At 32.6% G+C, this 53,402-nt stretch overlaps 1 protein-coding gene across 4 annotated transcripts; it reads left to right on the top strand.

The window, feature by feature from the left end:
• The first annotated feature begins 4,806 nt into the window (after positions 1 to 4,806).
• LOC130826744 (uncharacterized) lies at positions 4,807 to 31,765 on the top strand. Of its 4 annotated transcripts, none has more exons than XM_057692312.1 (22): positions 4,807 to 5,214; positions 5,316 to 5,359; positions 5,464 to 5,527; positions 11,111 to 11,225; positions 11,302 to 11,369; positions 11,450 to 11,547; positions 11,684 to 11,855; positions 11,979 to 12,204; positions 12,603 to 12,729; positions 13,414 to 13,523; positions 13,724 to 13,810; positions 17,913 to 18,041; positions 18,237 to 18,370; positions 18,461 to 18,553; positions 18,634 to 18,689; positions 23,002 to 23,161; positions 23,284 to 23,355; positions 26,986 to 27,025; positions 28,879 to 29,144; positions 29,339 to 29,516; positions 29,589 to 29,800; positions 30,983 to 31,764. In XM_057692312.1, exons 1-22 carry the CDS (start codon positions 5,173 to 5,175, stop codon positions 31,277 to 31,279), a joined length of 2,790 nt encoding a protein of 929 aa, XP_057548295.1. In that variant the 5' UTR covers positions 4,807 to 5,172; the 3' UTR covers positions 31,280 to 31,764. The 4 variants fall into 4 exon arrangements, with proteins under 4 accessions (XP_057548295.1, XP_057548294.1, XP_057548297.1 ...); XM_057692311.1 differs by having other exon boundaries at positions 13,721 to 13,810; positions 30,983 to 31,665; XM_057692314.1 differs by having other exon boundaries at positions 13,721 to 13,810; positions 29,764 to 29,800; positions 30,983 to 31,150.
• The last annotated feature ends 21,637 nt before the right edge of the window (positions 31,766 to 53,402 follow it).

Here is a 53,402-nt window from a genome sequence, read left to right as displayed (position 1 = left end):
ATAATTAACAAATAAATATATAAATAATAATGTTAATAATATAAATAATGTAATAATATTATTATATTTATTAATTAACTAATTAATAATAATATATAAATCATTATTTAATAATTATAATAATGTTAATGACATTATTATTAATTAATTAATTAATTAATTAATTAAATAATTTTAATATTTATTAATTAATTTCTTAATTAGATGATGATAATAATAATAATAATAATAATAATAATAATAATAATAATAATAATAATAATAATAATAATAATAATAATAATAATAATAATAATGATAATAATAATAATAATAATAATAATAATAATAATAATAATAATAATAATAATAATAATAATAATAATAATAATAATAACAACAACAACAACTTTATGAAACCAAATAAGATTATATCAGATTAGATAGGATTAGATCAGATCAGATCAGACCAGATCAGAAAGACTCAGATTAGATCAGACTAAATCAGATCAGATCAAATTAGATCAGACCTTAGTAAATTCAGATCAGATCCAATCAGATTAGACGAAGAGAACAGGCCCTATCTTGTGAGCTATGAAAAACTGAAAAAAAAAAAGTTTTGTTAAAAATTAGGGAGAGAATATAAGAGAAAAATAGTATGAGTGAATAGAGAGTGTATTGCTGATACTCTTGAATACACTAATAAATTACAATTGAACTTACAAAGTTTGCGTATTTGTAGAGCCACAAATATCACTATGCATTCACTATTCAAGTACTATTCATGTAATATTCATGGAGGTAAAATTTTGCTCCATTGCATATATCTATTAATTCTAACACACCCCCTTGAATGTCTTACATACATATGAAAAATTATTATAACATTTTATAGTCCTAATATGCCTTGCTAAAAACCTTTGTCACGAAAAATCTAGTGGGATAAAAAACCTGAGCAAAGGGAAAAAGAATACAGTGGGCATATTTCTCGCCTTGAAACTAACATGTGTCTCAAAACGAATAATTTTGAAGACAGGTGTATTGTTCTGTCACTTATGATGTATCATTTACTAACTTATTCAATGCTGGCTGAATTATCTTCATAGATTGTAGTTGGTGTCCTTGTTGTAACATTTAACCCACTTTCTTCTTGGACTTGGCCAATCATGAATCTCAACCATACACACTCTCAAATAACTTCATATAAAGCTGTGAGTTCTGCATGATTTGAGGATGTAGCTATTAGATTTTGTTTTTGTTAATTTCTAAGATATTATGGTACTCGCATATGTAAACTTATATCCAGTTAATGACTTGGCCTTATGTAGGTCACATGGGTCTCATGCATCAGCATATCCAATGAGTATGGAATCATTCCTTGAATAGAAGAATATCTTAAGATCTGTAGTTCCCCTTAGGTATCGAAATAGATGTTTTATCCCATTTCAATGTCTTCTCGTCGGTGCATTACTTACAAAAAATGCTATATCAAGTCTTGTATTATTTTCCAATTACATTAAAGCACCAATGGTACTGAATATGGCATTTCAAGGCCTAATATTTCTTCATTTTCTTCTCATAGACAGAATGGGTCATCTTTTTATGCTTGGTGATCAGGCTACCATTGGGGAACTAGTGGATGAGCCTTATCCGTGTACAAAATTTTAAAAACTTTCTCAGTATAATTGCTCTGATGAACAAATATTCCACTTCTCAAATGTTTAATTTGTAGTCTAAGGCAAAAATTAGTTTTTCCTAAATCCTCATCTCAAATTCATTCATCCAATATTTAGTTGTATATCATTTTTTCTAAGAGTTCAAATCAGGTTTAAGTCATCTACATACACAACAATGATTACAAAACCTGATTCTGATTGAGATCATTTGATGAATACACATGGACTAATTTGGTTATATTTGAATCCTGCTTTCATAAGATATTCACTCAACCGATTATAGCACACTCTCCCAAATTTTTAATCATAAAGTGATCTTTTTAATTTTTTTTAAAAATATTTCTCTAGGCATATTCTTTATTAGTAAGTTTAATCCTTCAGGGGCCTTCATATAGATGTATGTGTCAAGTAACCATATAAATATGCAGTTACGACATCCATCAATCTCATATATAGGCCTTGGGAAACCGTTAAACTTACCAAAAATATGAGTGCTGTTGCATCAACTACCGGGGAATATGTTTCTTCATAATCAATTTCTAGCATTTGAGAAAAATCTTGGGTATAATTTTTGCCTTAAATCTGACAATTTCATTTTTCTCATTTCTTTTTCTTACAAATACATATTTAAATCCTATTGGTTTTACTCCTTTTGGACTTTGTAAAATTTGTAAAAAGACATCCCTTTTTTCTAATGATTTTAACTCTATCTCAATTGCTTCTCTCCATCTTTTCATCAGAGATTTCTAATTGGGTAGGAGCATTTCTGCTGGTATATGTAATTTTGTAACCTTCTTAGTATTTGTGAATGCATCAGGTAATTGGTTAGCAACACTTTGTAGATGAACAATGCGTTGTACTTCTTGTTTACATGAATTTTTTCTTGGGTCTAAATATCTAAATGTGTTGCTTTCCAAATAAGTTTCATATTCCTTTTCTGTAGTTTCACATTCTCACTTGTTGAGGATGTTAAGGCTTTGCACATAAGGTTATTAGTTCAATTTTATCATCACCATAATTCGACCTGATATTTTCTTAATTTTCTTAATTCTTGAGCTATACTATTGCATATTAATGTTTTACGTAGTTTTTAAATGACAATGCCTCTGGCTAAGTAAAAATTGTATTTTGATGAAACTGCAATACAAAAACTTATGCTAAGATCCAGCATTTCTGGCACATGTATTTTCAAAATGCTTGAATGTGTACTCAACATGTGTAAGTGTTCCTAGGCATATGGGTATAACCTATTTTGACATATAATTTTAGAAATGATATCTCAAATAAACACAAATTAAGACTTTTGTAAAATGAATCTCAATAAAGGGAAAAAAAATCAAAGCAAATTCACCAGTCAAATAGCATTAATATAGACATGAAAAAAATTAAGAAATGAATTATCTACCAACTAAAAATCAAGATGTGAAGATCAATCATCAAACATAAAAAAAGCATCAAATTATATCAAGAGCAAGAAAATTTAAGTGAAAATAAAGTAAATAAACAAAAACAAGAAAATGTCCCCAGCATGAATTAAACCAAAGCGTATCAACATTGGAAACAATTACACTGATTTGATTGTTCATTCTTTCCGAAAATTCCAATGCCCTCAACTCTTATACCGAATTTAAAGCATAAACTCGCTATTAGATACATCATTATTGAGCACATCTATTATAAGTCACTGATGTTGGTTTAACCATGGCCATCCCTTTCGAATTGGTTCAACACAAAGAAAACAAAAGTCCCAACATGGGCATCTTTTTGATTAATTTGGTTAAAACGCAATGAAGAAAAAGACCCAAACATGGATTAAGCCATTGGCATCTTTTGAGATCGAATCAACATTGAAATTAATTTATGTTTTGGATTAAGCCATTGGCATCTTTTGAGATCGAATCAACATTGAAATTAATTTATGTAAAGTGAAGTGAATGCAATTTAAAAAGTGGCATGGATGTAGATACAAAGCAATAGGCGAATAAACAGTAAGATGGACTTTGAAAGATTTTATATTAAAAGGATTTAAATTAAACTGATTTCTAGACTGTATTTTTATGTATGGACCGAAGCTTGTCAGCTTAGTTGCGTTATATGTCATCATTGAGCATATTTATTTTGAGTCGCTAATAATATTTTAGCATGGGCATCTTAATTAGTTCAAAACAAATAAAGCAAAAGTCCCCAACATAGAATTGACTATATGCATCTTTGTAGGCTAGTTAAAACACAATCAAGAAAATGTCTCCAACACGGATTGAATCAAAGTGTGAATCAACACTTGAAACAATTACAACAATTTGCATGTACATTTTTCCCGAGTAGTTTCGATGCTCTCAAATCTTATACCAAATCAAAGGCATAAAATTCACATTATGCAATTTCTTTATATTATGAGGGCAAAAAGTAATTTGAATTTAGTAATAATCACGCGAAAGCTCCACTTTGCCAACAATATTATAGGGGTTACTAAAGTAAACTAATGTTAAAGTAAACACTTTGGATAACGCAATCAAATGCATCACAAGTTACATAAATGAAACAAAAATGTTATTTGTCCAAAATAATGAAAATTACATATCGAACAAACGAAAGTTCATGTCAAGTTAAAGTTGTCCGCTCTATTATAATAATTAATCACTTTATATAATTGATCACTTTAGGTCTGAATTGATAATTTTAGTTGAAATTGATCAATTCAATGTCAAAATTGATTACATTAAAATTGAAAATGAGTCAACTCGTATGTGTTTGGTCTCACTATAAGACATTCTTTCCTGATAATTTGTGTGTGTTTCATTTATTGTTCATATCTTTTAATTTATATTACAATTTTTAGACATAATTTACCTTTTTTTGAGTAGAGACATAATTTGCTTTATTCATCCTTATTTTAATATTTTATTAATGCTTATACTTTATAGTCCCTACATACTTTTTACTAACTTTATTTTAATAATTTTATATTGTTCATGTTTATGCTTTGCACATATTTTCCACAAACTTAATTTATACGCTTTTAATAATTATAGTCCTAATATTTTTTCAATATTTCTTTATAATATTTTTTTAATGCTAAGGTTTCCCATTATTTCCATTAAATTTATTTATTTAAAAAGTTAAGATTAAGATCTCATTCTCTTCCTATACATTCCGTGAAAATTGCAACTTTAGAATGGAGCGAATAATTATATTTCACACCCAGACCCAGGACGTTTTCCTGTTAAATAACGGAACCCCAATTGGTCCGAAGTTGATCGAATTCATCTTCAACTGGTTCTTCAATTGCTTTTCAGGCAAGTCATCTGCAGTTGATCTGGACTTCCATTGTTGAATATAAGGATCGTTTTGCTGCAATTGTCATTTCGGTCGTTAATAATCTGCAATTGATACAAAATTGACAACATTTAGAACTTGAAGCATCACGAATTAGAAATCACATTTTCTCATTCTCGTTTTCGTTGCATGGTTGGTGCTAATTACTCTGCAACATTGATTGCGGCAAATCACAATCACCATGAATTGCGGTAGCGAAGAAGATGAAGCTGAAGTGGAGGAGGTAATTGCATTCAAATTTTTTAAGAAATTAATGTTTTTAATTAAAAAATGTGGCTTTTTGAAGAGGAGTGAATTGTACTGAATTTCATGCGTTCTTTGTAGGTAGAGCATTTTGATGATTTCACGCTTGCATCTTCATGGGAAAGGTGAGTGCTTTTAAAGTGTAATTGATTTTGGAGTTATAATGGTATAAATCCTGAGATTAGGAAAATAATGCTTACTTAGTGATGATGGGCGTTGTTTGTGTTAGGTTTATATCAGAAATTGAAGCGGTGTGTCGTCGTTGGATGGCTGATGGCCCCAAGAACTTATTGGTATGCTTGTTCAATGAATAATTGTTAATTTACGTACTGCTTTTTGGTAAAACTATTATGTTGAAACTGTAAGAGAGCAGACTATGTAATCTTACGGTACTCTATTTTATCTCGGTTATTTGTGTTGAATTCTTGATACTTTTATTTTGTTATAAGACTTAACATTTTAATGTGGGCTTGAGAACTTTTCTCTTATGTATTGGGGAGGATTGTATATGTTTTGGCACTAGTACCCGAGCTCAAGTAACATGGCTTGTACTTAGGGATGACAACACACTATATCCTCTTATATGATTTGAACTTTAATTTGTGTTGGAAATCATGGATTTTGGGAAGTAGAATTAATAAATATGATGCTGATCCAGCTATGGCTGGACTTTTGGCATCAGATGGCTACAATGTGCCAAAAGGGTTCCGTGTAAGGGGAAGGTATGATGAGAAGTTCATGAAAATTCTAAAAAAAGATGCTTCTTAGCAATAGAGCGTAATGAGGTATGCTATAGAGTGTAGAATGGAGGCTAAGGTTATATATTATATTGATGTAGGAGCATTCAACTTTTTCAAAATCAAATCACATGCCAACCTTTTTCACATATGGATATGGTTGATTTTAAGTCTCAAGTATATTTTTGGACAATTCTATGTTCATAACCTTAAAAGAAAAAAAGATTTTAAGTTGATTGAAGATCATGACATTTCTTAACTTGGAATTATGTTGGGGATATGGAGCTGGCCCAAATGTTACTCTTGGTTATCCAACATTTTACTCTTATTTTGTTAAAGTTTATACAATAAAAGAAGGTAGAAATAAAGAGTCCATAAATTGTTTTTACTTAAAATCAACATATTTAGTACATTTAATAAGGGACTTTTAGTGCTTTATGTACTAGACCTTTGATGCTTCATGTACTAGACCTTTGATGCTTCATGTACTAGACTTTTGGTGCTTCATTCTCTAGCTTTTATTGCTCATTAAATGTGTGCATTGTATGTGTAAGCATTTTAGAAACTAGTACTTAGTTCTATACAAAAGGGCCTTATGAAATGAAAAAAAATCATGTTGTTGATTAATCATTTTAAACCGTAAGTTTATACATTGCTTTTCTTCTTGTGTTTGTCCAAAGAAATAGTAATTCCATTTATCACTTTGAGTTTCTCTTGAGTGTTAATTCTAGTGGAGATTGAGTGTGTTCTTGTCTCTAGCCTTAATCCCAAATCATTGAGTTTGTCTTGTGGTTTGGCTCTTATCAATTTTCTTTTACTATTTATTTTTTATCTAATTATTCTTCTCTATTCTTCTTTATACAAAAAAAAAAAATAAAATTTTAAATCTAAGCGTGTTCTTCCTAATCACACTTACATCATATATAGTCTCTTTATCCCTCTCATTTTGCGCCTAATGCAAAATGGGTGAAATTTAGTGGAAGAGAAATTAGGTTGGAGAATAAGACAAAACACAAGTTGAGGATAAAAGTGAGTGGTTAAAATAGAGAAAGAATATAAGTTTGTGGATGAGATTAGAAGAGTGAAAATGGGACCATTGCCAAATAAGGAAAGAGTGCAAAATCAGTAGGACAAATTAAAATGGAAAGTGGTGTAAAATGAGAGGAACATAGGGAGTATTACTAAGTTAGTTATCATATTGTCAGAACAAAAGTATACTAATAGTTGAAAACAGAAGAATCATTGCGCCACGATAGAAGACTGCTAACCTATAACCCAAATACAACTCGACAATGGTGGTTGTTCTCACTGTTAAGTTTTCTCTCGAGTTTCAGCGCTTACCACCACTAGTACATGTGATAAAAACTTGGTCACACTTGGAATTTGTAATGGACCCAAAATAGTATTCATTAAATTACAAAGTACATTATATAACAATATTTTTGTGGGACACTTATTCCTCACCTACACTCCCCCTTGTATATTTTTTGTGTATTTTGAGCACTCATGTTACTCATACACTCAGTGCACTACATTGGTGCACGTACACTCTTTAATTTTGGCTTTACTACACCACTTCCTCACATCACTTAACTATTTATTTATAGCCTTACTATGTCGGTTACTTAGGTGGCTACTAATCTAGAATTTTCTACATGATCAAGTGCTTCTACTCTTTCCTTTTTTATTTCTAGATATTTTTTCTTTTACTAGATTTTTTAATTATATCTCTAACACTCCCTCTAATAAAAAAACATCTTGTACAAATAAATTTGAGTCAATATTGATGCTTCAGTCATAATAATTGTCGATCTCATAACTCGCCTTTGCTTCATTGGCACTCTTGTCACCAACATACACATTTTTCCATATTTTTTGTTTTTAATTCTTTTCTCCTTGTTTTTTGTCTTCTTTTTTTACTCTTGTTATCAATACCTTTAAAAATTTTCTCATAATTTTTTCTTTAGTTAGTGATCATGTCACCAACTTTTCTTTCATAAATCTTAATTTTTTTTGTCAAATTTCTTTACATTCTTTTGTTAATGCCCATGTTACTCATAGACTGTTGCACACACCATTACTTTGTTGTGTGAAATAAACCTATTTGATTTTGGATTTACTTTACCACTTTTTCACTTCACTTGGCTATCTAATTATAGCCGTACTATGTCGGTTGCTTAAGTGGCTATGAATCAGAAATTTTCTACATAATCAAGTGCTTCTACTCTTTTCTATATATCTCTAGAATTTTCTTCCTTTTTATAGATTTTTTAGATTTAGATCATATTTCTAACAACACGACACTTGGAGGTTAAGAACACTAACCCAAAAATAAAGGAAAAAAAGAAGAAAGAATACTCAAATTTAAGCCTTTAAGAATTAGAGACCATTTATTAATTGTAATTATCACTGATGATAGAATTAATGAAATTTTACAAGTGAATAAAGACTCCTTAATGATGCATGTTACAATCCCTTTTACATTGTCAATAATAGTTGTAACAGATTAAATTATCGTTACACTTTAACCCAAGCTTAGAGTAAAAATTATGGTCAATTTAGGTCTATTCCTTAAGGCTAAGCCAAAGCCCCTACCTAGCTCAGTCTAGGCGAGCGCGGCGCTATGCATGCGTGATGTCCATACCCACACTACTAACACCAGCTGAAACAATATATGAGAAAGTGAAATACACCATCCTATTCAGCCTAAGTGTTCTATTTGTTTTAGCACTATTCATCAATTACTCTTAATTTGTATTTTGTTCTTAATTTACATGTTGAAATACTGTCAAATGAGATTTTATTTGATTTGTCTCAATGTTAATTTTATTTATTTCAACATTTTATAATTTTAATTTTGCATAATTAAAAATATTAAGGATTGGATTACTACATTGGTAAATGTAAAACTAAATGGGATACATATGCTGAATCAAAGGGAGTATATATAATAGACCTTTTACCTTTTCATGAGTGATATAAGACACTAGAGAAGAATTTTATATAGCGTGGTGGTGACGAGGTTGATTCTATGACGAGAGAGCTTAGGGAAGAAGATTGCATCAGTGTCGCCTCACCTCTACTAGGGTGGAGATAACATGTCCTCAAAAAATTACATTCCTCTTGGGTGAGTGCGGGGCTCTTACTCTATAGTATTCTAACAATCTAATATGGACCTTAATTTTCATACCCATCACCTATCTTGTGGTGGAGAAAGAGATGATCATTATCTTCTATGCTGTTAGAACACATTGTGCCCCATAAGGGTTGAAAGATGATTAAGGGGGTCTTTTTTTGTAGGTTCCCCAAAGTGATGAGCTTGCCCAAGGCCATAACTTAAGAAAATACCCTAATCTTAAAAGGAAGCTTACCTTTGAAAATGGTATTGGCTAAAGGCAAGTGAAACAGATTAAGTGAAACATATTATGAAGAGGTAGAGATAAAACAATTTAAAATGGTGTGCCAGTGAAACTCAAGGAAGTATGGGAAATGTAAATCCTTCAATCTGGGATCGAGAAGGGGTAGAAGCTCTCTAAAATGGAAAGAAGTTAAATTTTGCATATTTTTTTTTTGCATGCAAGTGTGGTCTTTGTATTGAATATTAAATAATGATAAAAGTAAATAATAATATTAGCGTAAAAACAAGGCCGCATTGCATCGCATCAGTCACGTTGTAAAGGTTTTAAAAAAAGAATCGATATTTACCGCGTTTAAATGTGTAAAAAATCGCGTTTTAGGCCGTATCAAAGGATAGCTTATGTCTTCGTCCAATATTTAGGCATTACGATAACCACATCATTCTCGTTATCGCATCACGTTAAGTTTTGCCCAATATTTAGGCGTTACGATAACCACATCACTCTCGTTATCGCATCACGTTACGTTACCGTGATCGTGATCATCACCTCATTTTTACACTATGGTCTATATATTGATAAAATATTGTTAAAAGTACATTATAATAGAGAAAGTGGAACCATGTAGGGTCCTTGTTTTGATTAAAGTATAAATTTGATATGTTTTACCATTATTAATTAGAGTAAAGATGTCTATAAACCTTACTATTAAAGGAAAGTGGAACAAATAAAATAAATAGCTCTAATAAGAAAGCGGAACATAATATTGGGATATGGGGAGTAATAAAAAATATAAGGTACTCCCTCCGTTCCCTAATGAAGTTCCCAAAAGGAATGTTCACGGGAATTAAGAAAAATAGAATATTTTAGATAGTGGATATATGTAACACCCGAATTTCCGACCCCGGTGTTACAATATATTATTTAATTGAATAATAAATTTGATTGGAGAAAAGTAGGGACCACAAGCATTAAAAAAATATTAAAAGAAAGTTACTGTAAAAAATATGGGGACAACAAGTAATAAAAAATTAGTTTTATAAAGTTAGTGGGAAACATGTGGGGATCATAAGGAATATTAAAATGTTAAATTGAAGTTAGTGGAGGATATGTGGGGTACATAAGCATTATAAAAATATTAAAGTGAGTATGAATAAGGTTATTTTTGTCCAAAATTTATGACATAAATGGAAAGATTCTCTATGGGAACAACACATGAAACACCCAAAATGGCAAATGGAAACTTCTTTAAAGAACGGAGGGAGTAGTATATTGTGGTATAGGGCACGAGCACAAGGTGGTGGGTGGGTAAGACACACTAGTATTGGGTTAGTAAACCCTTATTCCCACCAGTCCACCACCCATGGCTGGTAAGACTACTCTTACCTATACCCATGCACTACCTACCAAATTTATACTCATACCTAGGGCGGATGTAGTGCAAAACTCGCGCAAATCTACCCATATGCCTTCCCTATATGTATGATAGGTTTACCGCTTCTAGTCACTCCATGTGACTTTATTATTATAATCTAGTGATGGCTTCATATCAAATGGCGATAAGGTTTTTGAAGTTGTATGTGAACTGTGTTTTATCATCTAAATGATGGCGTCATCTTGTTGAGGGGATTAGTTTTCATTGTTGCGGAGTGCAATGTTTTGCGCAATCTAGACGATGGATTCATGAAGGAGATTATGTTCTTGATGTTGCAGTGTGAGCTTTGTGTACATTATCTTGTTTTGTCTATATATCTTTTGTATGAACCGTTTTCTGTTTCAACAGGAGAAAGGTGCGGTGCCTGTTGGAACTTCGGAAGACTTCTATAAGGCCAAGTATGAGCTAAAATATGATAAAAAGAGCTACTGTATGGAATATTACTTTAAAGAGAAGCATAAAGGTACAAGTTGATGTGTGCTCACACATATTAGTTTTGATACCTGCATCTTAGTTTTTCGACTTCTTTTTTTGAACAGGCAAAGTCACAACATGGGACTCTAGTCGGCACAATTTGCAGATGGCGTTTGGTGTCACCGAGTTTTTGGTAATATTCACCGTTTGAAAACCAGACTTTTTAAAACTTGTAAGATTCATTTTTTTCATCAGTTTTTGCTTCTGAAACAGATAATTTATCCCCAAAGTGCAAGTGGTGTAGTATTGGATGCACCAGAGGCCTGTAAGCTTCTCAGTGCAGTTGCAATTGCTTTATCCAACTGTTGCGGGTAATAATCTTGCTTGTCATTAAAATGTTCTCAGTTTCTACTCTACAAAATATTGAATTTGACTTGCATAAGTATTTCCATTAGTTAGAACATGCATAAACTTCTACAATATAGTTCTGAGTGACCCATAATTCAGTCTTTGGCCAGCCTTTGTCCCTGTTTTTGACCCTTCTCGGAAAGCTCATATTGGTATTCAAAATTTGGGAACCGTGTTCACAAGAAGATTTGAATCGGACTGCATCAGGAGTCAGGTTCCTGTGAAGCTTATGCATTTGGAAGGGTTATATGAGTTGTTTGTGTCTAAATTTGTGAGTTTCTATACTAATGAATGGTGTTGATTACATCACACTTCAAGTTATTTACGTGATTTCTTGTAATCGATTTAAACTTTTACTAAGCTTGTGCGAATCTTTGCCTATTGATTATGCAAGGCCTTCTCTGCTGTGGACTTCTCTGTCCATCGGTACAAAATTCACTTTACCATGAGGCTTACATACAGAACCCTTCCATACGATGATGATGATGATTATATGCATGAATCTGAAGCCGAGAACACAGAATCAAGTGTCAGTGCCAAGCAGGAACTGCATCAAAGATCACAATGGGATGATGACTGCCCTTGGAGTTCATGGTATTCAGCTGAAGATCCCGTAAAAGGTAGATTTATTAAATTTTTATTACTATTTTTGATGGGCTATACATGTTGCCATGGTTATTGTGTGAGTCCCATACAAATTAAAAGCTCCCTGTGGTCTTTTGTTTCCTTAATTTTTTCAGTGACATGCATTTAATTTTTTGTCAGGTTTGAGAGAATGTAATTTAAATCTCAAGCTCTGAGGAAGTTATGCTTTGCCGCATATGAGTTTGATGCAATTTCATTAAGATATGTTGATGAATGGGTTGATTATGTGTTTTATATAAATGCCTTATATCAAATGATGATAAATTAAGTTTGATGATCTTTCCATGATCTGCGATTTAGGTCTTTAACTTTTTGACTTTTGCTATTGTCTATAATAACTGCCTGTTGCCCTTGTGAAATTGAATTCCTCTAGGATTTGAGTTGGTTGCTACATGGTTGGGTAAATCGATCGAGAGCTCTCTTGAGATGGCTGAAATCGAAAATTCTTCACCTCATGATGCTGAAGTTTGGCTTTTACTTCCGATTCTCTCAGAGATTTTGTGAGTATTTAGGTTTTTCGAAAAGTATATACTATTTAATTTTTTTCTGCATTGTTCTTGTTAGTGTGTTTAAGTTACATGGACACAAATCCAAGTGTTAGCGTCCGACATAACAGTCATGTCTAAGAGTTGGACTTATCAATGCCTGATTCTGGGATACAAGGACTTAGATATGGACATGGGCACAACAATATTAATATTTTTATGTAGAAGTTAAATGTAGAATGAATTATCATTTATGTAAATGAATGCAGAATTGAAATTATTTAAGTTTTATTACGTTAATTTATTGTAGTTTGCTGGAAATTTGAAAGATTAGAGACAAAAAATAACAAGTTCTACTCTGCTACTGTTGGTTTTGCATCAAAATATAAGGTCAAAAATTAAGATGTGGAATGATATAAGCACATGAAGCATTTGAATTCAGAGTTTATTTTATTGCTATTGGTTTTTGATCTGTAACGAGTAAAGACGTGAAGGATACATGCCATCACTCATCATATGCTTTCCAAATGTTGAAATCACAATATGTATGTCAGAATTTTGAGAGGATTAGGAGATTAGGAGAAAGAATATGGACGAGTTTTTCAGTCCATCGTATCCCCCCTTCCTAATGTTTTCTTTTGCCCCTCCTGGTTTTCAATCACTGACATGATGACACCATGCTTCTCTGCATTCATTCAGAAATGATGGTCGGAAAGTAAAAGCTGTTGGATTTGCTTCTCAACTCTCTCTCCTGGTTGTTGCCTTAGAGATGTCATTTGAGGCTCAGTTTTTGGAAGACTTTGTGTCAGGTTTGGAAGGTTTTAGTGTATGTCTTGTATTTCCTCGTAGATTAATTTGCTATTGCTTTTTAAGAGCTAGAAATGCTGTAATAATTCTTATGTTTTGCTCCTTGAGCATTGATCCTCAAGATTTTTTTAAAATTTTTTTCTTTTTATTTTTTTTATTATTTTTTTTTAATTTTTTTTTTTTTTTGCAATTTTGGCAGTAGATTCTAGTGCAGAAAAACTGAGATCTTCAGCAGCTATTCCTCCACCAACTGTTATCGATCGTGTACTCAAAGAGCTTTTTCATGAAGGTACACAATTCATTCTTCTAGATTCTCTCCTACAGGACTAAGTTAGAATGTTACTTTCTAATCTAATCCAAACAGTCTTTTGGACCTAATTTCTGCATCGTGTATCTTAGTTATGGATGGAGTTCTAAAATGAAATTTATAGTTTCATACCAACTTTTTAGGTTACTAGAAAGTAAAAAAATACCATGGTGCAACATATTCCCATTTTTTTTGAGATGAAATATTTGCACCAAATTTTGTCGAGAAATTAAAGAGAGATTCAGTCTATGATGAATTGTTTTAAGTTACAAGCATGAATTGAGTGTTTGAGGATTAATTTAGGGGATCCTCCCTCAAGCCATGTGGTTGAAAAGGTGGTAGGTTGCCTTATACTCCAATGAGAGAGTGCAACAATAGGGTAGTCGTGTGTCTTAGAGTACATCAAAAAGTTATGGTCTTATGGTCTCGGAGACTAGAAGGCAAGGGTTTTGATAAAAGAAACTTTGGTTAGACTTTCTTGTATTGTTGTTGTTGTCCTTCAGAGGGGTTATGTGTCTTGGAGTGCATCACAAAGGTTGTAATGGTAGACTAGAAGGTAAGGGTTTTAATAAGAGAATCCTTGCTTAGGCTTTCTAGTTTTATTGCTTGTGTTCTTCAAAATATCAAGCATGTATGTGGCAGCCATGCTCGTTAACTTTGGAGGTGTGAAGATCTGATAATTTACCCTTTTAGGGCTTGTTAGGGGTCATAATTATTCCATATAAAAATTCTTGCAACTATATTATAGGATTCACTGCTGGCATCTTGTTGTTCCATCATTTGTTTTTTGAAATTGAAAATCTACCTTCCTACAAAACCTTTGAATTTTTATGGACCATGTGCAAAACCTAAACTATAGGCCTTATGAAGCTATAAAACAAATATATTATCCCATATTTTCAAAAGCTTGTTTGAATTTTATGAAAGATGTAGTAAGAATAGTTAACTTTTAAAAATACTTCCAAAATATTATTTTTCATTTTTTTGACAAAGACATCATTGGCATGAATCATATCAAACGTATATTTGATCAAGAGTTGGAATAAATATGAAGTCGTTGCATTACATTACGGGCGCTTTATAATGGATTTTGAGCTAACCGTTCTGCAAAATCCAACTAATTTAAAATCATGGAGTAACAACCATTATAAGCTACAGCGCAAAAATGCGGTAAAGGTCTCTGTTGCGGTAACGAATACGTAATACAGTATCGGGGTAATGCCATCATCATACCGCCAAGTATTTGCCTATAGAGGTGTTCATTTGGGTTAGGTCTATTTCGGGTTGCAGATCGGTTCAAAATGGGGTGTTGTATCCATATTGGTTTTTACATAATTGTTAAACCTTTTTTTATGCCGGTCAAATTGGGTTTAGTTACAACTTCGGGTGAATATCGACTCATTGGGTCTGTTTTAAACACCTGTAGACTAAACCATGAAATATTTCATTAAACAACCTAATATGCATTTTTTACACCTTTACAATGCGGGTATTACCGATTAGATAACTTGAAAACTTTACGATACGGCCAATACGATATGATATGACCTTGCTTTTTCACTGTATTATGAGCTGTTATTCTAATAAATAGTTATTGTATTTTTTTATTGATATGTATTAGGTTCTGAGTGTCTATTATACGCTTTAATTTGAATGTGTTCTATTAAACTTGAATTACTACGATAAAATAGCTATTTTTCAAGTTAACAATTCACATGAAAATATCTGCAAAGTGAGTCATAATACCGCGAGATGCCATGTCCACTACATCATGACCGCAACTGCAATCTCTTTCTTTCTTTTCCAATCTTGTTAAATATGAATGTATCTTTTGTTTGGACTTTTCGTGAGGGATAACATTTTGCAAAATGGGTAGAATTATGGATTGGATGATGAGGTTGTTTTCGGGGATGTTTTCATACCTATAAAGGGGATTGAGGTCGACATTTATTGTTGGTTTGTTATTTCTTTGTTTGGGACGTTTACGAAATTTGATTCAAAGCGAGATACGTAATAGAAAACGAGAAACATTAATTTAGAGTTTCAAAAACATTAGGAAACGTCATACAATTTTTATCATTTAAAAAATTGTGAAAAGAATATAAGATAAGTTAGGAAAAAAGAAAAAGAAAAAATGTAAAAGAAAAAATAACTTTGTTTGAAAAGGAAACGGAAAAGTAAAAGAGAAAAGGAAAAAATGATGAGTCAGTTAGTGAACAGTTTTGTTTTTTGTTTGAAGGAATAGAAAAGAACACTTTGTTAGACATGCTTTGTATCATAAATTCATAAGTATATCTTGAAAAAAGGCCGTTAAATGTTAATAACATAAAGAAGTATGCAGGTTGAGTGCTTGAGCTTTCTTTTGATGCAAGTATATGTTCCTCCTCGAGATAGAGATCTGGTAGATACTGTTCATACAAAGCATATATCCATGCAGCTTACCAACATCCCTTTCTCTAAACCTTGTGCTCCTTCCTAGGACTGGAAAGATACAAAATGTACCTATGGACTATGAGCTATGGTCTTGCATGTCTGCCAAGTTCAAAGGAGACAGAGATAACAGTTTTGGAGTACCATTAAGCTTCTTTCAACACTGCAGCTGTGGTGATGATTAAAGTGTACATATGGTTTATAGTGTTTATCACTGTATCTTTTTTCTAGCATAGTCATGTTTATCCTACATGGATCTGTAAAGAGTTGGTTGGATAGGACAATTTGCACTGTGACCTTGTTAGTGCTTAGAAGAGACCCGTGACACAGGAGGGATGATGAACAAGAGTTACTAATTTTCTCCCATTACATTGATACTAGTCAGATTGGCTGCTCACCTGCTGTGAAGAATTAGGTATATGAAAAATTTGCGATCTAAGGTTTTGGATGGTAAATTATGGATTTGTTAGTTGCAATATGCAATTGAAGCCTAGCTGGCTACGGAAGCTGTTTGGATATTGAGTCTTTGCATCATTCTTACACAATGGGGGCTTTGTATAGTTCTCTTGTACTTTACTCTTTATTTCCTTTCTTTCCAAAATGTGTGGTGGAAAGGCAAGGGGTGAAAGCCATTATGGGATAAAGCTAGATTCATTTTATGCCCTTTTGTTGTCTTTTGTTTGGGAAGTTGAAATTCATGTGGCTTAGGGAGAAAAGGTTGTGGTTGGAACTTGTGTAGAGATGCAAAATGGTTGTCTGTTTTTAGGGTACCTACCGATGTCTTTATTTGCAGCATTCAGGAGGGGAGGAGGGGGAATAAGAAGAGGGTGGGGGTGGGGGTGGGTACAGGGTTTTAGGATAGGAGACCGATGAAGAAAGAGATAAGATAGTATGTACCGAGGAGAGAGAGAGAAATAGAAAGAGAGGGATCACAAGCTAATAAAAATGTGTTGCATCTATTTTCCAACATAAAGCAAGAAAACATTGTGACTAAAAACAATGGAGGAACATATCAGCTTACTAGTACTATTTTAAAGTTTATGTTTTCAGTATTTATTGTATTTTGCCTTTTGCTTGTGCTGACTCATGTCAAAGTGATGATACATTATAAATCTAACATTGTATTTGATCACCACAATAAACTAATATTAGGAAAAAAGTTAAGAACTTACAGAAACATTGCCTGTCTAAGTTTATCTATAAGGATGGCTTATAAATAATAAATCCAGCTCTTGATTTCCTGATGTATTGCCAACTTTCCTTTAAGCACTTCAAATGTTGAATAGCGAAGAAAGAAAAAATTCCAAATTATGTAGTGGGATTTGCTTTCATTCATTCTAGGGAGCACTGTTTTTCATAACACCTCCATCCACGAACTCCATTGCGCTTGGGTGCTTGCTCTGTTGGTTGATGGTGCTTGTTATGGAACTGGAATTCATTAGGTAGTTGGCGTGACCCTTGGTTGTAGCTTTCTTGAATGAGTACCAGCTGTGACCAAAGTAGCGGAATATCACTTCTGGTGACCCCAAAACAAGTGCTTGGATAGTGAAAGCCCTTGGTCTTGTTAGGTTTATTTTTCTATGTTCTTGTCTATGTGTTGATTTTGATACACTATTTTGTTCTTCGTCACTAATTCATGTACCTACTCTTGCAGGAGTTGCAGCATTAGTTTTTTCAAAAGGCGAGAATAAAAGTTCTCGAGCTATTAAAGGCGCACCATCAGAGTCTTTGTTTGCACAATTTTGCTTACATGCTCTGTGGCTGGGTAACTGCAATATCCGTGGTAATTACAAAATGAAAATTCAATATTGTAAACTATTAATCATGCCTTTTCTTACATGGCTTGCTATATATGTTAAAGAAAGTAAAAAAAAAAACAAAAATAAAATACAAATCAAGAGAGGAGAAAGGGAAAAAAGGTTGTCATTCTTTTCAATGCTTTCTTCCTGAACCTGTTTTTTTGGTTGTGTCTGGTTAGCTATTGCTATACTTTGGATTGAGTTTATTCGAGAAGTTCGTTGGTGTTGGGAAGAGTCTCAACCGTTGCCTAAAGTAACAATTAACGACACCATAGATCTCTCCTCTTGTTTAATTTATCAGAAATTACAAATGGTAAGCTTCCCTATGACCAGATTGTGGAGCTTGTGAGGAGTTATATATGCAACTTATAACATATCACACATGTACTTCGTATAACCCCAGCTTGCAATCTGCATTGAAAAGAAGCGTGAAGCAAATGCAGAATTCTTTGATGCCACAGAAGACAACGATGATGTATCTGGTCACATAGCGGAGGTACATTATTTTTCTGCACCTCTTGAGGTCCCCTGTTTTTGTTCCTTCTTGTTGATAGCACTTGTTTCAATTGAATGTAGGAACATTTGCGTTCCAAGTCAAATCCCCCAAGAAGTTTGAACAAGGGTACCCACAGGTCAGATATAGAAATTCCTTATAATTGTGGTCCTTTGAGCCTAGTTATTCTTTAAAAGCATGCATTCCCTTTGTGTCTTTTTCAATCTCTTCTTGTTCTCAATTCATACCCTCTCAAAATTATTTTTGGTTGCAACCACTCTCTAACTCATTTACTTTATTATGTTTCCTTAATAATTAAATATTTCAATGAGCTAGTGGCTAGCGTATAGCTAGATTCTCTTTTAGAATTTCAAATATAAGGTGATTATTAGTTTCTTAGTGACCTCATTAGTTTCTCTTTTAGATTCTCTTTTAGAATTTCAAATATAAGGTGATAATAATTAAGTATTAAGTATTTTAATTGAGCCACATTAGTTTGGATCAAATTCATATTTTGTAATCTTGAGCTGAGAGCATACAAATATAAGGTGATTTTTAGTTTCTTAGTGACCTCTATGGCTTTATCTATTTTATTGTGTCATAGAATTCATTTTGATTCATTTTAGTTCGAATTATCTTGATCTAATCTGAATATGATATGTACTAAAATTGATGTATTGTTCACTGCAAACTAATTAATATTGAAAGTGACCGTTTTTTTCTATTCTTGACCTCAACCTATTTGCTACCTTTAGTAAATCTTCATTCCCTATTGACTTGTTTTCAACTTAGTTCTAAGTGGTTGAATCAATCGACAATGTTAGGATTCCACTTTGAATCAGTGGGTCATAAGCATAACCGAAAATTTTTACCCGTAACCCAATAGTGACAAATTGGGTTAAACCGGACTGTAATATGAACCCAACTCTTTCAACAATTTTTTTTCGACCTTTTAAGTTTTTAGTCATGCTATTCATCTTGATCTACTACATTTCTAGTCATTTTCTAAATATGAGTTAACTTTATTTGTTGAAGCCTTATATTAGTCATATTTTTTATAAATATTATAAATCAAAAAAAAATTATATGTTTTATTTTTGAAAAATTACCTTGATAAGAATCGTTTTACAATCGGACCTCCTGCCTAACCCTTTTGACGACTTTATGTCAAAGTGTCTAACTTGGCTATTTTATGAAAAGATTACAATGGAGTTGAAGTGCCTAAGTGTCTTAACCATGGACACATGTTGCATTACGCGTTCGTCGTATTTGTGTTGACATGACACTAACACAAACCCGATACGTGTGTCCAACCCAGGATGTTGCACTTGGACACTTCATATTTACTTGTGTTTTTGTCTTTCATGACTTCATCTCCTTTACACATTCTACCTTTTCAATTAACCTTTTCGAATCTTATTTTATTATTTTTAGTTTCATGATTCTAATTTAATTTTATCACATTTTAATTTTTATTATTTTAAAAATTTTGTAATTCCAAATTTATACTCCCTTCATTCCCTTCTGTTTGTCCACTTTAAATTTTTTCACTTTAGGAGAGAGAAATTTAAATTAGATTTTTGAGGAATATATATCAAACATAAAATATATATTCATGTGGGATCTCATTATATTCTTCTTAGTGCATAGTTTTTTATCATATCAAAATTTTTAACTTTAAGCATGCGTATTTAGAGATGTTGAGGGGCAATATTTGCTTTTAAATACGTGCAAAAAGTAAAGTAGACAAAGAGGGAGTATTGTAAATTCATTTTTATTATTTTTTCTAAAATAACTTGGACCTAATATATTTCAATATATACCATAGTGTAGAAACAAGGCCGTATCGCATCGCATCACGTCGGCCACTTTGTAATTATTTTTAAAAACAAAAAAGCAAATTGATATTTCCGCATTAAAAAGGTGTAAAAAAACTGCATTTTGGGTCGCATCATTGGATATTTTATGGTTTCGAGCGATATTTAGGCATTATGATAACCACCTCGTTATCGCATCACCGTTCCGTCACCACGATTGTAACTGTTTCTGCATTTTTACACTATCGTATATACTACACTCCAAAATAACTTAATTTAGATTAATAAATATTATAGATTAAAAGCCCTTTCTTTTAAGATATCAATTAAATAAAAAAAAATTTTTATTTTAATTTTAGAATAAAAAAAAGAATGATTAATATTTATTGTTTCAAAATATAATTCTTAATATGCTCACTGGCATATTCGTGTTCGTGTCCAAAATTTAGGCATTGTCCTAGTGTCCAATAATTTCAAGCATTGCAGCATCGGACTATCGGATACTAGTTGATCACCAACGCTCGGACACATCTGTGTGTCCAGGTGACATAGGATACGAGTACTTGAGGTAATGTGAAGAGTTTGAGCAATTTAGTATTCCAGTAACGTATATAATCCAAGAATTTCTTATATTATAAGTTTTGAAAGCTAATTTTGTAGCAAATTGTTGATTACCCACTAATTAGGTGATAATTGGCCCTATATACTCCTATCCCCAATGAGCTCTAACATTTGCTATGACGTGCATTTTAATGTTAAAACCAATTTCGGATGGAAGGAAAAAGAAAGTGTTAGAATCAACTTTGAGTTGGAGCTGTAATGCTTTTTAAATCTAAGAAATTCATAGAATCATGTAAATCTTAAATCAAATTGTCGACTGTATGTGAATCATAAGATTTAAAATTATACGATTAGTTAGATATTATCAACTAGGGGTTAAATTCTACCCCTTTAGTTTCTTGATAAGTGTTTTTTTGGAGTTGCAACATATATCGATGAGCTAATTATAACTTTTGTACTATAGGACGAGAAAAAAAAAATATTACATTGGTTATTTTTATTCACAAGTTATAATAGACTGGAGGAATCATGTATTTATTTTGAAAATAGTTGTCATATGCTTATAGTGAAAAGGCCTTCTCTATGCTCACTCCTGTTCAACCTACAAGTTCCATTTAGTTTTTTCACACTTGTTGAGACAACATTTTAACCCTTAATATCTTTAATTGTGCATAATTAAAAATAATGAAAAATTGATATTAATAATCCTTGCTTTGAGATGAATCAACATCCTATTTGACTATATTTGAACTTATAGATTAAGAATAAAATACAAATTAATAGTGATAAGTGAATAGTGACTAATAACTAAATGGGCAAAATAGGTTGAATAGGAGGGAGTATTACTTTTGGACCTTTTCTTTTTGTTTGTCCACATTTCCTTTTTTTTTTTTTTTTTTTTTTTTCTTATCGTCATTTATCCCCAACATACCCTTTATCTTCTTAGATTTGGTCTTATCATTCAATCTCAACTAAAGCACTTCCCATTTATGCTAGTATTTTTTCTAACTATCTGACTCCTTTTCTTCCCCTTTCTAACTCACAAGGACTTTTAGATGTGCATGACATCATCCGTCATGGTTTTGTGAGCAATACTAAAATGGGCAGGCAAAAAGAATGGAGGTAATAGTAAGCAAACAATATAAATACTTAGACTATGTCGCTTTCAACTGATACGCATGAGGTGATGTACTTATCTAAATTTACCCCAGTGGTGAATGAAAGGCTGTTTCCATTTTTAAATTAAGTTTTAATGCAACACATTGGTAACTTAAAAAAGAAAGATCCACTTTTGTCTATTTCACTATCATAAATTCAAAACTTTTTAAAAATATTTTAAATGGACAGTGTATCTTACTTGGTCTTACCGTATAAGAATGTTCAATCAGAAGAAACACTTGTATGCACTTATTTAAAGTGCAAAATAATTTCACGCAGTTAACTGAAAAGGGACTAAAAATGAGAACTTATGTAAGAATTTCTGGAAAAAAGGCGCGATTGTGGTCAATCTGTATCTAAAAAACTAACATTTGTGCACACTTGTAGTTCATGGCCCTTGGTCATGTGAAGAGGCAGTTTTATGTGAATCTGTGGAAAGTGTGGACTTCTTCGAAGTAATATGGTATTACTTATGAGAAGAGTAACTATGTCAGATGTGCTATCTCTTTTCTTTTGTTCTCCTTCTCTTTTCTCTCCTCCTTGATATTCTTAGGTGTAGATCTAGCATTGGATTGGGTTGCTTAAAGGATAATTTTTGTCGGTGACAATCTCACTTTTGATCGGCTGTGCGAAGAGGGATTCACCGAAGAAGATCCTTCTCCTTCCCTTTTTTAGAAAGAAAAAAGGATCTGGACAAAATCCAAATTGATGAGATGCAAAAGATTTGAGTGAATGGAAAGAACAAAGCAAGGGATGAATTTCACTTACACTTAAAAAGAAGCATGCTACAAAAATAGCCCAATTTCTTATTCAGGGCATATTTTTGTTTTCATCAATACATCCAATTATCATTTTGAGCTGTCTTGGAGTTTCTTGTTCTAGTTTTTTAAATTGAGAACTTGTTCATATGTGCAGCAAAGAGAAACAACATGGTTGGAATAACCCTGGAAAATCGCTTGATGATCTTTCTTCAATTGAAGAAGCATCTGATCTTGTTAGAAGAGGTTCATCTGGTGTTGCAGGGTCAATGATGCTGTTGAGTTCATGCCAAAGAATGCATGCTCCATATACTCAGGTTTCTGATTTGTCTTAGAGTTGTCCACCGTTGTTTTGTGTAACGTTTTCATGATTTGTTTTCTATTCTATGCTTATTTGTTTCTCTTTTATTTTTTTAATACTTTCATGAAATGGTGATAGGATGCACCATTAATGACCGAAGATATGCATGAAGAGAGGCTACAAGCTGTTGCAGCTCTCAGTGATTCATCTGTTAGTTTCTTCAACTTGCTATTTACTGTTCAGGCATAGAGTATTTGGTTATTTGGAAATGTAAATAAGTCAATGTTTATAGTTTTCTTCTCAGAATTTTGACGGTCATTTACTGATGGTTTGTCTAGTTTCTCTGTGGAAACTGTTAAAGTTCTTGTTAATCGGAGAGCATTGTGCTCATCATGACACGGACAACACATATTAGAACATAAGAGTTAGTTGCACCATCTATGGATACTAGCCTACTAGGATTTGCAAATAGCAATAATGAACTTCTGCAAAAGATTTATACTTTTGGGTATTCGGTTTTATACTGTGTATTCCCTTACTTTTTGAAGATTAAGTTATTTCTGTATACACTTGGTTAGTTGTTTAGAAACACATTAAGTGAACCTTGCACCAAGAACATGATCCTTTTGTGGAAATTCAATTACTAAAAAAGAAATCAATTATAGGGACCTGGAGGATGGCATTCCTTATCTACTCCTAAAAATGTGTCTGGCTCCAGACTTCTCTCTTAACCCCCCCTCTCACTCTTTTGAGCATTATGATTTTCACATGATGTTAAGTGTGGGCAATAAAACTAACATCTTTCGTCTTGTCGATTTTGAAACCCTACCCTTCAGTTTGGACCCAGTCCACACAAATAATCTCTCTTTCCCCCACAACTGTTGGTCATTGATAAACAATTTGATTTCTTTATTCTTTTATAGAAGTATTCAGGGTAGAATTACTGCGTCGCACTTGACTTCAATATGATTTATTCGTAAGTCTAAGAATTGTCCCTGGGTTTACTTTGAAAGCTTCTACTTTTGTGAGATTTGTTGTTCTCTTAGCTCTTAGTATTAGTTTAGATCAGTGACTATCTTAAGTATATGTTCAAGTAAATCAGGATTATTTCATCACAGTAGATTATTCCAAAACAATGACAACTTTAAAACTTTATTTTCTTGTTCACTGCCAATAAAACAACAATCCCTAAAATTATAAAGGTTATTTGACTGAACAAATCATTATCATTATCTTTGAACCTCAAGTCAGCCAAAGAAAATAATTTTTGAAATTAATATTTTCAGGTGCCAATCATAACCCGTTGTTGTACCAAGCTCTGATGCGTGTCAAAAATCAAAATATATGATAGAAATGAATTCTGTTTCTTTTGTTACTCACCCAAAACTTAATATTGGTCGTCTGTTTTTAGCATCACTATGAAGTTTAAACTCGAGCGTTTCAATTTTGAAATAATGGATTTCCAATCACCCAGGGTGAAATTTGAAGTACTCTCACAAGGAAATTCTCTATATCACAAAAATGTAATCTGAAAATAATTTGTTTCACTATCAAAAGGAGTGGAACGAATAAAGTGGAGAGGCATCAGAATTCCCCAATTCTCTTATCGTTGGTTAGGTGTGGAAAGACCTTTCACGGCATACATCTCAGACTTCACAGACTTTTCATCAACATTCACCACTGAGTAAAGGCTTCTCATAATTACGATTATAAGATCTGTCATTTTCTGACTGCCACTCAGCTTGTCAAGCCAACCGTGTAAGTCTGCAACAGCCTTTTCTACTGCCAGATTCTACTGTAAAAACTCTAAATTTGGAAATGAAATGGTCGATCTCGATAAAAATCACAAATTCAGCTACGAATTGAGCATCTATCTCCATCTTTCTCTCTGGTTGCATGGATTTGGAAATATTTGTCCTCCTTTTTCATGGGGTCGTGCTTTGTAGTTGAGGTGGGCACTGGTGGGATGGGTTTAGCAAATGACGTCTGGTTTTTTGGAGGTAAAGGGTGACAGTGGTGGTGAAGTTGTCACTGGTGTCTATATTAAGGAATCTGGTGTTTTTCGAAAACCCTTGGAAAAGGATTGAGAGGACTATGAGAAAGAGGGTAAGGGAACTCAGGAAAACGTCAATCAAATACTGTGTCATGGAAATACTCCTTTCCTTTTCTTAAAACTTCCATTTTTAACGGATGCTAACTTGGCTCTATAGATTTTAGTATCATGTTTTTACTTCAACCAAGTAATGAATCCTCCCCTTTTTTGATACACCCCTGTTGGATGGAAACATGGCTTTTATGGTCTACATTTTCATGCTTTTACACTAACTGATACTTGTAAATGCTATAGAAAATTATCTTGATTAGTGTTGCTGCACTTGTAGCTCCCAGCTTCCCTCTCTTAATTAGGAAATTGGTCCTAAACATGAATGATTAGAACATTGTACTTTTCTGCAAAGCTGTTGCGTTGACTCGTAATAGCGTGGAATTTCACTTATCATGCTCTGTCACCTTGATGAAATCACAAAGCAAGTTGCTAGAGATCAACTTATCAGAATTACAGTTGTCACATATATTGTCAACATGAAATTATGTAAAAGAAAGAAGCCTGTCCTCTGTATAGTACACTCCTTGAAACAAAAGAGCCTAACCCAATATCTAAATCGACTAGCTGAGAACCATTTAAAGGATAAAAGAGTGGGTTCTTCATCTAATCAAGATGGTTGGTTCCTAATGATAGTGTTATTATCTGTATTGGAGAATTCTATATTGCTATGATGTGATATTTTTGCAATTGGGAGAAAAATGTCAACCTGCAAGACAAATCTTAGATCGTAAAACTTTCAAACTTTTCACCACGCCCCCTAACAGTAGATCTATTGCAAACTTAGCCCGAGGCTTAACACAACCATGGGCGAAGCCACACCCGGGGTCGGGGATGCCTAGGCCCCCTTGTCGAAAATGTGATCCTTTGTAATTTTGGCTTTGGCCCTCCTTACAAATATTATATATAATTTAAAGAGTGCATAAATATAACAAAAATTATTAAAATTCAATGGTTGGGGTAACATTTTTGTAATCTAAGGTGAGGGGATCAAACCCAAATTTGAGCTATTATTTTTTAATAGACTAATAAATTTATTTTATAATATCTTTATTTTTTATCTTTCATAATTTCACATTTATCTTTTTTAGTGTGTGTTTATCTTTTTTCCATCTTAATTAATAATGTTTTTTTGGAGACTTAATAGGGAAAAATATATGGAGTAAAAAACTCTTAGTTTTTTTTTTTTTTTTTCCAAAATGGGTAATTTTAGAGAAGCTTCTACTCCATTTGTCACATGTGCCCCATTTCCATATTTAGTCAAGTCATCTCAAATGTCCCATTTTTATTTTGGGTATCTTTTTTTTTTTTTAGCATAATTGAACTCTCTCCTATATATGTTGTCGCATTTGACTATAAATTGGACTTTTTCTCCTACACATGTATTAAACCTCACTATAAATTGGATTCCCTCTCCTACACATTTGGTCCCATTTGACTGCCTAAAAATTGGTAAAAAGGTTGAATGGGACACATGGTAAAGAGGAGGGAGTAAAATAGTTTGCTAGTATATCGACAATTTGCCAACCCCCAACTCAAAATCCTGGCGTCGCCCCTGAACGCAGCTGTCTTCGAATGCGAGCTGGAAATACACTAATATAATGATTTCGTGATCTTAATTAGCATTTCTTTTACTTGCTTTGAGCACCCTCCCCCCTTAAATAAAGTAGTATGTTTTTGTTGGAGATTTTTATCTTCATGAACTCTAAACCTTAAGGATCTTTTGATTTTCTTTGCAGAGTTTTAATGCGCAGCTCGAGAGAGAGATCTTGTCATCAGGTAATCTGCTTTATAACTCCATTTTTTCATCCCCTTTTACCTTGCCACCTCAGTGCCTATTCAATTCTTGCTTTATTACATACACGTATTCTCACTCTTGCCCACATACAAACATACATATGCACGCACATTTATATATACTATATACATATTACACACAGAGTTTTGTGTGTAGAGGTGAAAGTTATTCGAATAAAAAACCATAAATTGTATGATTTTGATTTTCTATAATATGGTTTAGATTTGGATTGGAAAATGCAAAACTGAAATATTTGGGTTTGTATTAGCTCTAGGCCTAATAAACATAGAAAGTCGAACTTTCAAACCAAATTAAAATATGAGCTCGTTGATTAATTTAGCTGAACTACTAGCTGAGTAAAACCTGTGCAACCTGGTGTGCGAATGTGTAGACTTTAGTAGGCGTGCCAAAAATAATATGTAAGTGCTTTTACACCAATAGTAATCTCTTTATTCAAGAATTTAAGTTTCATTTTTAAACCTTACTTTTGGTAGTGTGTTTTTTATTTACTAATTTTGTTTTATGATTCAGTTTGCAGTTTAGATTTTTTTCCTTGAAATTTTGGCTTGGATTGGACTGAAAAAATATAAATCAAATGAATTTAATTTGGTTTGAATTGTGACTAAATGTGGTTTGGATTGAAAAATAAAAATTGAATTAACTTTTGTATGATATGACCTTATTAAAAAATTAAATGCTAATCGAATTTTCACCCTTGTTGGTGTGTATAGAAATACTTCAGGAAATAAGTCGATATCTCAAATTTTAAACGCGTGAGGTGTCGTGAGGCAGTAGCCTTTGGCTGTTGGGAAAATAAAAACCTAAAAAAAACGTAGTTTAAGAAGAGAAATAAAGAAGAGAAGAAAAATAAATAAGAGAAGAGGAAACATACCTGGTGGGCTCGCTTCAAATGGAATTCTTTTGTTCTAAGACCAAAAAGTTCTCAAAGGCGCTAGTCTTAAGGAGCCGCTTCACATAACACTATCATAGTTTCCAACCCATTGCTGGTTCACCCTCATGCCTAGGCTTGACGAACTTTTTTAAGAGTTGATCTTTCTGTAAACTACTCATGACTGATTCAGCCAAAGCTTAGTAAAGCTAACAAGCTCAAATTGTGAATTGTATCTTTTTCAGTAAATGAGTGAAACTCGTTTGTCCAACATCATATTCAACTCTTATGTTCGCTGCTCATCTATATTTGTACAAATTGTTTATGGTCCTAAGAAATTCGTTCAAGCCTGAAATAACCATGCCTTTTTTTTATTTGATTGTCATATTTTTATTTATTAGAAATTAATTGAATGGGAATAGGAGCTTGAAAAGTATGTGTAATTTCATCTCAAACTCTTTCAATATGAAGAGTATTAATAAGTTGAATTTAGTAAATGTACGCATTTATCATAAGGTTTTTTCTTATTAATTCAAGGTTTATTGAAGTTCATTCCAAGCTCAAATTTGAGCTCAAGTAGCAAATGACCAAGTTCATGATTAAGGTTCGAACAAGCCAAATTTTTAGTGAGCCAAAGCTCAAACTAGAAATTTAAAACTCTTTTGAGCTATGTACGATACCCTTACTCAAACACTAAACATATTTATCAAGCTTAGTTTGAACAAGTGAAAACTTGGATGTACTCTGTTCATTTAAAGCCCTAGAATTACTTAAGACTCTTTGTTGATTATAGTTCCACTTGGGAGCTATCCTCATTTAATTAGAGTTGAAGTTCAAGAATACCAAAATCTTAGACTGTCTACTGTCAACATCGAAGCATGCTTTTAGTAGTTGCTAGTTATCTGAATGTTTCCTATGATCATGTATATTATTTCTGTTAAGCAGATATGTCAGCTTTCAAAGCAGCAAATCCCGATGCTGTTTTTGAGGACTTTATTCGATGGCATTCACCTGGAGATTGGATTAGTGATGGCAGTGCGGAAAGGGAATCATCTGGCCCTCAGTTGATTGGTGATTGGCCTCCAAGTGGACGACTCTCAAAGAGAATGTCCGAACAAGGGAATTTTTGGCGGAAACTTTGGAACGATGCACCTGCTTTGCCGGCTTATGAGCAGAAACTGCTTTTGGACCCAAATCGAGAGGGAGAGAAGGTTGTATTGGTTTTGATGCTCTTCCATTTAATTTTTTTATACACTACCTTTCGAGCGAGAGAGATTTTTCTGCAATATTTTTCTGGATGTGTTTGTTGCCAATATTACATATTTTCTGGTGTTACAATTTTTCTTTGAATTTTTTTAGAATTCTTACTAAATACTAACTTAAAAAAGATTGTTGGCATTCATAGATTCTTCATTATTTAGAGACAGTACGACCACACCAACTACTTGAGCAAATGATTTGTACAGCTTTTAGAGCATCAGCTGATACCTTAAATCAGGCAAGCTTTGGTGATTTGAGTCAAATGAGGAGCAAACTTGATCAGCTTTACCAGACAATGGCTTGTACATTGAGGCCTCTGCAAGGTACTTGTGAAATGAATATGTTTTATTTGCTTGTGGTCATCAAAGATCATTTCTAAATTTCTTGTTTTCTAGCAAATCAACTATCACAAGACACTGAGATTTTTGAAGATCTCAAACGGCTGTGCGTTGTATTTGGACACGTTGAAGGATTGATAATTTTGTCAACTTCTCTTCATCGGAAGTTTATTCTTGCGCCTCGGCTTTTCAATGCAATATTCAATGATTACTATAACTTTTACCTTCCCAGGATGGGTAACAGTGAAGCTGAAGTCGACTTTGACAAGGTAAAATTTTTTCTACATCCTACCTAGTTATGAAAATTCATAAATGACAATGCCCTGTGTTTTACAGCTACGCACACACTCATACACACCTTTCTGTCTACCGTTACACCTTTGAATGATGCTTGTATATGGAGCATTAAGTCTAAAGGCTTTGTTGAAACTTTGCTGATCAATTAGGTTTTGTTTTTATGTGAGATGTCCATCGTCTACTAATTCTAGCTGATGTGATGTGTACTAAGTCATTATTGACAGATTGGTAGTATCTAATGAATAGATATAATCATTACTTGAAATGATCTTTGTGCTTGTCCATGTTAAGTGCATCAACTTCCAAAAACATAAGTTTTAAAAAAATGGATTTCAATGCCATTTATTACCAACGTCTAGATAGGCCGCTGTGCCTGTGGGTATAAAAAAATGGTCTTAATGAAAATCAGTGAACACTTTACAATGTTGGGACAATAGATACATTACAATGGACTTTCATAGAGGAGATCCATGTGATTTTTGCTGTAATCTGCTTCCTCTGTTTCTTTTAGTTGCACGATATCCAAAAAGGACTTATATCTTAAAAAACAATACAGGCACAAGGGGGGCCGGGGTCCAAACACGTGGCTCATTGTATTAACAACCTGACCCGTACTAATTTAAAATATGTAATATAAAGATCAAATAAATATCACAAAATTAACTTAAGTTCAACGCCGAAGTAGTATAATTTAAACTCGCGAATGGCGATTGAGTCATCATGTTGTAATTGTTTTTTAGACCTATTAATTCAACAGAACTTAAATGAATTGATACTCAGGCAACCCTTATTGATATCTTCACGACCTCTCAACTGTTCTTAATCTCAAATTATAATATTTTATTCATTTAAAAACAAAAACTTAGGCTTTTAACTTGTGTTATATAAGTTGCTAATGCATTAGTCATTTGATTTAAGTTTTTTGCTGGTTTATTGGCATCTGAAGATACTGTTATGCTATTTTATCAGTCATCTTGCTATAAATTTATTTTGTTTGTGTATAATTCATTCAATATAAATTTTTCCTAGTGTATCCCACGAATACAAGTATAACATTACTGCAGGCTGCCGTAGAATTATTTCGATACTTCTCTTTTTGGTTAATGTATTCATATGAAATTCGATTAATGTGTTCCAATGGCACGTGTGTTCAGGAGTTCAACCAGAAGCAACAAGTAAGCATTGACGAAAGAAATGCTGTTGCAGATCTATTTTTACCGCCTACTGCTACTCAGTCATGGAGAAAAGTATTAAGCATGGGAAATCTTCTAAATGGGCATGAACCTGTGCTTAGAGAAATCATCTTTACTACTTGTGACGATACTAGTAACAATCATTATGCAGCACACAATCCTTCAGGTGCTCGACAAGAAATCGAAACTTACCGTATGTACATTGAAGGAACCTCAAATGACTTGGGTGTTGCCCTCTCTGTTGTGTCATGTGATTGATTTTTTCTGTAAGTAAGCTGTAGAACCATTTTTTAACCCCATTTAGCTTTCCCTTTTTTTATTATACAGGAATGTACTCTTTTATAGTTTTATGAATAAATACTAACTTTGTACTTTATTTTTTGTGAACATGGGGTGTAAACCTTACCGACTAGGGTATAAGTTTGATTTACAAACATATTTTAGCTTTTGGTGATGAAACTGATAATTTCTACATTATCTGTTGCTTGCACTGAAATTCCTTATAATCCCCTACTCTTGTTGCCAATTTGAGGATGGGAATCTTGATCGTATACTTCCTTGTTTTGAGGTTGTCTTATCGAGAGACGATCTCTTACAAGTATATATGATAAAATATAATGACTGGATACTGTAAACCATATAGTATGAAAAAAATTAACATAATATATAACAAAATTGCTCCATGAATATCATAACATTAAGGGGATGTTTGACAAAATAGCTTATTGGGCAATTTTAATTTATTTTGATACAAATAGAAGGTTAAGTGGTCAAAGTAATTGCTTAAAACATCTTATTGTTATGAATAAGGTGTTTTTGAACAAGCTGCACATAGCAATGAGTTTATAATCAACTGGTCAAATTAGTTAGTAAAATCAGCTGGTCAAACCAGTTAATAAAATTAGCTGGTTGAATCAGCCATTGTAATCATCTATCAGTCGTTTGTCAAACAACCTCCTACCAATTCTCGTTTAAAATGTACTATATAGTATATCGGTTTGATGAGGTTTTGGCAGGGGCGGAGCAAACAATTCCGAGGCCCTGTTTATTTTTCATAAATTTCGAAAATTGGGGCCCTTCATAATTAAAAAAAAAAGATTTTTTAAACAAAATAAAAACTCAACACAATTTTAATTTTCTTAAACTTAATTTAAGTTGTTAAAAATTAAACTTTCTTCTCTAATGTTAAAATGGAAAAGAAAAAATAGTAATAAAATTGATGACCAATAATAAAAAGAGTAAAAGTTTGAAGGGTTAAAAAATTTAAAAATAAATTGTTCATTATTTTTATAAATTAAGTTAGTGATAATTGATAATTGATATTTGATGAATGTATAAACATTAAATGAGGTAAGAAAAAATATTTGGAAGGTATAGAATTGTTTTGGAAAGTGATAAAGAAGGAGAGAAAAAAAAAATGTAATTAATAGGTTTTGAACATATGACCATTGATACGTTAAGTAAAACTTTTACCAACTATTCTACTACTATAATATATTATTTTACACAAATATTTTAATATGACGTTCTTTAGGTTTGGGGGCCCTATACAATTTGGGCACCTCACACGACCCAGAACCGCCACGAGGTTTTGGTTATCTCTTTGAATTTTACCTGATAATATGATGAAAAGCTCTCACATTATATAACTAACTGAATTTAACTTTAAAAGAGATGAAGCAATTATTTGATCTTCTAAAAGAGAGAAATTCAATCTTAATTGTCATTTATATGGTTATTTAACCTACAATAAAGTTATTCATCATTTTCAAAAACGGCTGGGCTTAGATGAGATCGTCTCAATATGAGACGGATAGTCCAATCAGCCTAATTATTATTTTTCTCAATATGTTCATTGTACTTGATCAATTTAAAGTCATAATTGATACATTTAAAGTTAAAATTGAATTTTAAGTTAAAACTAATCATAATAAATCACTTTAAGGTCTGCATTGATTATTCTTAAATCAAAATTAAAATTTTTTACAACAAAGAAGCCTTGAACTCTTGGTCATTTCTAAGAGCATTCATTGAATCAATTGGCAAACATAATTCCAAATCAAAACTTCCTCCACCTTCACATCCAGGGTAAGTAAACATTACACCTACAACTTTATTTCCAAGTCCATTATGAACACAAACTGTTAAGAATAGCAATATCTCTATCATTGATCGATGATTAAAGAGTACAAGTACTCTTATGTTTCATTAAAACCATCATGTATGCATTGAATAAGAGTACTTATATTGTGTAATGTTTTAACACTATTATTAATAGTTTTATTGACCATTCATTTGTTGTTTGAAATTCATTCATAGAGTGATAGAAAAATACCATTTTATAAAACTTCTTCTGAAATTGTGAAAACAGAACCATATTTAGGTAGAAATTAATCAATTTAACATCAAAATTAATCAATTATAGGTCTAAATTGAACTTTTTTATTTTAATTGATCTGTTTAAGTTTTACTTTATGTTGAAATTGATACCTTTAAGGTCAATATTGATAAATGCCCAGAAAATGGAAAAAACGAGGGAAAGAGCGTGATGCTGTTACACGCGCGAATTGGACCGGCCCAAATTGACGGTCTCATAATGAGACCGTCTCATCGAAGTTTTTGTGTTTTAAAAATAAGCTTATGTGGCTACCTGATTAGACGTATCAAAGTTTGATTCAATTTCAAATTGACCCGAAAACTCATGAATCATAACTTGAAAGTTTCAATTCCTAATTCGAAAATGATTTGACACGAATACATAAGAAAAAGAGTTACCCTAAAATCAGTGCAATGGTTCTTTTTTATTTATAAAATATTTTCTATAAAAATAAAAATATTAATATATTTTGAAAAGGAAAAAAAATCATTAACTCGTGACACAAAACTAATCCAATATGAAAATAACCAGGTTTAAAATTATTCGAATCGAAAATAATCCGACTCGAAACTCCCTTGTAATAGGTTTAGTTTAACTTGTTCCTTAAGGACACTTTATAATAGAGATGAGGTCTATTACTTTGACATAATAAGATTTAAGGGGTATAATATTCCGAATTGTTTTGATGCAAAATAAGGGTATACAAATAGGCATATGCCAACAAACTATTTACTTCTTTTACTAAGTGTGCACAATTAAAATATTTTACAAGTTCACACTCTTTGCTAAATTTGATCTTCAATTCGGACAAAATATTTAAAAATTTCTCTCAAAAAGACTAAAAAAGAACCGATAAGTCAGATTACGTATAATATTTTCATGCTTAAAATTTGTGATAAAGGGAATATCATTATCAATGAGCCACTCTACAATTAAAGAACAAAATTAGAAAGAGTTGTTTTATAAAAGTAATATATTAATAAGTGTAGTAATTTGATCACTTAACCGTTCTAAATTTGTACATTAATGGGAATAAAATATATAAAAGCAACTATACGATAAAAGTAAAAACGTTACGTTTGAAAATAAAACTAAAATATATAAAAGCAACTATACGATAAAAGTAATAATGTTACGTTTGAAATAAAACTAGATAGATATTCGTACATTATACGTTTTATTTAACATTAAAAATATAAAAATTTATAAACTAAACAAAACTACCCTATTATAATTCATGGTACATAAATATATGTTGAGAGGCAAATCGACTCTAAAATGGATTTCAATGGATGTTTTTACTATTTAAATTTATAAAACCTTAAAAATATTAATTATTGTTTCAGTTTTTCTAACCTATGCATCAGGTACATAAGTTCAGATTATAAAATAGGTAAATCTATTGAAATCTAATTTGCAATATTCTCTAAAGTACGTAAAAATTTTTAGAGAATATTTAATGAATTTTAAACAAAATTACTTATTTTATAATTTAAACATATTCATTAGAGGCATAAGTTAGAAAAAACATTATTATTTTTACACGTAGAATCAAATCATTCTTTATTCAACTTATTTGAATGTATCCTTAAAAAAAAAAATCCAATTTTTGCACATTTCCATCATAACAATTAAATTGCAAATAATATTAAAAACTTGCCATTTTGTTTACCCAAATTCTCCATTTTAATTAAGAATATATTTCAATTGCTAAATAAGTCATAATAATATTGAGTGCTCCTAATATTTTTTTTATTTGATCGAATTCTATAAGATTGACATTTGAAATTTTCTAATATTTTCATTAGATGGTATCAAGTGATATGATGCTATATTTTCTTTATTTCCTTTTTAAAAAGTATTTTAAGCAATCAAACTTTAGTTAGTGGCTGGGGGAGGCTTTTAACATCCTGATAAGACTAGCATTTGATTGTGACAGCTTGTCACCCATTTTCATTTTTGACTAATTACAAGACGACACATCAGCTTAGATAGTGGGTCCATACGTTAATGGCTAAACTAAGAATAAAATTTTGAATTCAAATATTTTTTTCTATCCTAATTTACTACTTCCTACGTTATTTTTCCAAGTTATAAGGTACTAGAATCTTTAAATATGTTATCATTCTCTTCTTGATGCTTAATCATTATTATTAAAAATTTAGAATTATTATACTCCCTTTTATTCACCTTAGGAGTCTCATTTGACTTTTCACGGATTTTAAGGAGAGTAAAAAGTGCTAAGGGTAGAAAATAGAGTGATATTATGGGTTTTTTAATGTAAGGGAGGAAAATTAGTATGGGTAATGGAGGGTATAATTGAAAATAGGATAAAATTACTAAGGGCATAAAAGTCAAAAACCCATACTAAAAATAGAAATAGGACAATTAAGGTGACTTGAATATAAAAGAAAATGAGACACATAAGCTGAATAGGAGAGAGTAGTAGTATCTAACTCCTTCCATCACATTTTACAACAATTTGACATGAGTGGAATTATATTATTGTCAGTTAGGGATGGCCACGGAGCGGGTTACCCGAAACCGAACCTATCCCGAACCGCTTGGAATTGGATCTGGAACCGGAACCGTTCGCGACAGGTTTCGAACCGGTCCGAACCGCGGAACCGTGAAACCGCCGGAAAAAAAGTTGCCGGAACCGTGAAATCGCCGGAAAAAAATGCATGAACTGGACCTAAGAACCGCGGGTTGGAACCGGGACCGGTCCGGGTGAACCGGCCCAACGGTTCCATGGAACCGGAACCGGGACCGGTCCGGGTGAACCGGCCCAGCCATGGAACCGGAACCGTTGAACTAGCCGTTTATAGCCGTTGGGGATTTTTCTATAAATACCCATCACTTTCAATCATTTTCATTCACAACTCATCTCTTCTCCTACTCTCTCTACTGACTCTCTCTACTTAATTACTTAATTACGCAATTATTCTCTTAATTATATAATTAGTCTTTTAATTATTTCATAAAGACATATTTTACCGATTTTCCTTTTATTTATGGAATTGCAACCATTTTAGACCCATGTTTTAAGACAGAAGTCCTTACTAAAGTAATTGGATTTTACTACCAATCATTAGATCGCCCGCCTAGTGATGTACATGATTATGTTGGAACTTGTAAAAAATTTTTAGCAGAACTTTATGATTACTTTGCTAGTGTATATAACCCAAAACGCGATACGTCTAGGCGTGCTAGCGTCTCGGCACGTCCCTCTTATTATAATTCCGTAATAGCTAATATAATGAGCCAAGATGTTAGTTTTGTAGGATCATCTTCTACTTCACCCTCCACTGCATATTTAGAATTAGATAATTATCTTAAACATCACTTTGAAATTGACCAAGGTAGCTATAATATTTTAGAGTGGTGGAAAGAAAAATCTATAAAATTTTCCATATTATCGAGAATTGCAAAGGATATCCTTGCAATTCCTGCTTCTACGATTGCGTCAGACTGCTTTTAGTGCAGGTAGAAGAGTTTTAGACGAAAAGAGATCTCGTCTTGCTTCACATAGTATTCAAATATGTGTTTGCAAGAAAGATTGGGATCAAGCGGAGATTCGAACACAAGGACTAAGGAATGATGATGATCAAGACGATGATGATGATCCATAGATGATGATGGATACATCTGCATCATCGTCAGGAGGAGAGTCAGCGGAAGCATCTAACCAACCAGATGATGATGACGAAGACGAATAGGATCCATCGGACAACGATAAATCAACATTCAACAACTACAAATAAAAGGTATGACAAAGAACTACGTGGGCTTTGATTCCTTCGGGATACGTAGGCAGCTTAGTATTCCTTTGGGTACTAGGTTCAAGTCCATTTTCTCCCTCTTTTTTTATTAATCATCTTTATCGACATTATCGTTGATTCGTTTCTTATTAATTTATTTTTTCATTCTTTTTAGTAAATATTTTAGTAACGATGACAATTTGACAAGCAATGAATTTCGCTAATAATCAAGCAATCATCAAAGGTACGTCCGCAATATTATAGTATTTTTATATTATATAAATATTTAAAGGAAAAATGAAAATGGAACCGATGGTCCGACTCGCTCGTCCCCTGAGTTGGAACCGCCGGAACCGCCTCATGAACCGCCAAGGAACCGTTTGGAACCGCCCGGAATCGGAACCGTTCGCGACAGGTTCCAAATGGAACCAGAACCGGATGGAACCGGAATGGAACCGGCCCAACCCGGACCGTGGCCATGCCTATTGTCAGTATATAAGATATTTGGATTCATCAAAATTTATTTTGACTTTTATACTATCTTTTAACGAGTTTTACTAGCTATGATGAGTAAAATACTAAAGTTATTACCATCAAGGTTATAAAAAATTAAATATATCAATCAAACTGATGAGTTATCATAGAAGGAATAATGTGACCCCATTTGAACTTTGTAGAAAGAGAAGTTATAGTTAAACTATCTAAACGTTTAAGTTGTTGAGAGTGTTCAACAAGAAATAAGCTTCGTAAAAGAAGTTCAAAATTGATCTTTATAAGTTATGTTGTACACAATAGACCTATAGACTCTACATGAATAACATAACAAAATGACTATTTAACAAATAACTTGATTTTAAAGTCATGCATAGGATACAATTTTTGATGAGATGCAATCTTTATTGATTGAGTAGGCCTAAGGACCTCTTATAACTTGATTAATGGCCAGGTATTGATTTTTCTGATACATTATTACCATTACAATAAAAATACGATGTTTATATGAGACGATCCAAATACTTTATTTTGGTTAATTAGACGAGATAATACGATGTTTGAATAAGAACATTCATTATATGTATTGGAACAAGTACCCGAATAATTACGGGTAAAGTTTAACGAAATTTGTTATCCTTGGATTTAAAGTTAAATCAATCCAACTAGTGCTTGTTTTGCAAAATTAATGACCAAGATAAACATTTTTCTTATATTGGAATTGACATGGTAAAAGCAGAGTCGTCTTGAAAAATTTAGGGTCCTGCGCAAAATTTTTTATTTGCCTTTTATTTGTAGTAAATATATATATATATATATATATATATATATATATATATATATATATATTATTAATAACCTTAACATATTTTTTTTAATTAAATTTTTTATATATGGGAGAAAGAGAGAACTCAGTACAGTCGATTATTTAGCACACCCTCAAAGACCTCTGGTGCGAGATAAGATAAACATGTCGTTCATGTCTTCCATCTTTGGAATTAATGACATGCAAATAATATTCTATGTTTCAAGCTTAATGGATCTTTAACATTGAGTAAAGCTCTTTATGCAGATAATATTCTCCATCGTTCAAACTGTTTTAGAGTTATTCGTCTACTTTCCATTGGCTGGTTATTTGAAGGGTCCGAAAGTGCTTAAAAGGTAACAACTATTTGGATTTTTAGTTTATAAGTAGTGAGGATATATATTGATGTGAGTCTTGTCAAAGATGATGATACATTTCTCAACTATGTCTAGAGAGCTTTACTATTTTGTTGAGCTCGTGAAAGATTTGATCATGTGGCCTAAATGTATTAAGTATGATCAATTTGCGTGATTTATTCCTATCCTAGTCATTGTATTGGTGTTATTTACCCCACATGAACAAGCATTTGTTTGAGGAATTTAACATATTTCGATCATCAAACATCAGCTTAACTTTTGATTAAGTATTTGATCCTTAACATGGTACAAGAAGTGAACGTGACAAAAAGGTCACGAGTTTAAATCTCAATCACCCCTCAAATTTATACGGGATATTTCGCACCAGGTATGAGGAGTGCTTGTGCTGCATCCGCACTTCCAGCCCAAAGGGCTTTCGTGTGAGGGGGCGTATTAGAATATATTAACATATCATGAGACCTAAATAGTCAACTTAAGTTTTTGGTTGTTGGTACTTTGACAACATTACTACACCACCCATAGACCTAGATGTCAATAATTTTGTGTGAAAATGACGACCTATATGCAGACCAAGATATCTTAGACATAGTTACATGGAAAGTGGAACGTAGCCACGTTTGGTAATTTTGGATCATCCATTCTCAATGAACCATGCACACGTTATTCAGACCATGGTTCAAGTCCAAATGCTACTCATTCTGATCCAACCATGAATCAAAGGCATAGCCTAGCAAATAACAAGCACCTAATTCAAGAGCATGAGGAGAACAAAGATAAGGCAAGCCAAGACCAAGCTCCAACCCAGAGGGAACACAAGAGCCAAACAGATCACTCAGAATACTCGAGCAGCCATCAGAACAATGAACTACTGATCAGCAGCATCCTGGCGACCAGGCCACCTTGCACCTCTACCTAACATCTGATCCTACGTGTTCAGAGATGAGTCAACCTAGAAATGACATCTTTGCACATGGACCTAGTCATCAAGGGCCCAGGACCCTCCTAACGATACTCACAGAGCCCTGAAAACGCAGCCCAAGGTGCCCCAGTCAGCTGACTAATACGAACAAGCCTCCTGAAGACATAGGCTTATTTCTGTTTTTTCTGTTTTTAAATAGCTTGTGCTAGTCACATGTTGTAACTAGCCGTTAGATGTATAGAAATCTATAAATAGGACTCTAGGCTTGTGTAAATAAATTCAACATTGATTAATTCAGTTTTCATTTCTCAAATCCACGTTCAAGTGCTAAGATTCATCCCTTCCCCTTTCCTTGTGTGTTTGCGTGTGTAAATTCAATCAACTAAAACAAAGAGAGTGTGGAACACTCCTGAATTTCAGATTGTGGAACAATCTGGAGTGCAACCTTTCTAGCCATTGAGTGGAACTCAGGGGAAAGGCATGGGAACGTCCTAAGTTGGTGAGTGAAGCCATAAGAGGGAGACCCACAGGTTGGCCTGAAAACCAAGAATTGGTTTCTTGGGTGATTTGGTGATCATAGTGTGTGTTCCAGTGTCAAGCAATCTGTCCCCTAGTGAACGGGCTGATTGTGTGCAAGGTTATGAGTCCGGAGGACCCAATCTTGGTGCACTCAATCACCACAAAACGCGATGAATAAATTACAAATTAAAGAAAAAAAGGAAAAACAATATATTTTTTTATGCATATTGTATTTCATAGTCTATCGTTTGCGAGTCAATCTAGGTTGTGTGTTACTTTTTCCCGTTATTCTTGTCTAGTTGCAAACCGATATGTGGTTCGAGCAGGGAATCAAAATGCGGCCGAGTAATCTCAGAACGACTATTTTGTAACGGTATTTATATTTTACTATTCCGATTTCTCGCGTTTGGAACGGAGTAGCAAAAACGACGAGCTAGAACAGAAGTCGACTGCATCAACCGTTACAAGCCACTGAACCACACAGATTATACGCGAGTTCTGAAAACTGTAGACTATGGTTGATGTTATGTAAGAACGAAGGAGAAGAAGTGAACTCTTGGTTGATGTCTGAAAGGACAAAGGATGTAGGAAGGAGGACGAAGAAGTGAAACATTTATTTGGAAGGACGTATGAAGGAGAAGAAGTGAAGCCTTGTTGATGCTCTGGATTCTGGAAGAAAGAAGGATAAGGCCGAATGACGAAGGAGAAGTGAAATATATATATTTTTTTAACTAATATGCCCTCTTATTCTCTTTACTTGTCCCATTTTCTTATTCACCTTAATTATCCAATTTTCTTTTTTGGCATTGGTTTTTTACCAAATTATCCTCATTTTGTATGTGTAATTACTAAACTACCCTCACTTTTCTAACTAATCTAATCTAACTAATCCTTACTAACCCTAATTATCCCAATAATGCTTCTTTCTCTTTTAAATCTAACCCCCTCCCACATTCTTGATATAACCTATACGAATAGGGGTGCACACGGTCCGGTCTGGTCTGGTTTGATAGAAAAATTAGACCAGACCAGAAATTTCGGTCTGGAAATTTTTCAGACCAGACCAGACCAGTCATGACACCAGATCGAACCAGAACGTTCTAAAACGATAATCTAAGATAAACGATAATCTATAAACGGTCTTAGGCATATACGCAGTCTTGGGACAATTTACTACAGAACCAAATAATATTCAGCATGAACTGAAAGTTAGCTACAGAAGCAACAATAGCTAAACCAACAAAAGTTGAGCACTTAAAATTGTAAAACTATCCTTCGTTGCAGAAGTTAGGATCACAAATTTGCCTAAACTAAAAGGGCATGTCAGTTCTTTTACTCCTTCCAAACTATTTGTAGCGCCATTGTCATATGTACTTCACCATAGTTGCATAAATGGGCTGAAAGATTTTTAGTTCTTTGGTTCGTATTATAATGGATTCTATTATAACGACTCAATAAATCTTGTGCGCTTATTATGAAGTTGTAAATGAAATTTGCTACTAATGGTCAATAGAAAACTCAATCATAATGTTATAATAGTAACATTTAAAATTTTAAATAAAATGGAAATTACGAGTCCGATCTACGGTTTATGGTTTTCACCAAACCGGAATTTATTATGGTTTTCCGGTCCGGTCTGGTCTGAAAATTTTAAAACCAGGACGGGACCGCAAACCGTTTTTTTAATTAAAAAAACGGACCAGACCACTTAGACCGTAGACCGTAGACCAGACCAAATATTTAAATTATGGTTTGGTCCGGTTTGGTTTACGGTTTAGACTAAACTCTGTTCAGCCGAACCCTATTCAAAGTCTTTTCATCTCCTTCATGACTGCCCTTCATCTTCAACCTTAAGGATGAAGATCTTCATCTTCTCCATTAAAACCCTAAATTTTTTGATCTTTCATCTGGGTTCTTTGACCTTCATCTTTATTTTCCCCCTCTCACTCCTCTGATTTGGATTCTTTTATCTGATTTTGGTTATGATTGTAGATTTGGGTTCTTTGATCCTTAAATACCAGTTTCCCCTCTCTGCCTCTTCTTTGATCTTTCATTGTAGATCTAGGTTCTTTGATCCTTTAAATACCGGGTTCTTTTTAGTGAAATTGCATCAAACGGACCCTAATTCTGGTGGTTTTCCAATCACATTTGGAGATTTTTCTTTATCAACTAATACTGGGGCACAACAACAAAGAGGATTTATGGGTTTTTGTGGGGAGTAAGAAAGTTTGATTCTTTTTCTTTGTATTCGTGTTGAACTACATTGATGGAAAGAGAGAACAATGGTGGTTTAAGAGAGAGAAATTGAAGAGCATAACAGCAACAACAAAAAAATTCGAGAATGAAATTTACATTATGTAATTTTTTTTAATGAAGAACATAACAGCAGCAACAAAAAAATCTTGAATTTTGCCTTAAATTTTGAATGAATTGAAGAAAAAACAATTTTTATTAGATAAAAATAGGAAAAAATTAGTAATTAATCAAATCTATTAAATTATCCTAATTACTAGAGGTGTTCAAAACCGGATACCGGGTCGACTCGGTTCCGAAAAACCGGGTAATCGGTTTTCCGGATAGTTAAAATTCTATTTCGGATCCGACTCGATTTAAACCATTCCGGGTACCCAATTTAAACCGGGTCGGAAACCGGATACCCGGTTTTGTAACTTTATTTTATTTTATTTTATTTTTATTTTTTTTCCTTATTTCTTTTAACATTTTTTTAATATATAATTCAAATAACATTTTTTTAAACCCTTCCGTCACATTGCAAAAACCCACGGCTGCCATCTCCTTCGTTCCTTCCCTCTCCTCTTCTCTTTCCTCACCTCTCTGTGAGCCGCCACAGCCACCAGGACAGTAGCCGACAGCCCTCACTCCTACCAGCAGTAGCCGACGCACCTTCCTCCTCCCTCCTGGCAGCAGCAGCAGCAGCAGCTGCGATTTCTCCCCCCTAAACAACAACTTCTGCTGTTTCGTGCACCCTAACAGTAGCTACGGCTGCCTGCACCGCTATCAAGGCCACCGCAGTGCCTTGGCCCTCCTACGCCACCACCACTACATCAAACACTTGTCTTCTCACCACTCCATTTCTAGTTCCCTCATTGTAAGCTTCTCATCTTTACTCTAATTAATTTTCCTAGTTTCTAATTAGAATTTTATTAAGTTTATGAGTATAGTTTTGATTTTTGCCTTATGATTAGTGAATCTTTCAATTTTATTTTTGACATTTAAAACAAAAAAAAAAAAATTTACTCAAACCGGATACCGGGTACCCGATTTTCCAAAATTCGCGATCCGTATCCGACCCGAATACCCGGTTATAAAACCGGGTACCTGACCCGAAATATCCGAATTTGGAAAACCGGGTAATTTACCCGGTTTTAAAAATCGGAAAGGGGGTTTTTCGGATCGGGTTTTCGAAACCGGATATTTTTGAATACCCCTACTAATTACCACCTTTTAAGTGGTCTCCCACTACCTTTAAAATCCGTGTCCAACCCAAATAAAACCAGTAAAGAGAATAGAAGGCACTATTGGGTTTGAAGCCCGCAGGGCAGGCCGGAACTTTCTGTGTACAGTTTTGATCTAATTAATACTATTACCTTTACACCAAAAAAAAGAGAATAGGAGGGAGTAATAATATATGAGGAAAGCAGATAATGGGGATTTGGGGTTCAAGTTTGCGGTTATTAATATTACAAGCAATTAACACTACAAAACAAAAGCAACTTTCCGACCACCCAAAACAGTCTGAAATCAGTCATATAGAGCTATACCGACTGAATTCTGACTGTTTATATGACTGAATTCCGACTGTTTTGGAATAGTCGGTTCAGAATGGTCGAAAATTCACTTTAGTAGGAAATATAGTCAGAATTTCCGACTAACCATGTTTAGTCGGAAAATTAGTCGAAAATTCAGACTAATAAGTTAGTCAGAAAATAATTGGAAATTTCTGACTAATTTCCTACTATTAAATAATCATAAATTAATTGGAAAATACTATTTCAGAATTTATCTCAAAATGACAAGAAAAAATGTTGTTAAAAATTTCCGACTATACAAGTGGTCGGAAAAAAATGGATAAAAGGATATGCCACGTCATACCCACTAGCACCCACCACCTACTTTATACACAAAAACAAATGCCTTGGGGATATTTTGAACTCAAGACCTCATGAATTTTACATTCATACTCTAACCAATAGAGCAACTATTGATTAGTGACACTTTAACCTATGTTACTGAACACATAATAACACTCCTACCACTTAGTGTATTATTATTATTATTATTATTATTATTATTATTATTATTATTATTATTATTATTATTATTTATTTATTTATTTATTGGAAAATGAAAAACTATCATTGCACCAACAAAGTCAAATACAAAGACAAAGACAAGGCAACTACTTTTGTACTGCATCAATATGAAAGAGGAGTCCACCTTCTAGGAAGGATTGCTCTAATTCACTCTTCATGTGCAAAAAGTAGAAAGCACCATCCCAAAAAAAATAGATACAAAGACAAAACAAGAAGCTAATTATAAAAGAGGTCTCTAAACCAAACATCGGTTTGAGCCTTTACAGGATAAAGAGTAGCAATTCTAATATTAACTTCTCGTCTAATGCACTTCATGATCTTATCTACTGTGCTGACCCGCCGATGCCAAATTGCTTCATTTCTAGCTCGCCAGATTTGGTAACATAAGCAGCTAATACTCAGAATCAAGACTTTCCTCTTGAGGCCATGCAATTTCCATCGCTTCTTAACAATGTTTGCCAGGGTGATAGTAGGTGCCAAGCCATGATTTTAACCTATTCTTGAAGGCTAAAAGGGCAGTTGAAGAAGATGTGATTAACTAATATTATTATTACTATTATTATTATTATTAATATTATTTTGTCAAACGATATTCTATTAACACAAAACAACAAACTTCACAAACAGGGTATAAACTTAGATATTCAAGGTTCTTCCTATCAATTGCATCAATGTGAAAGTGGGGCCCACCTTCTAGGAAGAGTTTCCCCACCTCACTCTTCATGTGCACGGGAGAAGCCGAAATATCTCAAAAAAGCCACACGCGGTGTTACAAGAATTTGACTTAAGTAGCTAAGAAAAATTATTAATTATAAAATTATATTCGGAAACAAATCATGCACGAGCTCTTACTTGCTGTTAAGAAGAAAGGCAATTTAACTCATGGTGTAATAAGTGAGTTAGCCAAAAAAAAAAAAAAAAACGATGTCCATAGGAAAACAATATCTAGAATATGGGCACATGTCAAGCAATATACAACAACAACAAGGGGGCTCTAATCAATGTAAATAGCAAGAGTTGGGAAAAAAAAAATCAAGAACAAAAATTGCTTTTGATGAAAGAAAATTTAAGGGACTTGAATAGGCAAAGAAAACAAGCCAAAAAGTAGTTGCAAAAAAGCTATGAGAGTCAGCCAAACCACTATTTGGAGATGGAAGAAGAAAAAATTCATCTGAAAGCACACAAATGCCATTAAACTTTTGCTAAATTATAAGAACAAAAATTACAGGTTAACATTTTGTCTTTCAAGTTGCACTTTAGATGGTCAAATAAACAATTTTAAGTTCAGTGGCTTGTCTAACATAGTTCATATCGATGAGAAGTTATTCTATACCTTATGCTAGAAGACAACAGACATATTATCTCTCACTTGAAGAGATAGAACCACATAGAGAAATTCAATTAGAGAGATGTGTTCCCAAAATATTGTGTGATGTGGCTAGACCCATTTATTCAACTAATGGTGAATTAAGTTTTGATGGAGAAAAAGACATCTTTCCTTTTATCTCACATGTACGAGCTCAAAGGAGTTCCAAGAACAGGAAAAAGGAGATTCAGAAATAAAATCAAGACAATCAATCACTAAGAGTCACACCAGCAATAAGAAAAAAATGGTCAGAAGGAGCAAGCAAGACTATTTACATACAAGATAATGCATAGACACACATTGATCTTGATCAAATGTTTTTAGGGAGGCAACAATATTAAATGGATTCACATTTCATTTAGTTCAACAACCACCAAATTCTCCAGACATAAATAGACTCAGAGTTTTTAAGTCTATTCAAGCATTGCAACATCAAAAGTCAACATACAACTATAATCAGTTAGGGAAGGATGTGAACTCCGCTTTAGAGGCATTACAACCGAATACTTTGAAATTTGTTTTGATTACTTTACAGGCAAGTCAAATTAAGGTAACTAATAAAACATCAAGGATACATATTATCACATACCACACATGAACAAAATTACTTAATGCTATGTTTGGAATGTTGATTTCATTTAAAAATGTGGATTTGACTCAAATTTAGGGTTTGGCAAACAAAAAATTTTCAATTTTGGATGACTTCCCTAAGCTTGTCATTCTTAAATTCTTCTTTAATGAATTCATAATTGAAATCTACAATTTAAAATGAAATGCTCGTTTCCAACGCAACCTAAAGTCATTTTATTTTACTTAGGAATTAAAGATGAAGAAGATTTTTCACCAACCAGCAACAATAGGGGTACAAAGTACCTCAGATGAACCAGGTGAAGCAATAAACTCAGAAGAAACGACAACAAACGGCTAATAACAACAACATAACATCCAACCAGAATATGATCAACAACAACCAACTACATAGAAAAAAAATTTCTAACTTTTGGGTTACTTGTTAATACTTGTACTTTTGGAAACTTTGTGAGGGAAAATGTTTAATCAAAAACATTATGTATATCTAATCAAGTTGTTTAGAACTAAATATTGTAATGGAAATTTAATTGTTAACAGTTAAATGAAGGCTTGAAAATCAATCGCATTGTCTCTCAGGGAACAATTTGTTTTCATAGAGATCCATAACAATGTTTTTGCCTCCTGAATCGAACGATGATCATATCCTCCTAAAAATATTTAGTGTCATTATGAACTCAAAGCAAAGATTGTGGCATTTACAAAATTTCCATTGATGTTTAGCATCTAATTTAAAAAAATCCCTTATTTTGTAAAAATCATTTAGCAACATAGAGTCCAGAAAAATACTCAACACAGACCACAACACGGTAACAAGCATAAATCAAACAAAAAAATCAAAATCATCATAATGAGAAAGATGAACAGTAGATCTACATACGAGAGAAGGGTCCTTGAATATCAAAATCAGCTTCAAAATCATCATCATCAACCTTCTCTTCTTCTGAATCTCCAAAACAAGAGTCAATATCAGGTGGTTCAAAGCCCAAATCGATCATACCCTATATTTCTTCATTTCTTCATCATGCGTATCTCAATCTTTTCTTCATTTTGGTTCAGTTTCAACAAAGTTTGTTGGAGAAGAACATTGACATAGTGAGAAAACCGAGGGTTTATGGGATCATCATTTTGCCCTTCTGCCGAGTCACCAAAACAAAATCATATTTGGAAAGGAAAAGGTACAATTTTGGAGAATACATTACTAGATCTTAATAGGTTAGATCAAATGAAAATGAAAACCCATAGGAAGAATCGTAGAAGAGATGATAAAGATGAAAAGCCAGATGAAGGAGAGGATGAAAACCTAAACCCTTTTTCTTAATCTAAGATATTTTGACAAATTCAAAAAAAAAAAAAAGAAATTCAAATTAATTCCTAAAGTATTTTTAAAAATCCAAAAAAAAATTCTTAAAAATCCTTAAAAAATAACCTAATAATAGTAATTAGTATTAAAAGAAATCAAGGAAAGAAAGCTAATTTTGGGACTAGAAATTCTACAACTAAGAAAATCGATTAATAGTGAAATTATTAAAGGTATAAATTCTTACATATATTTATTTACATAAAATTATGCCCATAAATTTATATATGTTTATAATATATAAATTAAATTTTCTGTAAATTTTGGTGATGTAATTCATTATAAATTAATTTATATTATTTATTCATTTTAATTTTCTAAAATCGCATAATCTGAAATTTTTCTGCACATAAATATATATGAGATATAATTTTTGTATTAATTTCGTGAATTATAGTTGAGAATAAATATTATTATTAATTTTTTCTAAGAAAACACATAAAATAAGGAAATTCATAATTTGGGTTAAAATATATAATTCTGGAGAAATAATTTATTTTACAATTACTGCACATTTATTTTCATTTAAATATTTTTTATCAAATTTTGTGATATTTTAAGTTTAAAGAAATAAATTAATAATCTAAATTGTTATAATAGGCGAAAAGAAAGAAAAGTGAAAAAATAATTAAAATTATGTTATTTTGGTGAATAAAATATACAGTAACTTATTTAATAATAAGTTAATTTTTAAAATATTTTCTGGATTTTAATCTTAAGGAAAATAATTATTCATGTACTAAATCTAAAAATAAGCTATTAAGAAATTAATTAAATAAAATAAAATTTTATTTCTAAAAATTTGGATGAATAGGTTACGATCTATAATAAACCCAATATGTCCTTTTTAAGATATTTTTAGTATTTATTTATGATGGAACTATTTGTTTTATCATTTATAATAAATAGACATTTATGAAATTGATCATTAAGAATTAATAAAGCCAATTAAAAGTTAATCTATAAATAAATACTAAAGACCCATTTAAGTTTTGGTTTAGTCTTATAATAAATAATTATTAATGTTTAAAGTTTTTATAAAATTTATTTCTATTATATGTTATTGTAATGTTGCATTTATATGAAAATAGTAACATGATAATAAAAAGGCTTGAAGTCCTCATCGTCTTCATCTCTACCAGAATCACTGCTTGAATCTGAAGCTACTTCTTCCATAGCATCATCTTCACTCCCAGACTCTGGATTGTACAATGGTGCTTCCTCGTGGGTCATCTTCATCAGACCACCTCCTAGCAAACTCATTCCCATACACATACATATCATAGTTGAACCTCCAATCCTCTTTCTCCTATTCATCTCTACTAGAAATTTCAGTAACTATAGGTGGTTCTCGCTTAGGCTCCCACATCTCAAGGTCACTCTCCGCTTCTGACTCCTATTCTAAGACACTTTTTGGACTATGGCTGATTGGTAAAGGGTCCTCTATATCCTCCATCCCTGCTTCCTCATATGGAAGGTTGGGTCCTATTACAACAGGGTTGATAGGTTCCTCTAGAGGAGGTTCAGGTAAAATCTCTTCTCCGGGTTCTTACCCTCCCAAGGGTTCTTTCTCTTCCAAGGGTTCTTCTTCTTCTAAGGATTCCTCCTCTTTTGAGGATTCCCCCTCTTCTAAGGGTTCTCCCTCGACTGGTTTGGGCCAGGGTTCCTCTATGTAGTTTACTCCACTAGGTTCCCCTCGTGGTTCTTCAACTCTTGCTCTAGTTGTAAATAGGTGATGAAGCTTATTTAGGTCCAATTCTAAATTATAACACACCCTATCCGCTTTCATTTTAATCATATACATGCATTCTATAAAATCTTGGACACTCTCATTATCCCGTACCCTCCATATATCTAAGTTAGAGACTTCCCTCCAAACCGTCTCTAGGTCAAAATTCGGCGCATCCCTTGTCTCTCGGGGGGTATGTAGGTCCATAGGTGTCTTTCCCTTATCCATACCCTGATTACAACACGAGAAAGAAAAATATAAATATTACATCACAATCTCTTACACACGTTCAACAACAGTCTAATTCCATACTAAGTAGCCTTATCGACTCAAATACAAAACATACATCACAAGATCACATTTAGACTATTTTCGTCCCAAATGACTATTCACCCATCACTCTACTAAGGTCGATTATTTCTTTATCATTTTAAGAACGTTGGCTTTGATACCAATTGTAATAGTCCGGGTTGAAGTGAACTGGATAAATTCATACAAATATGAATTCCAGTCCACACATCGGACATTAAATTAAACCACTTCTAAGACCGATGATGTTCTAGTGGTAAAGAAATAAAATTGTAATGACGAAATAACAAGACAGCGGAAGTCTAAAATTACAACTCGAGAACCTACTGGCGTCTTCAAACTGAATACAATCTGATTCAAAATGTACAAACTGAAATAAAAATAATAAAATATGGATGGATAAAATTCTAATTGTAATTCCGGCAGATAGTTAGCTCAACACAAGTTCTATTAGAATAGTCCTCACACACTAGTCCCCTCCTGCAAGTCAACCTCCTAGTCGTCGAATGACAACATCATAGCAAGTTCCAAAACACATAACAATACACGTCAGATACAACATACAATGTATTATATTAATTACATATAAGCAATGAATTCTTCTTAGCATGCGAAGACTCTATTAATTAAATGTTCTGTTTGACTTTCTAGACTCCAACTCATGTTGTTGCTCGTCCAATTCGGGTCGACAGAGTATTCTAAAAATTTTAGAGGAATACACAAGGGAGAGCTAATCCCGAGGCAACCTCCGACCTAAGACGTTGCTCGTCCTGTTCAGGTCGTCAAAGGAAAAAGTATGCATACCCCCATGGTGACCGTAATGATCCAAAACTTCCATGGGAACAATAACAATGGTATTCCAATTTCAATTAAATAGCCCCATTTGGGTAATTAGACAACCATCCTCAAATTCCAATTTAAACTCTTTACAAATTGTTTTTGGGGCCTAAATCTTACGTGATATACAACATCACAACATAGAATGAGCACAACATTACTTTACATAACCAATTACAAATATATGGTCTAAGCGTGTACCTTAGTAGCACGATTAAAGCAACTCAAGCGCTTTGCGATTTGAATCTCAACCTCTTATGAATCGAGGTCCTAAACCCAATATACATACAAAATCACGTATTAGAACGTGTTCACACATTTAATCCACTCCATACCATTAAGGCACTATTAAAACTTTATAATTTTAAATGATTTCTCCCAAATTTCAAAGGTTCCAAAATTTAAAGTCTAACCAGAAACTTAAACGCCAATTTCGGACAGTTTAGAAAATTTAAACTGAAAATCAGACTTCACCACAGCGTCCGGAAGGCATCAATCACCTTGAGTACCAAATTTCATAATTTCTAACTTACATTTACTATTTTTAATTAATTTTAGCGTTTAACAAGTTTTGAATCCAACGGATAAGTGAAACGATAACAAAACACACTCAACATCTCAGATTGGGGCGCGACTGCCGAGACAGTAGCTGCTGTCCCGATTTTTTTTATTATATATTTTTTTATTATTTAAATCATTAAATCCTTTTAATCACATCCTTATAATTACATGACTAAACCACAATACATACAAACCCACAATCACTACTACTAAATGAATCTCAATAGTAAACCAACCAAAAACTCGTAACACTTACAAAACTCAATATATATATACTTCTACTCATCTACAAAACTTCATTATTAACCCAATTCAAAATCAAGACATGAAGAATCATCAAATTAAAATATTCTCATAAATCATAAATCAATTTTTTTTTCCTTTTAACATAAAAGAAAAATCATGAACTCATAAGTTGTGATAATTAAATAAAATAAATCCACAACACTTAATTCTCTTAACAAATTAAGATTTTATTAGAGAATTCATAATCTAAAAAAAACAACTTCTCCAATCAAGATATATCAACACAATCCTTCAAGCAAATTAAATTTTGTTAAAGGATTATGAATTCATGAGTGACTATATAAATTGACTCATATATTTTAATTCCTTCTAACAAATTAAAATTTTGTTAAAAAAATATCAACCATAAGAACTTATTTAAAATCATCATGAATATAATTCTTATAACAAATTTAAATTTTGTTAAAGAATTACTAATCATGGAAAGCTATATATAAAAAACAAATTCATGACTTAATCCTTTTAACAAATTAAATTTTGTTAAGGATTTATAAATCATAGAAACTATATAAAATAACTCATGAATTAATTCTTCTAACAAAATCAAGATTTTTGTTAAAGAATTATAAATCATGGAGCTATACATCATGACAAAAATTCCTCTAACAAATGAAATTTTGTTAAAGAATTGTAAATCATGGGAAAAGAATTATGTAAAATAACTCATGACATAATTCTTCTAACAAATTAAATTTTTGTTAAGAATTATAAATCATGAAAACTAAAAAAAAAAAAAAAAGACATACACATAAACACAATTCCTTCTAACAAATTAAATTTTTGTTAAAGAAATGGGTAATGTATGAAAATAACCAAAATAAAACTAAGAACAAAAATTCTTTTAATACAAATAAAAACAAAACTTTGATTAAAGAATTAAAATTTCAAAACTTACAATTTCAAGGATTGAAGATTGAATAATACAATTAAATACCCAAAAATCAACTTAAGAATTTTTCCTCACTTTTTTCCTTTCAATACTACACTTGGCCAAAAAAAATTGAAGCAAAAATTGAAGAAAAATTTCTGATTTTTTTGTTGTGAGTAGAGATTCAAAATAAGCTTAATTATCAACGTTAATTCCACCCTTAAAGCCTAACTAATTACCTCCTTAATTAGCGTTAAGGGAGGAGTTACAACCTCCCCAAAGGTCACTCACAACCGGCTCTCCCTTTCCCAAAGTTAATATTTTTTAATTAATTAATTAATTAATTGTTTGGTTCAATTGTTAGACGAAAAGCCGTTACGCGATAACACGCTTGTACCACTTAATAATTAATTTAAGTTAAATAATTAAACAATCAAATAACTAATTAAATTAAATAATCAAATAATTAATTAAATTAAATAATTATATTTTTAACGAGGTGTTACAGTATACTAGACAATACAAAGCTGAAAGAAGAGATTTTGAAAGAAGGACACCAAGGAATGTTTCACTTACACCCTGGTAGAGATAAGATGATTGAAGAATTAAGAAAATTATTTTGGTGGAAAGGTATGAGGAAAGATGTACCTAAATTTGTATCTCGGTGTTTAATTTGCTCGAAGGTGAAATTTGTAAGGCAGATAAGTTCTGGACTACTTCAACCACTAGAAATTCCTGAATGGAAATGGAATTCCATATCCATGGATTTTGTAGTTGGATTACCAAGAACGCAACGAGGAAATGACACAATTTGGGTAATAGTTGATAGATTGCCAAAGTTGCAAGATTCCTGTCAACGAAGGGAACATGGTC

The sequence above is a fragment of the Amaranthus tricolor genome, chromosome 11, assembly GCF_026212465.1.
Source record: "Amaranthus tricolor cultivar Red isolate AtriRed21 chromosome 11, ASM2621246v1, whole genome shotgun sequence".
NCBI lineage: Eukaryota > Viridiplantae > Streptophyta > Magnoliopsida > Caryophyllales > Amaranthaceae > Amaranthus > Amaranthus tricolor.
This window is presented reverse-complemented; position numbering and strand designations above follow the sequence as displayed.

Bases quoted from the DNA above. Each gene is read 5' to 3' on its own strand.
- LOC130826744 (XM_057692311.1), top strand. From the start codon at position 5,173: ATGAATTGCGGTAGCGAAGAAGATGAAGCTGAAGTGGAGGAG. The intron at 11,370-11,449 runs GTAATATTCACC...CTTCTGAAACAG, and splicing joins TTGGTGTCACCGAGTTTTTG to ATAATTTATCCCCAAAGTGC. The intron at 23,356-26,985 runs GTTAGTTTCTTC...TTTTCTTTGCAG, and splicing joins CAGCTCTCAGTGATTCATCT to AGTTTTAATGCGCAGCTCGA.